We start from the raw sequence: 72,089 nt of genomic DNA on the forward strand, positions 1-72,089 counted from the left end.
AATATGTTTTTGGAAACAAGTTTCATATTTTAGATTTTCAAAATTATGTTGTGTTGGTTAATTTGGAATTATTTTTCTGAAAGTAAATTTTTACGTTTGACCACAAGAAAAAAAGAATTGATGGAAATGGAAAAGCGCCGGCTTCTCTTCGTCCGCCTCCGCCTCCTTCCCTCTCCCTCACCTCCTTCCCTTTCTTCCTCCTCCCTCCTTCCCTTTCTTCCCCCTCTCTCCTTCCCTTTCTTCCTCCTCCTTCCTTCCTTCTTTCTCCTTCCTCCTTCACTCCTCCCTCCTTCCACGATCCTTCCCCTTTCCCCTTCCCCATTCCTCCTTCCCCTTCCCCCTTTCTCCTTCCTCCTTCCCCCTTTCCCTTCTTTCCCTATTCTCCTTTTCCTTCCCTTCTTCTCCTTCCTTCTTCCCTTCTTCCTCCTCCCTCCTTCCTTCTTTCTTCCCTTCTTCCTCCTCCCTCCTTCCCTTCTTCTTTCCTGCCTCCTCCTCCCTTCTTCTCTTCTTCTACCTCCTCTCTCCTTCCCTTTTCCTCCTTCTTCCTCCTCCCTCCTTTCTTCCTCCTCCCTGCCCCTTTTTCTCCCCAACGGTAAAAAAAAAAAACCAGAAATACTATTCTGTCTCTAAGCTGGAATAATATTTTCAGAAATATTATTCCGTTTTGAACCCAACGGTAAAAAAAAATAAGATGTTTGATGAAACTGAAAAAATTTTGAAAATTTAAATTATTTTTCTTCTGCTACAGTAAAATTCCAGCTGAAACAACAAAAACCAAAACACAAAGGGAAAGGGGCTCAAATTGTCTACAAAAAATTTGGCTCCAAAGAAACCAAGTGTCAAGTTTCAAAATTTAATTTCATGAAGTAAGCTTAATCATTTTCAAAAATCTACTGATTTTTCGTTGCCATGTTAGAAACTAGCCTCATGGCCAATTATAACTTGTGCTGCATACACGAAAGCATCGTAAAATATTTCAGATTACTTTGCACGCCCCAGCCAAGAATTAGGACGTCCAATTCTCCAAAGCAAAAAACCGAAAAAATAACATGCTAAATTTCAGCTTTGGGACTAGATCTCACCAAATTGGCCATCAACCACAGAGGTGAAGAGAGCCGCAGCGATCAAGAACGAGAAGAGGCTCCCCTTGACATGGATCACCATTGCCCAGCTGCCTCCGCTCCTCCTTCCTTCATAGATCATGAAGTAGCAACCATCGTGAACAGGAGAGGAAAGGGAAGCCTGTTGGAACTTTGCTAGAATTCTAGATAGCGCACAAACGAAAATGCAGAAATCGAAAAAACAAACATTCATGATTCATGTGGTTTCATATAGGGCGGAAGTAGAACCTGTAGAGGCGACCACCGACTGAATGTCGGCGGCTGTGGGAAGAACAGCTATAGTCCCCATAGAGTCGTTCCCCTGCGGAGGTAGCGGCGGCGGTGGCGGCGGCAATGGGCTTCTCTCCTCAGCCATAGCAGCCCAGTGATGGGGACAGGCAATTCACGTATGGCTAAGGGGACCGATTACCTAGACAGTAAAAACTTGATGTGTCTCACACCATCACAAGACACGAGTATTTATAATTAAAGGGTCCGAAACGGATATGGACCCGTATCGACTCTGGACTATCCAGATGGGGAAATCCCAACAATCTCCCACTAGTCCAAGTCGATATCAAGGGTAAACTAAATGAATGGATTAGCCTTAAAATCCATTCCAAGGTCCCACCTTGTTGTCTTACAAAACTTCTCAACAAACAAATGAGAATACAAAATAAATAGACAACAAACTTAATGAGAATCAACAAACTGTATGTGATCACATTCATAAATGTTTGCATAATAGTGTGTTTACATTAAACTACACAAACTCATCCTCTTAACATGTTCAAAGAACATACCAGATGCTAGCGCTTTAGTAAGAGAATCTGCAACCATATGTGTAGTCCCAATGTGTTGAATACACACTAGTTGATTCTCTGTCCTTTCCTTAACAACAAAATATTTAAGTTCCATATGCTTACAAGAAGTAGTACTTTTGTTGTTGTTGGAAAATGACACTGCAGCTTCATTATCACAGTAAACCTTAAGTGGTCTCTCAATAGATTCCACTATCTTGAGCTGTGAAATGAAGTTCTTTATCCAAATTGCCTGCGATGTAGTCTCATATAATGCAATGAATTCTGCTTCTATGGTGTGAGTAGCAGTCACAGTCTGCTTTTTGCTCCCCCATGAGATGACACCTCCTGATAGAAGAAAACAAAACCAGTAGTAGACTTTCTACTATCCGTACATCCTCCAAGATCAGCATCAGAATAGCCAATCACTTCTAAATGGTCCACCTTGCGATATGTCAACATGTAATCTTTTGTCCATTGCAAGTACCGCATGACTCTCTTCACGGCCTTCCAATATGCCATGCCTGGATTAGATTGAAATCTACCAAGCATGCCAACAGCAAAGGAAATGTCAGGCCTAGTACCAATCTGCGCATACTGCAAGCTGCCAACCGCAGATGCATATGGAATGTTGATCATTTGTGCCTTTTCAAATTCGTCCTTTGGACAATCTTTTAGGCTCAATTTATCCCCTTTAGCTATGGGTGCCGAAATAGGAGAACAATTCTCCATCTCATATCTCTTAAGAACTTTATTGATATATGCTGATTGGGAGAGACTTAAAACACATTTAGATCTGTCTCGACGAATCTCAATGCCGAGAACAAATGAAGCCTCACCCATGTCCTTCATCTCAAAATGAGATGCGAGAAAATGTTTGGTTTCTGTTAGTAATTGAAGATCATTTGAAGCAAGCAAAATGTCATCCACATATAAAGTCAAAATTATGAACTTACTCTCACATGTCTTAAGATACACACATCGATCAATGATGTTTTCTGTAAACCCAAAAGTCGTAATGACTTCGGAAAGCTTAATGTACCATTGACGTGAGGCCTGTTTAATTCCATAAATCGCTTTATTAAGCTTGCAAACCAAATGATCTTTACCACTCTCAGAAAACCATTGAGGTTTATCCATATATACCTCTTCATCCAAATCACCATTCAAGAAAGCCGTTTTCACATCCATCTGATGTAGCTCTAAGTCAAAATGAGCTACAAGTGCAAGGACAATCCTCATTGACTCTTTAGCAGAGACAGGTGAATATGTCTCATTATAATCAATGCCCTCCATTTGTATGAATCCTTTAGCAACCAATCTTGCCTTGTATCTCTCTATGTTGCCTTTAGAGTCCCTCTTGGTCCTATAGACTCATTTACACCCTACGGGTTTTACTCTCTTAGGCAACGACACAAGGCTCCATATCTGGTTTTTAGCCATAGAGTCAAGCTCTTCTTTCATGGCATTAATCCAGTGCCTATATTGTTTGCTTTCAACGGTTTCAATGAATGTGAAAGGATCATCATCAACATCTATGAAATCACTAGGCTCTTGTAGGTATACCACATAGTCTGATGATATGACAGATCTCCTGGCCCTTGTAGATCTACGAACAGGTAATTGATCATTTTCAATTTGTATGTCCACATCCTATTCATGTTCATCAGTATGATCTACACTTAATTCATCTGGATCTGATGCATTGCTTGTATGATTTGCATTCATGTCATCCTGAGAGACAACATAATCATACACATTTATATTCTCTTTATCAGGTCTACTTTCAGTATCCTGTATTTCCTCAAAATTGAGGTTTTGTAATGCATCTAACCCAAATGAGCCATCTTCCAAGAACTTAGCCTTATCTGTTTCCACAATATGTGGTGTATGAGATGGACAATAAAACTTGTAGCCTTTCGATCTTTCTGGATAACCAATAAAGAAACCACTGGTTGTTCTAGGATCAAAGGCTTTTATGTAGGAGTTATACAATTTAGCTTCAGCCGGACATCCCCATATGTGCATATAAGAAAGAGAAGGTTTCCTACCTGTCCATAACTCACAAGGAGTTGTGGGAACAGCCTTAGTAGGAACCCTATTCTGTATATGCACTGCTGTCCTGAGAGCTTCACCCCACAAGGTTAGAGGGAGAGTAGAGTATTTTAACATAGCTCGAACCATTTCTTTAAGCGTACGATTTCTTCTTTCAGCAATACCATTTTGGTAGGCGCTGCCTGGCATAGTGTATTGAGGCACAATGCCTTCTTCCTTTAGAAATCGCGCTAATAGTTCCTCCCTTTGTCCCATCTCAGTGAACCTACCATAATATTCACCACCTCTATCTAATCTGACTATCTTGATAACCTCATCGGTTTGTTTCTCTACTTCTTTCTCATAGTCTTTGAAAACTTGACACACATCGGATTTTTTCAAAGATTAAGTAGAGATACAAATACCGAGAATAGTCATCTATAAAGGTGACAAAATACTTTTCGCCTGTGTAACAAGGAGAGAAAGGTCCACAAACATCTGTGTGAACAATTCCTAACTTTTCAGTACATCGCTCGGCACCTTCTTTATATATGTTAGTTTGTTTTGCCTTTATGCAATCTACACATATGTCGTTATCTGTAAAATCAAGAGATCGCAAGATCCCTTCATTTAGGAGTCTCCTTATTCTCTTTTCAGAGATATGACCCAAACGGCGGTGCCATAGCATGTATGAATAATCCTTTATGGTACTACGTTTATTGCCAATTATATTGTCAACTTGTATAAACCATCACACAAAATAGCAGAACCAATTTCAACAAGATCTTTATAAATCAACATTTTTGAGTTTTCAAACTTTAAACAGAAATCAAATTTGTCCAGTCTTGATACAGAAATTAAGTTTCTACTAAATGATGGAACAAAGAAAACATCATGAAGATCCAAAACAAAGCCAGTATCAAGCCTAATCTGGCATTCTCCTACAGCCTTCACATGTGAGCGCATTTTGTTTCATGAGAAAATGCTCCTCTCATGTAGTGTTGGTTTCCTTTTGCTCAGAAAATCTTGTAAATTATTGGCAATATGCACAGTAGCACCAGAGTCAATCCACCAGCTATTAATAGGAACATGTAACATATTACTTTCAAGTGAAACAAATGACATGTTACCTTTCTTCTCTAACCAATTCTTGTGCTTGATGCAGTCTGACTTCTTATGCCCATTTTTCTTGCAAAAGAAACACTTTATAGGGGCTAAGTTAGGCTGCGCAGTTTGAGAAGCAGTTTGTCCTGTTGACTTCTTCTTGGCACTCCTTTTCATTGAACTTTTCTTTAGGCCAACTTTACCAGCCCCAGAGTGAGAAACCATATGTGCACTTTGCAACTTCTCACCCTTCATTCTTTCCTCCTCTTCAACACACTTGGACATCAATTCATTGAATGTCCATTCAGTATTATGTGTGTTGTAACTGATCTTAAAAGGAGTATATTCAGCTGGTAAAGAGGTCAAAGTAAAGAATACCAAGAATGATTCAGAAATAGTCAACTTCATGTCATTCAATTGAGAAGCAATGTTCCTCATTTCTAACATATGCTGGCGAATGTTACCCCCTCCTTGATATTTCATAGATATTAACTTTGACATTAGGGTACTAGCTCTGGCTTTATGAGAACTGACAAACTGAGCCTCAACTGCATCCAAGAACTCTCTCACCGCCCTACAAGGTGGGATAGCACCACGTATGTTCTTAGCGACCCTTGATTGCAAAAGCAACAAGCTTAGTCGGTTACAACGCTCCCACTTGTCAAAATACACTATTTCATTATGTGTACTTTCTGGTGTAAGAGGTGGTGGCTCAGGTCGCCTCAAAGCCATATCCGGATCCATATACCCCAATGTAAACACAACATTTTCTTTCCATTCAGCATAATTCGAATCATCAAGTAAAGGGATAGAATTTGAACCATTAAAATAAATAGATCCAGGCACTGCAGACGACAAAAGACATCTATAAGTTGACATGCATTATATGAGACAAACCATATAGAACAGTAAACCAAATAAAAGGCTCTTTATGTTTACTATTTCCAAGACAAATACCATGGGTCATTAGGATACTACTTTGGTAATATACCTAATACCCACATGTATTCCGTCTTAACTTTATCTAGTAAAACTAGGAAATGTAAATCCAAACTATAGTTAAGCATAACACCTTTGGGTGTAAAATGACATAACTATGTAAAAATCTATTTTCATATTTTACTCTACTTATTCTCTTGAACATAACACATGAGAATAAGTACAACATGAAACACTAATGTGCCTTTAAATCATGCGTAGTCACTTTGGTGAGGTATAACATGATTTAACTAATCATAGGCTCCTTGATCATGCAATAAAATTCAACCTTAGCATAATCCTAAACAAAACATGATACAAAAATATAATATGTCACAATAACACATTTAAAATGAAATACACGAATCACATGAAGCATTTCTGCATAATCAACTTAATGCTATCTAAATTATTCATTAAAGCTCCATAAAACATAATGAATCGGTCCCGTATCGATCTAAAATGATCGAACCAATCCATTAATCACCTTAAATGGGCATAAAAACACATATATCGGCTCCCACTAGCTTAGAATCGGTTCTGTATCAGTCCTAAATGGACCAAACCGGTGGAAAACTAGATGAACCGGTCTCAAACGACTCTGAATCGGTTCAAAAAGGCCCAAACCGGTTCTAAAACTGAATGAACCGGTCCAGAAAAGATCCAAATCGGTCCTAAAAAGCCCGAACCGGTCTCAAAACAGTCCGAATCGGTCCCCAAAAGCTTGAACTGGTCCTGAAACGGACCGTATCAGTTTCGAAACGAACCGAATCGGTTCTGTTTTAAAGAATCAGTCCGTATGGATACGGGTCGGGTCCGATAGGACCCGACCCGATCCAGAAACTTAAAACGCGGGCGGAAGAACGGGCGGGAACGAGTTTTTTTTTTTTTTTTATAATCTTTATGGACCCGGGTCGGGTCAGCATGACCCGACCCGGGTCCGACCCACCCGCTCGACCGCGCGAGCGGTTTCGGGGAAGGCCGAAACCGCCTCCCACCACTGCTGCCCTAGCCTAACGGCAGAGGCGATGGGGGCGGCGGGAGATGCACCAGACGGCCGTCCCACCGGCGGTGGGACATATCCGGCACCCGGCGACACTACTGGCCATTCCCAATGGCCGAAGGACAAGGACGCCCTGCCCCTTTCGTCTTTGAAGCAATAAACAGAAAACTAAGTGGAAGGGCGTCGGGTGATCCTCTTTGAGCCGTCCTGAATCCCGACTCCCGCAGCCTGAGGACGGCAGGCCGGACGTCACAGGGCTCCGAGCAATCCAAGCCTAATGCCCTCTGCCCGTTCCCCCTTTTCTGTTCATTCCCAACGCAGTGGGTGGGCGCCGGCAAGAGCCACGTCCGTTGCCTCTCCCTGTGACTGCAACAGAAGCCCAACGCTTCCATCGCCTATTGTGCAGACAGAGGAAGGAACAGGCACGCCGGTGACCACGTTTCTGTCCTATTCCTTTGCGTAAAAAAAAACAGTATGGAAAGGGAAACGCGCAGCGATGCGTGGAGTGGGCCCATAACCCATTGTTGGAACTTTGTTAGAATTCTAAATAGCGCATAAATGAAAATGCAGAAATCGAAAAAACAAACATTAATGATTCATGTGGTTTCATATAGAGCGGAAGTAGGCGACCGCCGACTGAATGTCGGCGGCTGTGGGAAGAACGACTACAGTCCCCATATTGTCGTTCCCCTGCGGAGGTAGCGGCGGCGGTGGCGGCGGCAATGGGTTTCTCTCCTCAGCCATAGCAGCCCAGTGATGGAAACAGGCAATTCACGTATGGCTAAGGGGACTGATTACCCAGACGGTAAAAACTTGATGTGTCTCACACCATCACAAGACACGAGTATTTATACTTAAAGGGTTCGAAACGGATATGGACCCGTATCGACTCTAAACTATCCAGATGAGGAAATCCCAACAAAGCCATGATCCTTTAGATGAAAACAATGTCGTTCCATATATATTCTTCACACCGAAGCGAAATGAGCAGTGGACTTCGTCCCGCACGGGCTTCGAAAAGTATTCCGGCCCCCATCTACATTATTTCCTGGTGAGCAGTTGCCCCACGCCATTAACTTCGACCTGTTCCCTTCCGCTTCACATGCTTGCTTGCACTTACATCAGCTACTTACAAAATCTAGACTTGTTTTTCTGTTAGAAGACCAATCTTCCAGGACTTTGACTCAAAAATCTAGACCATTTGGTTATATCAGAAAAGTTCACGAACCAAATCTGGGGATCGGCTGCGTAGCCTAAACAGAGTGTGTTAGGAAGCTCAACCACAGGTGACCATGCCGGGGCCTAGAGGAGGGTGATGGGGAGAGAGTTGGGGTGTTTTTGAAAATTTTTGTTTTTCTATTTTTTTTAACTTCGGATTTTTTTAGTTCATGTAGGACCCCACTTTCTCACACATCCCAACGCAATTTATTGGGCATTGATGTAGCCAGCTTTGATCCCTGTCGGTGTTCAAGGTGTTCGGTGGGGATGGGTACCGAATGTGCGTTGGACCACAGTTGGACCCAACACACATCATATGGGGAGCACGTATTGTAAATGTCTTTCATTTGTGGACGTGTCAGAAAGGAGAAAGGGCTGCACAACAAATCGAGTCAGGTTAAGCTTGACTGATTTACAAATGAGTGGAGCTCGAGCTCGAGTATATTGCTCAAAATGTTAAATGAGTTTGACTGATTTACAAATGAGTGGAGCTCGAGCTCAAGTATATTGCTCAAAATGTTAAATGAGTTGAGTTTGAGTTGTAAGTAGTTTAAACTGATTTGGTTCCACTACATAAAAAATGTTGAATTATAATAAGAAAATAGTTAAATAAGTAGCAACTAAACGAGTTGATCAAGTTAAATGAGTTAACTAGAGATAACACAAAGCCAGAAATGACATGTCCCTGTAATATAATCAATCAGCCAGGTATATATAGTCTCGAAGCACTGACTGAGTCAAGAATTTAGTTGGGGACACTAATATACAATTTCACCGACAAGTCTTTACAGTTTTATACTTTTATTCATTTTCTAGATAGTCAACCGCATGGATGTGATATTCATACGCTAACATTGTGATTCATATAAAATTTATTCTTACAAAAGTGCACATTTAACAGCTAATAAAGTTCAGTAGTCAACAATCAGTTTTTCTTAGCTTATAAAACCCATTTTTTCCATGTCCAAAAGATATGATGGTTATGTTGTTCATAAATTTATGAAAGAAGAACAAATTTACATAACTAAAATTTGGAAAATAAGAAAAAGCAAGTTCAAGGATTGACCTGCAAACATTTCGAATTAAAGCAAAATTTATATTATTAAGTGTGCCACCAAGATTTAACACAAGTTTAATAATCAACATCAGATTTTCTCAGCTTATTATGAAGTTTATGTTCTTCATAATATTAGGCGCGCACACACACACCATATATATATATATCCATTGATGAAAGCAGCAGAGGTAAAAGATTGGCTGGTGTTAATTTCAGACATGGAAGTGACGTCCGCCTTTGAACTTTCCATCTCGGGCATGTCTGGTCTTCCACTAGGGTGTCGTACGTGTGGCAGTCTTTTACACCAGCCCTTCAACAATGGGTCAAGTAGAAACCTCTATCTTCCCACGCTCAAGCATAGGCATAACAGATGCAGTGAGACGTTGCTTTCCATTCTTTTCTCAGTGTTCATTGTTGCAGGCTTCCCTGTCATAAGTTCAAAGAGAACTAAGCCGAAACAGTACACATCATTCCTTTGGTGAGAGACTGTTTCCAAATACCTGCCCACAAGCAAAAAGTTGGTTCAAAGGCTAAATTCATCCGGCCAATGATATGTTTATAAAGGTACACTTACATGCAGAAATGTAGCAAAAACAATTTCTAAATATGCAGAGACAAAATAATCAGAGCCATAAATGTACAATGCATTGTGAGTAACTCTAATCTCGATTTGACTTGAACTCGCTTGTGTAAGGTTGACTCGAGCTCTACTCATTTATTAACTTGAGTTAAAACTCAACTTATAAATGAGTCGAGTTTGTTACACGTCTCAGTTTGTTAATCTTTTGAAGAATGTCAGTAATTTTTGAGGAATTGTAACATTGTTTTTAGTTTTCTTTTTTTTCTATTTTATTTAAAAAAATATATGAATCATGCTGCAGCTGCACTAGCATAAACAATTTGAGCTTGAGATCGGTCTCAGTTTGGAGGTTCCAGCCTAGCAATATGTGCTTCAAGCCGAGCTTGTGCTCAGTTTGCTCGTTGCACAATCCTAACTAAAAACATGATCAAACGGACCATATCATTCTAAAGATAGATGTGGGCAATGTGTCCATCAATGTTTCCGCAGGCTCACCTACTTTTCCCGACTTTTGTATTTTTCTTCGGTCTTTTTATGCATGTTACTATTTGACAAATAATTATTAAAACGTTTAATTAATACCAGAGCAAACGAACCAAAGAAATTTACTTTAGACGAGAAATTATATTCTTTCATAGAAATTTCAAAAGGCACAATAATTTTTTTTTAACTTACAACATTACATTTATATAACAGTTTTGAACCTGGAGCTATTTTAGATTTAGAGTTCACTTTAAAGAACCATTGTTTTGAAAATTTGTCATCGTTAATTCCTAATAACTCATATATATATATATATATCAGACCTTTTAAATTTGTGTTAAAAAGTATTTTAAACAAAAGGTGAACCGCCTAATGTGTTTATCAACATTAATTTTGATGTTATAATAGTTATTCATTTTTTAATCTATTAAAATAAAAAATAAATAACTTAGTATTTGTTTCTTACCAAATCACTCTATAAGGTCAGATTGTAGAAAAATATTCACATAATTAACTTTAATGTGCACAGGTCTTGTTGCTTGGCCAAGTAGCTAGTCTGGTTTTACCAACTACCTTGCTCACTCATGAGAGCCGTTCAATTCATCTCAACAAATTATTGAGAGGAAAAGAAGAGAAAAATAAAATAATAGGTATTTCATCCTGTAGTATTATTACAATTTGTTTTCACTGTTTTTCTTCCAACCATCCACCAAACAAATCAAACCTTCATCAGGGATGAGGTCCACAAAATTTATGTAACCCCCACATGATCACCCCCAACCCACCTTGCTCATGCTGCCCAGCACCCACTCACTCAACGTGAAGACAGGGAGGTGGGGTGGGGGTCAATTAGAACGCGTAATGCAAGCACGAAAGCTGCTCAAAATTTTGCTGATTAATTTACAAGCTTCAGCCAAGATTTAAGACATCCAAATCTCTAAAGCAGAAAGCTGGGAAATTAACAACAGGCCAGCTATATTTCAGTTCTAGGGATGGATCTCACCACATTGGCCATCAACCACAAAGACATAGGTGAAGAGAACCGCAGCGATCAAGAATGAGAAGACGAGAAATGGATCACCATTGACCAGTTGCCTCCGCTCCTTCTTCCTTCATAGATCTTGAGGTCGCAAGCATCGTGATCAGGAGAGTAATGAGAAGCCATGATCCGTCAGATGAGAAAAATGTAGGTCGGTTTATATTCTTCACAGTTCACACAGAAGCGAAATGAACAGTGAGGCTTCCTCCCCCGCCGCTTGAAAAGGATTCCGGCGCCCATCTACACGGTCTGCATTATTATCAGAAGGGCGCTGAGCAGTTGGCCCACGCCATTAACTTCAACCTGTCCCCTTCCACTTGACTTGCTCGCCTAGCCGTTCATCAGCCACTTGCAGTCAAAACTCTAGGTCACTTGGTCATATCAGAAGTGTTCACAAACCAAATCTGCCCACCAGCCGCCGCATGGCAGAAAAGGAGTGTGCTCAGGTGCTCACACACGAGTGATCGAACCGGCATAGAGGAGAGTGGGTGAGATATGTACCCATAGAAAAAGTGGGGAATTTTTACGAATTCTTTAAAATGTTTTTTCTAACATTTAAACTTTTTTTACTATCAATTTTTTCTTTATAAGGGCCTGTCTGACCAAGTCAAGTGTATTCTAGCCATTACCAAGCCAACACACAATTTATTGTGCACCGTTCGAATGTGTGTAACCAGCTTCCATCCTAAAGCCCTGTCCATGTCCAATGGGGAATGGTTTGGACAAGAGCAGTTAAGTCGACCTGGGCACCATACCAGACCACTTGCAGGTAACTGAGCTCAGGCCCGAGAAAAAGGCATTAGGTCAGTCCGAAAAATTTATCAGGCTTGCTCGGCTGGCCAGATAATTATAATCTTTTATTACGTAAAATTTATTTTATATTATTTTATATTAAAACAATTTAATCGGACCGAGCCCGGGCCAGATTCTAAAATATGTAAAAGTAGGTTCAAGGATTGACCCGCAAACATTGTGAATTCAAGAAAAAATTATATTCTTAAGTGTAGAACCAAGATTAATACAAGTTTAATAATCAAGAATGTGATTTTTCTGGTCCAACTTGATTTAGAAACATGATCGTTGGACTAGGTACCGATCTTTTATCGAGTGTCAACCTTGTTGACGGGCATGTGCATAGCCCCTTATTCTCACTTTCAGCTGTTCAATCTTCCTCCTTTTTGGTCCATATGCATTGATGGGACTTAAATGTTTCAGTTCCTCAAACAGCCATGAATTTGAAATGGCAGATTCAGTCATTCAACAAGGGTTGTAGGCCATTTGAATAGTGAAATGAAAGTCTGATTGTATAACACATTGTTATTAACCAACAAATGACAACCACATTGATTTCATGAAAAGTAAAGGAACACGCAAGATTGTTTCAAGAGCAGTTGTTCCAACCAGTGATTTAGCATAGATGAGATGCCCTTTTTAAATGAAGAAAAAGGTTGTGCAGTTTGAAATATGAAAAAGCTAAGAGGCAGAGTGAGGAACCCATGGCAGCAGAGGAGATGCATGAACTATCTCGCCACCGGATTATGAGGGACTTCATCAAAAGAAGATTGGCTGTGGCTGATCATCGTTTCAGAGTGAGCTTTTGTATCCCTTACCAGTCAAGTTAGCCAATGGCACCTCTGTTCCCTCTATCTCATCCCCAATTAAGATTGTTTCAGTTCCTCAAGCGGCCATGAATTTGAAACGGCGGATTCAGTGATGCAATTGGAATGCTAAGGACATTTGAATCATCAAATAAAAGTCCAGTCGAATCCCAAATTCTTATTAACTACAAAAAATACATTCTCATGAAAAATACAGGAACACAAGATTGTTCGAAGAGCATAGTTGTTCCAACCATTGATTAACATAAATGAGATGCCCTTTCTCAATGAGGTAGAAAGCTTCAAAGTTTGAAACTATGATGCAGAGTGGGGAATTGATGAGGGCAGCAGAGGTAGAAGATTGGCTGGTGTTAATTTGAGACATGGAAGTCACATCCGCCTTTGAATTTTCCATCCTTAATGCCGCCTTCAGCGTCAGTACGATCTCAGGCATGCCTGGTCTTCCAGTTGGATGTTGCAAGTGTAGCCGTCTTTGCAATCGTTGCTACTTTCCGGACAGATTCGATGTTACACCGGCCCTTCAACAATGGATCAAGTAGACTCTCTATATTCCCTCTCTATTTTATTTAAAAAAAATATATATATGAATCATGCTGCGGCTGCACTAGCATAAACAATTTGAGCTTGAGATCGGTCTCAGTTTAGAGGTTCCAGCCGAGCAATATGTGATTCAAGCCGAGCTTGTGCTCAGTTTGCTCGTTGCACAATCCTAACTAAAAACATGATCAAACGGACCATATCATTCTAAAGATAGATGTGGGCAATGTGTCCACCAATGTTCCCGCAGGCTCACCTACTTTTCCCGACTTTTGTATTTTCCTTCGGTCCTTTTATGCATGTTACTATTTGACAAATAATTATGAAAACGATTAATTAATACCAGAGCAAACAAACCAAAGAAATTCACTTTAGACGGGAAATTATTTTCTTTCATAGAAATTTTAAAAGGCCCAATAAACATTTTTTTCAAGTTACAACATTAAATTTATGTAACAGTTTTGAAACTGGAGCTATTTTATATTTGGGGTTCACTTTAAAGAACCATTATTTTGAAAATTTGTCATCGTGAATTGCTAATAACTCATATATATATATATATATAAAGAGATGGAGAGTAATTGGTAAATGCTAGACCACTTAGATAATATATAAAAATCAGACCTTTTAAATTTGTGTTAAAAAAGTGTTTTAAACAAAAGGTGAACTGCCTAATGTGTTTATCAACACTAATTTTGATGTTATAATAGTTATTCATTTTTTGATCTATTAAAATAAAAAAAAAAAACTTAATATATGTTTCTTACCAAATCACTCTATAAGGTGAGATCGTAGAAAAATATTCTCAGAATTAACTTTAATGTGCACAGGTCTTGTTGCTTAGTCAAGTAGCTAGTCTGGTTTTACCAACTACCTTGCTCACTCATGAGAGCCGTTCAATTCATTGTAACAAATTATCGAGAGGAAAAGAAGAGAAAAATAAAAATAATAGGTATTTCATCGTGTAATATTATTACAATTTTTTTCATTGTTTTTCTCTCTACGGTCCACCAAACAAATCAAAGGATCATCATGGATGAGGTCCACAAAATACATGTAACCCCACATGATCACCCCCCAACCCACCTTGATGTTTCTGCCCTGCACCCACTCACTCAACAGCTAAAACGTGAAGACAGGGAGGTGGGGTGGGGGTCAATCATAATGTGTAATGCAAGCACGAAAGCTGGTCAAAATTTTCAGATTAATTTACAAGCTCCAGTCAAAATTTAAGACATCCAAATCTCTAAAGCAGAAAACTGGGACATTAACAACAGGCCAGCTAAATTTCACCACATTGGCCATCAACCACATAGGTGAAGAGAACCGTAGCGATCAAGAACGAGAAGGGGTTCCGCTTGAAATGAATCACCATTGCCCAGTTGCCTCTTCTCCTCCGTTCGTAGACCCTGAGTATCTTCTTGAAGTCGCAAGCCTCATGATCAGGAGAGGAAGGAGAAGCCATCATCTCTTAGATGCAGAGAAACATATTCGTCGGTTTATATTCTTCACACGGAAGGGAAGTTAGCGGTGAGGCTTTGAAAAGTATTCCGGCAGCCATCTACCAGGCCTGCATTATTACCTGACACATGGGCAGTTTCCCCCACACCATTAACTTCTCTACTTATCCCATTCCACTTGACTTGGTCGCTTGAATTAATGGTCTCGCTACTCGTCAACTACTTATCGAGTTGTTCTAAAATCGTCAACTACTTATCGAGTTGTTCTTCTACTAGAAGCCCACCCTTCCAGGTCCGCGACTCAAAACTCTAGGTCGGTTTATATTCTTCACACCGAACCGAAATGAACAGTGGGGCTTCTTTCCTCGCGGCTTGGAAAGTATTCCGGCGCCCATCTACACGGCCTGCATTGTTATCAGAAATGCACAGAGGTGTTGCCCCACGCCATTAACTTCAACCTGTCCTCTTCCACCTGACTTGCTCGCTTAGCAGTTCATCAGCCACTTGCAAAATCTTCACATGTTCTTCTAAGCTTCCAAGTCCAGGACTCAAAACTCTAGGTCACTTTGACATAGCAGAAGCGGAGTGCGCTCGGGTGCTTACACGCATGTCATCGGACCGGCTTAGAGGACAGTGAGTGAGATATGCACCCAAAAAAAAAAAGATGGGTCATTTTTAAGAATTTTTTAAAATGTTTTGGTCATTTTTAAGAATTTTTTAAAATGTTTTTTCTTAACATTTAAACTTTTTTTACTATCAATTTTTTCTTATAAGGGCCTGAGCCCTGTGTCTGACCAAGACAAGACAAGTGTATTCTAGCCATTACCCAGCCAACCCACAATTTATTGTGCACCAATCGAATGTATGTAACCAGCTTCCATCCTAAAGCCCTGTCCGTGTCCAGTGGCGAACAGTTTGGACAAGAGCGAGTTAAGTGTCATCCTATATATGTATATGTGTACTCTTGACTAAGCTTGGGTACGACTGGGCCACAGCGGGTACCTGAGCCCGGTCCCCAAAAAAGGCACCAGACCAGTTCGATAAATTTTTCGGCTGACTCGGCTAGGCTCCATAAATTTTTTATATATTTATATATAGTTTATTAATTTTGATATATAATTATAATATTATTACGATTAATTATATTTATATATTATTTTATATTAAAAAAATTAATCGACTGAGCCCGAGCGAAACTCGAGCACGGGTTTTAATTGTTGGGTCGAGCTCAAGCTCAAGTTTTGTGTGTCGAGACCACATTATGAGGCCTGGTCGGGCGGACCTGATACCCACGCTTACTCTTGACCCATCACATGGGTGGGTCAAGAGCCATTGCACGTCGCTGGCCTCGTGGGTTAAAGTGCGGGTATCTTTATATGTCCTTCAAGAATCTAAGTGGTTCCGCATTGCCATTCGAGTAAGTAGCGAGAACACACGGCCCAGTAATATAATCAGTCAGGCATATTTATATCCATATATATACTCTCCAAGCACTGACGGGGTCAAGAATTTAGGCGGGGGAACTGGTGCAATTAAAACGATAAGTCTTTACATGTCTGATTCGTTTTCTAGTAAGGTCAACCGCATAGATGTGACCTTCATAAGCTAACGTTGTGATTCATATAATTATATTCTTATATAAGTGCACAATCAAGACCTAATAAATTTCAATCGTCAACGATCAGTTTTTTTAGCTTATAAAACATTTTGCATTTCCAAAGATTTTGATGTGTATGTTGTTGATTACTTTAGGCATGAAGAATAAATTTACATTACCAGTTTTTGGAAAATATGTAAAAGTATGTTCAAGGATTGACCTGCAAACATTGTTATTTGGAACTTGGTAGGGGATCATTGGATCCCTTACTTAGTTAAGCTAGCCAATGGCGCCTATGTTTCATCTGTCTCGTCCTCAATAAGACTCTTTCAGTTCCTCAAGCTGCCATAAATTTCAAATGGCAGGTTCAGTCATTGAACAAGGGCTGTAGGCCATTTGAATAGTGAAATGAAAGTCTAACTGTATCACACATTGTTATTAACCAACAAATGACAACCACATCGTTTTCACGAAAATTAAAGGAACACACAAGATTGTTTGAAGAGCATAGTTGTTCCAACCAGTGATTTAACATGGATAAGATGCCCTTTTTCAATGAGGAAAAGGCTCTGCAGTTTGAAATATGATGAAACTAAGAGGCAGAGTGGGGAACCGATGGCAGCAGAGGAAGATGCATGAACTATCTCGCCACCGGATTATGTGGGATTTCGTCAAAAGAAGATTGGCTGGTCATCGTTTCAGATACGAAAGCCATGTCCGCCCAAGAAGTTTCCATGCTTAAGGCTGCCTTGAGGGTGCTTACAATTTGGGGCATATCTGGTCTTCCAGCTGGATCTTGTGTGGCAGTCTTTGCGATCGCTGCTACTTCCCAGACAGATTGAATGTTACACCGGCCCTTCAACAATGGATCAAGTAGACTCTCTATATTTCCTCTCATGAGCATAGGCATGACCCATCTAGTGAGATTGCATTTTTCATTCGTTTCAGTGATCATTATGGCAGGCTTCCCTGTTATAAGCTCAAAAAGAACTACTCCGAAACTGTACACATCACTCTTTTTAGTGAGAGTCTCTGTTTGCAAATACCTGCCCAAGAGCAAAAGTTGGTTCAAACACTAACTTCATCCGGTCAATTTTATATTTGTGAAGGTACACTTTTATGGAGAAATATAGCAAAACAATTTCTAAATGTACACAGACAAGATGATCAGAACCACAAATTCCCTTGACAATTTGAAAAAGATATATCTATTCCTTCCTTCACGAGTACCACACTCCTGGCAGTTCATCTTTTCAGCTTTTTTTTTTTTTTTTTCTGAAGGACACGGACATGACATCTATGCCATATATAAGAATCAACTGTTAAAAATGTTTCTTCGATCTGTGGGTCAAATTTTGTTAGCTGAAAAAGTCGATAGCAATTAAAGTCAACATCAAATTATTAATGCTGCACGAAAAAGTTGGTTTGATGATTTGACAATAAGATGGTGGAAACTGAACACAAGAAGCATTGTGTTTTCTGATGTGGAGCCCCATGAGAACAAAGATGCAGAAATACTTAACCTTAAGAACAGAGAGAAACTTTGAATGGCAGTGGACGGAATTTTCTAATGCACCACTTTGATCTATATACTCATGAGGAAAAGGAGAAAAAGAAATGGAGGAAGATGACATACTCAGGATCAATGTATCCCAATGTGCCAGCAATTCTGGTTTGATAAACTGAACACTCCGTTCCATCTGCTGCTCCAGTCTTGGACAACCCGAAGTCTGCTAATTTGGCTTGCAGATTTTCATCCAAGAGAATATTTGCGGGCTTGATATCTCTATGAATGACTGCTGGTTTGCATCCTGTATGCAGATATTCTAACCCTGCAGTTCAGCAGTGGCTCACCTTATAAGGATAGTAACAGCAAATATCAAGCCAGGGAAATGCGGAAGAAGCACTATACGAACCTATTGCAGCGTCCAGTGCTATCTGCAGTCGTTTTCTCCATGTCAACTCATGGGCCCTAGCTGCTTTGTACAAAGCGATGACATTTACTTAAAATTAACAAGTTGAATATACAGTTCCTTTCAAATGTAAAGGATAAATTTAGTTTCTTTCTGCAAGCCTTCCATTTTGATGGAAATTCATTCACTGAAAAACCATATGGTGTGCATATTTGTGGAATTTCAGACCCCACAAGTTGTTGGCATTTCAAAAAGTTAACGATGGTTCCCAAACATGCATAAACATTAAGCCACATTAACACTTTGCATTGCAACAATTGAGTACCTATTCAAGGTTTAAGAAAGAGCAGAAATGGGCAATTTAACTGATATTTAGTCACTTACTGTCTTCTGACTGCCCGGAGTTCGTACCTTTTAATCTCTCATAGAGACTTCCATTGGCCATGTACTCGGATACAAGTATTATTTCATCTTGTTCTAAGTAGAAGCCAACTAATGAGGCCAAGTTCCTGTGATGGATTCTCATCAAAATCTCTATCTGCAACAGGCCAGGGGGAAGGCAAATTACATGACGTATTAACATGTAAATTATAAAATTACTCATCAGTTCTTGGCAACTAAATCTCCCCTTTTCGGGCACGAAGAGCGTTCCATTCTTTTACTTAATTGTCCAAAGCTAATGATGCAGAGCAATTAACATGCAAGTATGCGTCGTGATTGTAAAAAGCAAGTATAGAATTTTATATGCACGCAAAGATGCAAACGAATACCTCTTTGAGGAGGTTGCCAATTTGTGAGCCTGGCTCTTTCAGTTTCTTGACAGCAACTTTAACACCGGTTTCAGGTAATTGGCCATAATAGACTGTGGACGACCCTCCTTCACCGACGACCCAACCGAAGTTTTTGGTAATGCTTAGGATCTCGTTGTAGGTAAAGCGACGTGCTGCCTCAGGCACCATCATCGTTGTATCGGCTGTTCTAGCACTTGACACTTCGCTTGCTGCATGGCTTTCCAATTCTCTAGCTGCAGAAGTCGTTCTTTCCCCGGCGGTTTCGTCGCCTTCTTTTGGAGACACTTTATGAGCTTCCATCGAGTAAGCGTCCACCATTCCTTTAACAGGCAGCAAGGCATGAGCATCTTTTGGGCTTCGTTGTGGTGTTTCTGGGATGTCGCGCCCACCTTCATCAAGCGTGGAGAGAGAGAGACAGTGAATCCGATTGGTGGCTGGCCAATTCGATAGCCATTTTCATGATGCCATTCGTCTCTTTTTTAATCTTGATGCATCAAGACTTTGTGATATACCAGTTAACTAGAGTTTTGTGATTTAATAGTTTACAATATAAAAAAATAACACCCATGAATGAAACTGATGATATGCCTTTTATCTATGTTTTTCCAAGGTGGCTTAATCTTGAAATTGTTTTTCAAGGACAACGATGGATTTCAAATATTTAACTGTAAAATCAAGGAAAGCCATACTTATCTTATCTGCACTATCCAATACAACCCTAACTTAAAAAAAAAAAAGAGAGAGAGAGAAAACACACCAAAGAAAAGTCTAAGGCTCGATCATGGGAAGAACTTGGCCCTCCAAAGCATATGTGTATAGCTTCTTGAAGCTGAGAGGTCCCTGATTAGGAATATCGTTGAACTAATTAAATAGTAAATACCAGCTTAATTACCTGGTTGCTCATGATCTTCTTTTGTTGGCTTCTTCTTGTACTTCCACGCGACGGCGACTCCAATTAAAGCCAGCACTGCGATGCCGGCCACGACGGGGCCAATTATAATGCCGATCGACGTCTTTTTCTTGCCTTTCGATTGATTCACATGGCACACGAAAACTTTGTCAGATAAATAGACATATTTTATTGATGTTGTAGCAACCAATAAATGCTGACGGTCAAAGAGCAGGGCGGAGGGAATCCAAAAATTTTTTTTGTTTAATATATATATGAAATTTTAAAAATTTTATGTCAGCCCTGTTAAAATTTTGGAATTATACTTCATGGGACAACTGTCAAGGTGAAGCTGCCCGACAAAAATAAACAAAACAGTACAAGCTCGTTGATATGGTGCTTGGCTTAATCTTTGAAGAAAAAGTCCTGCTTCATATCTCTTATAAACTATACCTCAGCACCTTAAGCAGTATAGAAAACCTTTATTTATAAACAAATATTGTTTTAAGAAGGAAACAATTAGTTTTGAAAATATACCTTAGACCATTGAAATTGTTGAAGTGGTTAGGCCCCTATAAAATCTAAGCTTTTTGCGAGCACACTTCTGGCATGTACAAGGATTAAAATGTTCAGAAAAAGACGGACCTTTTTAAAAGGACAAAAAGAGAATAATAAAATATTAAAAAGACTAGAGTATATAAAAATACCCTCATCTCTCTTCTTTGAGCATACTTAAAAATCATTTAATTTTGAAATATCGTATCGCTGCATATCTTTTTTTTTTTTTTTTTTTTTTTGCTGTGTGAGTGTGGAGAAATACTTTGTAAGTGTTTCACGGTAGAACAGACTCATCAAACACATATTTGAGTGCTCTATTAACTTCTCCAATCCTTGATGCAGGGAACATTTACATAGTGTTCCTGCCGACAATCAACCTCTTGAAAAAAATACTAATCCGCCCAAGTTAAAGTTGGATGTTAGGTGGAAAGACGGGCGAAAGAGACTCACTAAAAATGAAATGACAGTGAGAAAGTAGTGGATGGATTCCAGAATGTTGATAACGCGAACCTGTTTTCTAAATGGCTAGTAAACGTATTTGGAAAACTTTAAGAACAGATTTAGAACAATGGCGAAAACGGCATGGCTGGGTTTACTAGGGGGAAGCTGAAGCAGTTCAAGGTGGCCTCTATCTGCACAGCTTAAACGTTGAAGAATAGTTACTTGAATGGCTAGCAAAAGCAACCCACCATTTCTGGCCGTTGATCTCTCAGAATACGAAGGCGGGGCAGAAGGCGCATCATGGCTGCTTTCCGGGGAAGGAGACAAATCATATATACTGCTTGGTGGGGGAGGAGGCGAATCATATATATTGCTTGGCGGGGGAGGAGGCGAATCATATATACGGCTTGGCGGGGGAGGAGGCGAATCATATAGACTGCTTGGCGCCGAAGAAGGCTCTAGCAACTCTCGTCGACTTCCCAGCCAGCCTCCTAGAAGCTGAATTTGGAATGCCTGTGGAGAAGGTGGAGAAGATACTGCCTGTAGGTAACGTTGAGCGGGTGGTATTGCAATTCCATCTGCCAAGAATGACGACAGCTGGTTAAGCAACTAATTCTTCTCAACTGAACAAATCACATCAAAATAATTGTACAGAACCAAAGGACCAAAGACCAAATCACACTTCATGAGGATTATGGAAGTTAAGATGAGGTCAAGTAAACCCATCGGTGTGGTTAATTTTGAGGGCCAAGCCCTACTCCTGGACGTCTTTTTCCACAATCGATACAGAGGGAAAAATTAAATGGTCATGTAGTTCTGATCAATGTCAATGATCAATGTCAAGGACCGAACCAGGATTCCATTTTTAGGAGATCATGGACTGAACTATTCAATAATTAAAAAAAAAAAAAATTAACAGGGGTCAACCCCTATTTCCGGCCACTCTGTCCATGAAGGACAAGTTTATTCCGGCAGGCTTACCATCCCTGGTTGATCACTGCAAACAGAACATTTGGAAGGTTGTAGCTGGATGGAAAATGGACGGTCCTGTCTCCTTTTCCGGTTTCATCTTTTGTGAACATTTGCCACTTACTTTTACCGGGCTTACTTTTACCGGGCTTTGATTGCATGTTCCCAACGTCTGACCAATAATTATGAAAACGATGGCTTTAACTTCATATTTTTTAATATTTAATATAATATAAGATATCCCAAAAGAAGAAAAAAAAAATATCCCACGACTTGTCAAAGCGAAGAAATAAAAAGCATTATTTCATATACAACACGATTCTAAGATCAGCAATTACAATTATTTTGATGTCCTGATTTCCACATTCTTTTTGTCTTTTTCACGTGATGTCGCTGTGGACCCTTGAATTGAAGCTAATAAAACAATCTAATGAAAAACCAGTTTAATTCAATCCATACCAGAGGAACCGAAACAAATGAATTTATTTTAGATGAAAATTTTCTATAATAGAAATTCAAGAAGGCCCAATAAGCATTTTTTTAATTTGCATAACAATTTTGGAAAATTTTTATCACTTAAATATCAGCAAATTTTTATCAAATAAAAAAAATTTATATACTAGGTAAAATTAAAATAAATGGAAACTAATAAAAAGACAATAGAAACTAGATAAAGTTATAAGAATAACAATTTAGTGATGATGACAGCTTAATATAAGTTTAAATGTGAATTCATCATAAAATTATTGTTTCAAAAGAGAAAAACAAAGAAAAGGGAAAAAAACATGACAAATTTATTTTCTACATATTTTTTAAAAAACGAAACATTTGCATGTATTTTCATCTTTTTCACTTTGAGAGTTACTATCACTATATTTTACAACATATATATGTATGTATATATATAATTGGTAAATAGCAAAATACCACAGCTAAGTGGTGGGGAAGTGCTTTTAATGAATGGCTTCCTTCAATGATCTCACGAGTCCTAAATGATTCCACAAACTCGTGGGCAGTTGCGAATAAGGACTACCAAATTTGTAAATGGGCATTTGATGCATTCAAAAAGGAGATAATCATAAAGCCGTCTGGTGTCTTCCTAATTGACCTTCTCTTAATTAGAAGACCGGGTTTTCTCTAATAAAGACAAATAAAATACCCCACAAATATTTTGGATACGCCAAGGCTTTTCTTGCCTAACTTTCTAACACTAGCAAGAAAGAAAAAAATAATCTAAATAATTTAGATTTAACGAAGAAAGGCAACTATGAGAGGTAGTTAATTAAATATGTAGCAGTATCATTGGCTCTAATTATAGAGACCGGTAACTAATGAACAATAAAACAATTTGTTGAAGTAGTCAACCATTCTCATCTAACCCTCTTAAGTTGGTGGTATGGTGGCAGATCCTCTTCCTAACGTCCTAGCGTTTGGATTATGTTATGAACATGCAACAAGGATGTGTTTGTTTAATTCAACATAAGGAAACCATATGTAATATAGTGATAAAATATAGTTTGTTGTTTGAGCATTGTAAACAAAATATTTATCCACTCATATCGATCAGGATTACTGGGAGATTGCTGAGTCATGTTGTTCTAGAATGAACAGTTAGAACTGACAAAAGGTTGTACGTGCATATATAAACCTAATCAATAGAAAGATATATTTTATTAACATAAACACAACTGTAGTTCTAATAAACACGCGTTCTTGCAAAAGCAGAGCCTCTCTTAACGAAGGAAAAAGGTAGGGTGGCTCCTTTTGTCCTTGGAATTCACATTTTTTCGCTAGAGTTCGCGCCTCAGCTGGTGAGCGTCAACGTGAAGGCAGGGTCTCTTTTCTTTGTCACCGTGTCTGTCTTTTCTTAGCAGTGGCAAAGCAACAACAAAACAGGGGAATCAAATTTCCTACAGAAGTTTTCATTCTGAGGAAGACCAAACTCCAAATTTCAAAATTTAATTTCATGCAGTAGACTTAATCATTTTCAAAAGATCTAGTGATTTCCACTTGCCGCCTTAGAAATTTGCCTCATTACCAATTATAACTTATACTGCAAGCAAGAAAGCATCTCAAAATTTTGCAGACCAATTTACAAGCCCCAGCCAAGATTTAAGACGTCCAATTCTCTAAAGTAAAAAGCCACAAAATTAACTACAGGCAAGCTAAATTTCAGCTCTGGAACTAGATCTCACCATATTGGCCATCAACCACAGAGCTGAAGAGAGCGGCAGCGATCAAGAACGAGAAGAGGTTCCGCTTGAAATGGATCACCATTGCCCAGTTGCCTCCTCTCCTTCTTCCTTCATAGACCCTTACTGTCTTCATGAGGTAGCAAGCCTCATGATCAGGAGAGGAAAGAGAAGCCATAATCTCTTCAATGCAGAAAAACAGATTGGTCGGTTTATATTCTTCACACAGAAGCGAAGTGCTTCGTCCAGCTTAGGACTTTGAATAGTATTCCAGAGGCCATCTACCAGGCCTACATTAAAGACACATGGGCAGTTTGTCCCACACCATTAACTTCTCTATTTGACTTGTTCGCGGTCTAGCTGATCATCAGATGCTTGCAAAAACTTAACTACTTCTTCTACTAGAAGCCCAAGCTTCCTTATCCGGGATTCAAAACTCTACATCGCATGGTCATATCAGAACAGTTTACGAACAAATCTGGGCACCAGCCGCGTAGCGTAAGAGGGAGTATGCTTGGGCGCTCAGGGACAAGTGAGCATTCCGCCCTAGAGGAGAGTGACTTGCAGGCAACATCAGAGATGCATAGGAAAAAAAAAGGGGAACTTAGGTATTTTAGAGAATTTGAAAAAAAAAAGATCTGTTTAAAAGTTTTAGTGAATTTTTTTTTAAAAATATCTATTTCAAACTTTTAACTTTTCATTTTTTTTTTGTCTCTCTTGACGGACCAAGAGTATTCTATTAGTATATTTTATACTCTCTAATGACGGAGCCAGAAATTTAGGTGGGGCATTAATATATAATTAACCTTTCAAATCTTTTTTTCTAATTCTCAAAGGAACCGCTCCTTATTAAAAATATTAAAACAATACTTAAAATGTCGAACTTGCCCCCTTACATAAAAAGTAATCCTGAAAAACTAAAAAAAAAAAAGAAAGAAAGAAACAAGCAAGATCCAAAGGATTATAGATGAGGACAGAAGAGAAAGCAGGGGTTGTCAATGCAGATCGCGCCAGAAATTGCCAATGCAGATGTTGACCGTCAGGACCGCTTACATAACAAAACAAATTTGTCATTTTAGTGATTATTTTAGTTTTTTTTTTTTCTATTGACGAAAGGTTCTTTGAGAATAATCAAAAAACTTATAGCCGTTATTTGATGTTTTCGAAAACAAAGGCGGTGAACTGTTAATCGCTCATTATTTGCGCCGTCTTTTGTAAATATTTCAAGTAAATACTTTTTAAAATAAATTTTAAATATTTTAATAAGGTTTATTAATTTTGGTTTGACGTATATATATATATATATATATATAAAGTGAGTGAATGCTCATCACCTTGTTCCACATTCACTTTCAAAATTTGTTGACTTATCAGTACCACGGGCGTATGAGAAAAAGAAAGGACACGGTGGTAACCGGACCGGCCGTTAATGGTAATCAGGTCAAATATTATTAGCTTAGCTACCTTCAAGTACTTGCCCTCTCTCGACTTAGTTGCTTGACCGGCAGCTAGCAGCTGCTTGTAACAGCTAGACCGGTTCTTCACTTACAAGCCCCGGTAGCCTCCTGGTCCACGAGTGAACATAGTCTCTTCATGGCCACTTGATCACTCCAGAGTTTATCATTAAGAATGTACAATCAGTGAGCCAAGCTTTTGCACCTCAGCCAGCTTGAACTGGGTTCGAGTCACATATTGCTTGGCTCGAGCTTGAATTATTTAAGCAGATGTTACTTGGTTCATTTTTTAAAAAATAAAATAAAAATGGAAACCACAACAAAGGTGTTAGAATTGGTCAAATTTAAAGTATATGGAAAAGCCCAAAATATCGTGGAGCAGAAATGACAAAAACACCCTTGATGGTGAACCAAGGGAGGTTGGCTTTCTAGAATTAAGTGTGAACCAGGTGGTTATTTGCAATTTTCCAAGTGAGAGGGAGTGTCTGCCCTGTTTCCCTCACCTAATTAAGTTAGCCAAGGTCACCTCTGTTTGTCTACCTCGTCCCCAATAAACCTGTGTCAGTTCCTCAAGCTGCCACGAATTTGAAACGGCAGATTCAGTAGGAAAGGTGGGCACCCACATTGTTCTCATGAAAAATAAAGGAACGAACACACTCGATTGTTTGAAGAGCATAGTTGTTCCGAACAGTGCATTACCAAGAATGAGCGGCGCTTCTTCAATGCGGTATAAAGCTCCCCAGCTTGAAATATGACGAAATAAAGACGGAGAGCGGAGAAGCGATGACAATTGAAGAAGAAGCATGAACTATCTCGCCACTGGATTAAGGGGGATTTCATCAAAAGAAGATTGCCTGGTGATAATTGCAGACACGGGAGACATGTCCACCGAAGAAGTTTCCATCCTTAAGGCTGCCTTCAGCGTGCTTACAATTTCGGGCATATCTGGTCTTCCAGCTGGATCTTGTATGGCAGTCCTTGCAATCGCTGCTACTTCCCAGACAGATTGGATGTTACACCGTCCCTTCAATAATGGATCAAGTAGATTTTCCATCTCCCCCCTTATGAGCATGGGAATGACCCATTTAGTGAGATTGCATTTTTCATTCGTTTCAGTGATCATTATGGCCGGCTTCCCTGTTATGAGCTCAAAAAGAACTACGCCGAAACTGTACACATCATTTTTTTTAGTGAGAGTCTGTGTATAGAGATACCTGCCCATAAGCAAAAGTTCATCCAGTTAATGATATGCCTGTGAGGATACATTTTCATGGAGAAACAAAGCAAAAACAATTGCTGAATGTGCACAGACAAAATTATCAGAACCACAAATTCCCATAAGAATTTAAAAAAGACAATGTGCTTATATATTCCTTCCATCACAAGTACAATACTTCGACCAGTTCACCTTTCGAGTCTTTTTATGGAGTACGTGGAGATGACATCTATGTCCAAAAACATCTATAAGAATCAACCGTTAAAAATGTTTCTGTGATTTCTGGACCTAATTTTGCTAGCTGAAAAAGTTAAGAGCAATCGAACTTTAAAGTTAAAATCAAATTCTTAATGCTGCACAAAGAAGTTGTTTTGATGATTTGCCAATAGGATAGTGGCAAGTAAACACTGGAAGCATGGTTTTTTCTCCAATGAAAAAGCAGATGCAGAAAAATTCAGCATAAAAATGGATCGAGGCTTTGAACGAAAATGGATGGAATTTTCTAATGCACCGCTTTGAACTTTAAACTCATGAGAAAAAAGATGGAGGAAAATGACATACTCGGGATCAATATATCCTATTGTGCCAGCAACTTTGGTTTGATAAGCTGAACACTCTGTTCCATCTATTCCTCCAGCCTTGGACAACCCAAAATCTGCTAATTTGGCGTGTAGATTTTCATCCAAAAGGATATTTGCGGGCTTGATATCTCTGTGAATGACCGCTGGTTTGCAGATATTCTAACCCTGCAGTTCAGCAGTGGCTTACCTTACTTAAGGGATAGTAACAGCAAATATCAAGGCAGGGAAATGCTGAGGGAGCACTATATACGAACCTATTGCAGCGTCCAGTGCTATCTGCAGTCGTTTTTTCCACGTCAACTCACTCGCCCTAGCTGCTTTGTATAAAGAGATAACGTTAATTTAAAATTAACAAGTTGGACATACGTTTCCTTAAAGATGTAAATGATAAAATTAAGACACATTAACGCATTGCGTTGCTACAATTGATTACGTTCTGACTGCCTGGAGTTCATACCTTTTAATATATCAGAGAGGCTTCCATTGGCCATGTACTCGGACACGAGTATTACTTCATCTTGTTCTTCGCATAAGCCGACTAATGAGACCAAGTTCTTGTGGTGGATTCTCATCAAAATCTTTATCTGCAACAGAACAGGGTGAGGCAATTACATAACATGTGAATTTATAAAATTACTTATTAGTTCTTGGCAACTAAATCTCCCCTTTTCTGACATGAAGAGAGTTCCATTTTGTTACTTAATCGTGCAAAGCAATTAATATACAAGTAAGCACCGCGATTGTAAAAAGCAAATGAAGAATTTTATATGCACACAAAGATGCAGATAAGTACCTCTGCAAGGAGGTTGCCAAGTTGTGATCCTGACTCTTTCAGCTTCTTGACAGCAACCTTCTGACCACCTTGTGGTAGCTGGCCGAAATAGACGATGGAAGACCCTCCTTCACCGATGACCCGACCGAAGTTTCCGGTAATGCTCCAGATCTCATTGTAGGTAAAGTGACGTGCAGCCGCATCCACCAGCAGCGTTCTGTCAGCTGTTCTAGTACCTGATACTCTGCTAGCTGCATGGCTTCCTGATTCTTTAGCTTCTGAAGTTGGTTTTTCCACGGCGGTTCCATTGCCTACGTTTTCCGGCGCTTCTAGGGGTTCCATTGAGTAAGCCATCGCTGTTCCTTGGACAGGGAGAAAGGCATGACCCTCCTTTGGGCTTTGTTGCGTTGTTTCTCGGTCATCGCGTTCACCTTCATCAGGCGTGAAAAAGTGAGAAACAGAGAGAAAGAGAATCCAATTGCTAGTTGACCAATCTGATGACCGTTTTTATGATGCCATTTGCCATGTTTTTGGCTATGCTTAAAAGTAATTTAACGTATTATTTATATTTTTTTGTTAAAACTGTGTCATGGCTTGCAGAAAGATCTTGGTTGGAGTCAAAATTGAGGCAAACACAAAAGTCCATGTTGTAGGTTTAACCATTTCAACAAGACGCTCAGTGCTACTTGAGTGGAAACAGAAAATTTCAATAAAGAGGTAATAGTTATATAATTTTAAATTGTTTTAGAGATGCTTGTATGTAAATTCAAAAAACAACTATAAAATTTTAATATAAAAATAACCATTTTTTTGGGGCATGTGTGGTCAATTGCCCACACTATACACATACCTCCCTCTACCCCCTGCTTCAATGTAATTTCGTGAAGCTATGGAAGAACGGTTTTATTTTTGTTTTTGGGTAAGTGTGGGATTGACAATGGAGTCAACTCCATGGAAAAAAAGCGGGAAAGCCCTCTATTTTCCTTTACCTTGGTGGTGATGGCCGTGAATTATATCGTGACCTCAGTGGGGTATAATATACCTGTCAGCTAAAATGTGGTGATGTCATTGTTTATAATTGAGGCAATAACGCACACAAAAATCAAATTAAGGGCCCATTTGACCAACCATGTTACTTTATTTTCCAGATGTTTTCCCAATCATCGAACATGGGACTTGGTAGAGGCGAATATTAAAAATATCATGGTGTTTTTTTCTTATTTTTCCAGCAATTTGGTACTGGCCTGCGGCTGCTTTTTGACCATCGATCGAAAAAGAAAAAAAAAAAGCTTACGCTGTGTTTTATTGCCCAAAAAGCTTTTTCAAGATGGCTTAATTTTGAAATTGCCTTTCAAGCACTACGGGCGGATCTCAAATATTTATCAGATAAATCAAGCAAAGCCATACTTATCTGCGCAATCAAATAAAAAAAAAGGAAGAAAAACACACCAAAGAAAGTCTAAGGCTAGAGGAGAACGCATAGCAGATGCATACCCCCTGATGATGAGGAATCTCGTTGAAATAATTGATTAAATAGTAAATACCCGCTTAATTAATTACCTGGTTGCTCAATGTCTCCTTCTGCTGGCTTCTTCTTGTACTTCCACACGATCGCAGCTGCAATTAATCCAATCACAACGATGGCACCCACGACGGACCCTACTATGATGCCGACCGGCGTTCCTTCGCCGTCCACTTGAAATGGCACAGGAAAATTTTGTCAGATACATAAAGAGAGATTATAATCTGGTTTTACCAACTAACAATTGCGGATGGTCGAGGAGAAGAGTGTGCAAGCTGGTTGCTCAGGAGCTGGGCTCCAGTCTTATAAGCATGGTGTGAACAAAAAGTCCTGGTCGATCCAGGCAGACCTCCAGGCACTATAGAAAACCTCTATTTATGAAAAAAGAAAAAAAAAAAGAAAAAGTGTTTCAGAAAAAGAAAGAACAGAGTTTGAAAATATTATCTTAGACCGCTGAAATTCTGAATGGTGAAATCGGCCGCACCTGCACAAACTTGTCCTCTTCTTCTCGCTCTTTGTTCGCCTTTTGTTCACTTTTTGTATGCTTGTTTTTTCTTTGCCTTTTTGCGGATTTTTTTGTGTTCTTTACAATGTTGTTATTGTATTCCAATTTTGTCGGCGTTCACATACGAAGAAGAACGTCACCATACCTTCATTGTTACATTTGTCTATCTATGAAGGTTATATTTGTACGGTTAGTTTCATTTAAAATCATTTGCGCATTTGAAGAATTTTTTTTTTCTTTTCTTCAGTTAAGGTGTTCTTAAAATCAGATCATCATTTTTTTTTTCTTTATCCCGCTACTGATCGACACAAGGTAACCTCTAACTTTGTAGTTATTTGGATGGGAAATAGACAGATTGAATATTGAATGTGTGGAGAGATGAAAAAAATAATAATAAAACGATTTGGAAAACTTTAAGAAAGCAGATTTAGAGCAAAGGCGAAAATGGTTTCTAGTTGGAATGGCTGGAAAAACAACCCACCTTGTGACGAGGGAGGAGGCGGGGGACGAGAAACTTTGGAGCAGGGAGGAGGCGGGGGACGAGAAACTTTGGAGCAGGGAGAAGGCGGGGGACAAGAACCTTGGAACGGAGGAGGCGGAGGGGAACCTTGGAATAGGAGAGGAGGCACAGGGGGTTGTAGTTGTTGCTCTCGTCCAATTTGGAGTTGAATTGGTAATGCCTGTGGAGTACGTGTAGAAGACTAAAGTATACATATTTTTATAAAAAGGGAAGTTTTAAAATACCCTCTTCTCCCTTCTTTGTGCATATTTAAAATCATTTAATTTTGAAATATCGTATAGCTGGAGAACTTTTTTTTTTCCGTTTGTGTGTTGAATGTGGAGGAATACTGTCTTACTGTTTCACGTTCGAAGAGATTCACCAAACACTTATTTTAGTGCTCTATTAATTTCTCCAATCTTTGATGCAGGGAACATTTACATAGTGTACCTGCCCAGAATCAACCTCTTAAAAAATACTACCCGCCCAAGTTAGCGTTGGACGTTAGGTGGAAAGGGCGGAAAGAGACGCACTAAAAATGAAATCGATAGTGAGAAAGTAGTGGATGGATTCCAGAATGTTGATAAATGCAAGTATGCAACCTGTTTTCTACTAGTAAACGGATTTGGAAAACGTTAAGAACGGATTTAGAACAATGGCGGAAGCAGTTCAAGGTGGCCTCTATCTGCACAGCCTAAACGTTGAAGAATAGTTACTTGAATGGCTAGCAAAAGCAACCCACCATTTCTGGCCGTTGATCTCACAGAATACAGAGGCGGGGGAGGAGGCGAATCATCAGGACTGCTTCGCGGGGGAGGAGGCGAATCATCCGGACTGCTTGGCGGGGGAGGAGGGGAACCATCGAAACTGCTTGGCGGGGGAGGAGGGGAACCATCGAAACTGCTTGGCGGGGGAGGAGGGGAACCATCGAAACTGCTTGGCGGGGGTGGAGGCGTCAGACTGCTGCTTGGTCCAGGAGAAGTTGGTGGAGAAGAAGGCCCTAGTAACTCTCGTCGACTTCCCAGACAACCTACTAGAAGCTGAATTGGAAATGCCTGTGGAGAAGGTGTAGAGTAACGTTGAGCAGGTGGTATTGCAATTTCATCTGCCAAGAATGACGACAGCTGGTTAAGCAACTAAGTCTCAAATGAACAAATCACATCAAAATAATTCTACAGAACCAAATGATCAAAGTTCTGGTCACACTTCATTTGGATTATTGCAGTTAAGACGAGGTCAAGTAAACCGATCGATCTGGTTAATTTTGTGGACCAAGCCCTAGCTCTGGACGTCTTTTTCCATAATCTATGGTGAGGGAAAAATAAATGGCCATCTAGTTCTGATCAATGTCAGGACGAAGCCAGGATTCCATTTTTAGGAGGCCCAACGGTTTGAACTATTATTCGATAAAAAATTTTAACAGGTGCTAGCCCTTATTTTTTCAAAAATTTTATAGGGGGCCGAACTAAATCATGTGAACAGGTAAATTTTAAGTTCTCAAAACTGAGGGGATCACGCCCCCTGCAAGCCACCCCCTTCCTTCCATCCTTGGTCTTCCGGCCAATCTGTCCATCAAGAAGAAGGGGGCATTGTCTCCTGCCGGCCACCCGCACTCCTGCTCCCACTCAACAGAAAAACGTGAAGGCAGGGTCGCCGTGGGACCTCTCTCTCTCTCTCTCTGTGTTCCTGCCTCTGTCTTTGTTAAGCAACAACGAAAACCGAACAAAAGTTTTGATTGTAAGGAACACCGAACGTCAAATTACAAAATTTAATTTCATGCAGTAGTCTTAATCATTTTGAAACATCTATTGATTTCTTCCCCTTGCCAACTTGGAAATTAGCCGCACGACCAATTATAACTTGTAATGCAAGCATGAATGCATCGCAAAAGTTTGCAGATTAATTTACAAGCTCCAGCTGAGATTTCAAGACATCCAATTCTCTAAAGCAAAAGGCTGGAAAAATAACTACAGGCAAGCTACATTTCAGCTCTGGGGCAGTATCTCACCATATTGGCCGTCAACCACTGACGCGAAAAGGGCCGCAGCGATCAAGAACGGGAAGAGGTTCTGCTTGAAATGGATCACCATTGCCCAGCTCCTCCGCTTCTTCTTCCTTCACAGACCCTTTATATCTCCATGAGGTCGCAAGCATCATGATCAGGTGAAAGAGAAGCCATGATCTGTTAAATGAGAAACATCGGTTTATATTATTCACACTGAACCAAAGTGAGCCGTGGGTCTTCGTCCCGCGCAGACTTTGAAAAGTACCGCGCAGACTTTGAAAAGTATTCTGCCCCCATCTACACGGACTACCGAATGAAAGGACACCCATCCACGCGGATTACCGAATGAAATGACAGATGAGCAGTTGCCGCACGACCATGGGCTCTCGTCTAATCGTAACCAATTGAAAAAAAAAAAAATAAAATTTTTAAATTTTTAGTTTGTTGGACCGTTTGTTTCGTTTTTGAAAAAAAATTAAAAAAAATCTTGGCTTCCTCCCTGAAAAAAATCTTCGTTGAAAAAAATGTTGGAATCTTGGCTTCATCCTAAAAAAATCTTGACTCCACCCTAAAAAAAATCACTAAAAAAAAATCTTGGCTCCACCCTAAAAAAAAATCATGCTCTGCCAACCTCAACGACACTAACTTCCAACTGTCCCCCTTCCATTTGATTTGATCCATCCCTACTAGTTTATTACTTGCAAAATCTTCACTCGTTTTTTCATTAGACGCCCATGCATTCACATTCTGGGACTCCAAGACTCTAGGACACTTGGTCAAATTAGAAGTGTTTTCAAAACTAATGGGACCTCCAGCATAGTGTTAGCCCGAGTGTGTGCCGGCGCTCAGTCACTTGGAAGCGAGAACTTAGAGTGAGTTGGATGTACGCAAAATGACTAGGGCAGCACAACGAGTTGAGCCAACTCGGGCTCGACTCGAACTCACTCGAAAAAGCTCGGTTCGAGCTCGACTCATTTATAAACCAGTCGAGTTCGAGCTGAAAGTTAAACTTGAATCAATAAACGAGTCGAGTTGTAAGAACTCAACTCGTTTAAACTCGACTCGACTCAATGGATAAATTGGTTTGAGAAACCGGTTCACCGGTTTAGGGTTTTATTCACATTGTCATTATAGGTCATTATTACTTTTACCTGACTCCTGACTCCGCCTTTCTTGTCATATCAATATTTTGATCCTCTCCAGTGCCTTGGCCCTTATCTTGTTAATAAATGGGTCCTTTGTCATATTCAAGCTTTCACTTTTTTTACTTTTTACCATTCTTTTGTCATATTCTTTCCTTTTGCTTGTCCTTCTTTGTCACAACTTCTACCGAGCTTCCATCTGCTCCTCCTTTGGGCTGTCGTGGCTTAAATACCAAAATATCTAAGATGATTAACCGAGTGGAGGTCCTGTAACTGAAACTAGACATGTTCATAACTCGACTTTTAACTCATGCCTGTGCTAGACTCATTTATTAAGCAATACGACTCGCAAGTACGTAGTGCAGGTCGTTTGGGCTCTTCGTCACACGCAAGTCACCATGAATCATTTTTATTTTATTGGTTGTCAAGTCGGAGTTAAGCAGACACCAACCAGGATTTGACTAATCATGCAATACAACAAATGCATACCAAACATCTTTCCTTTTGCTTTTCAGCTTCAGAAGCCGCGTGACATTCAAAGAGGTATTAGTGAAGAAGCTGAGTTCTTTCGCCACTTGCTTGTTTAAAAAACCAGAGAGCATTGCTACCCAACTGATGAGTGCAAATAGCATCACGTTCACAAAGACCAAAGTGCCAAATATATATATAAATATATATATATATATATATATATATATATATATATATATATATATATATATATATATATATATATATATATATATATATCAAAGGTCGCAGGAACCAATTATATGTGAAAAATATGGGTAAAATATAGGTCAGGGCAAAAATGAATTATGAATAACGCGTACCCTAAAAAGTATTCAGGCCCCTGTCTACAAGAGGAAAATAAGGACTCAATACTTGTTCCGTGCTACTAATGGATTTATGGGAAATATTAATATCAGATTCAGGTTGTCTTCTTCCACGGTTCCACATTGAAGAACTAGCCAAGCAATACAAGAAATATGGGCCAAGCATTGGCCTTTAACTAGTCAGCCGGAGAAGCCATGGAGGCACTTAATTTCCATGTCACAATATTAACATGTTCCCACCTTTTCACATAGGAGCATTTTTGAAATTTTTGAAGCTGAAAACTTCCCAGGTTTCACTTTCACTGTTTGGATCCCTCACCTAGTTAAGTAAGCCAAGATCACCTCTTTTCGTCTATTTCGTCCCCAATAAGTCTGTGTCAGTTCCTCAAACTGCCATGAATTTGAAACGCCAGATTCAGTCATTCAGTACGAAAGGTAGGATGTTTGAATCGCCAAACAAAAGTCTATTAGAATTTCAAATTGCTATCAACAAAAAAATTACACCCACATTTTTTTCATGAAAAATAAAGGAACACACAAGATTGTTTGTAGTTGTTCCAAACAGTGATTACCATGAATGAGATGTGCATCTTCAATGCGGTATAAAACTCCGCAGCTTGAAATATGGCGAAACTAAGATGCAGAGGGGAGAAGTGATGGCAATTGAAGGAGAAGCATGAACTATCTCGCCACTGGATTAAGGGGGATTTCATCAAAAAGAAGATTGCCTGGTGATAATTGCGCACACGGGAGACGTGTCCACCGAAGAAGTTTCCATCCTTAAGGCTGTCCTCAGCGTGGATACAATTTGGGTCATATCTGGTCTGCCTGCTGGATTTTGTATGGCAGCCTTTGCAATCGCAGCTACTTCCCAAACAGATTGGATATTACACTGGCCCTTCAATAATGGATCAAGTAGACTCTCTATCTCTCCTCTAATGATCATGGGAATGACCCATTTAGTGAGATGGCATTTTTCATTCGTTTCAGTGATCATTATGGGCGGCTTTCCTGTTATGAGCTCAAAAAGAACTATGCCGAAACTGTAGACACCATTCTTTTCAGTGAGAGTCTGTGTATAGAGATACCTGCTCATAAGCAAAAGTTGGTTCAAAGGCTAACTTTATCCGGTCAATGATACGCTTGTGAACATACATTTTCAATAAAGCAAAAACAATTACTAAATGTGCGCAGACAAAATGATCAGAACTACAAATTCCCATAAGAATTTAAAAAAGATCATGTGCCTATATATTCCTTTCATCAAAAATACAATATTTCCAGCTGTTCATTTTTTTAGTCTTTTTCTGCAGTAAGTGGACATGACACCTATGTCCAAAAACATACATAAGAATCAACCGTTAAAAATGTTTTTGTGATTTGTGGATCAAATGTTGCTAGCTGAAAAAGTTGACAACAATTAAACTTTAAAGTTAAAATCAAATTATTAATGCTGTATAAAGAAGTTGTTTTCATGATTTGCCAATACGATAGTGGAAAGTAAACACCGGAAGCATGATGTGGAGTCCAATGAAAGAGTAAATACTATTGGGTAGGGTCCAGCCTCAAGAAAGGACCCGACCCGGCCCGTCACTTAAGTGACGGGAGGGAGAAATAGGGGAGGGCACCCGATGGGGCCCCCATCCCTCTTACGTCTCTCTCTCTTAAGTTTTTGTTTTGGGGAAAAAGAGAGGGGAGCTCTCTTGTGGCTGCACACCAAGAGGAGAGAAGGAGAAGAAGAGAGGAGAGAAGGAGAAGAGGACGAGAAGGTTGCGAGCATTTGGCTAGAGCAAGATTCGATTCCAAGGAGGAAGCCAAACGCATTTCCTCTCATTCCACGGTTTTCGCATTCAATCGGTGATATTTCTCTCGTTTTTCTCATATAGCTTTGGTGAGATATTATTGTTGGAGGGTTGGCTTTGTGTAGCTCCTCGTGGGACAACTTATATCATTGATTATAGTGGATTGTGTTCGGGTCGTAGTACCCTGTGGTTTTTACCTTCATTGTTTTGAAGGGTTTTCCACGTAAAAATCTTCTTGTGCATTTGTGATTGCTTGGTCGTTGTTTTGTTGCTTCTTGCATAATCGAATTGGGCTATAGTTTTGTTGCTAAATTTATTTAGTAGATTCGTGTCGAATCTCTTTTATCCCAACAAAGTGGTATCAGAGCCAACATAGTGGATAACAAAATTGATTTTGGTACTAGCTGTAATGATTAGTCTAAATGGGACTAATTATAGTTTATGGAAAAATAAGATGAAAGATCTCTTATATGTGAAGGCTATGTACCTCCCAGTTTTTGCCAAAGAAAAGCCCGATTCTAAGTCTGATGAGGAATGAGAATTTGAACACGAACAAGTTTGTGGTTTCATTCCAAAATTTGTGGATGAAAATGTTTATAATCATATCCAAGATGAAAAGCATGCACATAGTTTATGGACAAAATTAGAAAATCTTTATGCCTCCAAGACAGGAAGTCGTAAATTATTTCTTCTGAAAAGATTGATGAATTTGAGATTCAGGGAGGGCAGTTCAGTGTCAGATTTTCTGAATGATTTTCAGGGGTCATTAGTCAATTATCCAGTTTGGGTGTTAAATTTGAAGATGAGATTTTGGGATTATTATTGTTTGCTACTTTGCCTGATTTGTGGGAGACATTTAGAGTCTCGCTTACCAACTCTACAGCTAATGGGGTTGTTTCTTTAGAGACTGTTAAGTCAGGTATTCTCAATGAGGAGATGAGAAGAAAATATCAGGCTTGGTCTTCTCATACAGAGGTTCTTTTCACAGAGAATAGGGGGATGAGTAAATTCAAGAGTGACAGGAGCAGAGGTAAAAGCAAAAGCAAGTCCAAATCAAGATATAAGAATTTGGAATGCCACCACACATAAAGAAGTATTGCTTCCAGCTGAAGAAGGAGAATAAAATTGAGGAGAAACAGGAGAAGAAAAATGACTGAGATGATAATGTCGCAGCTGCTGCACAACATGAAATGTTCATTGTTTGTGATGCTGACATGGTTAATGTCGCCAGAGATGATACTTGTTGGTTTGTTGATAGTGGTTCAGCTCTTCATGTTACTTCCCATAAAGATTTTTTCTCTTCATATATTTCTGGTGATTTTGGCACTTCGAGAATGGGTAATGGTTCTTTGTCTCATGTTGTAGGTAGAGGCGACGTCATTTTAAAGAATGCGAATGGAACTCTATTGAAGCTGACAGATGTGAGACATGCACTTGACATGCATCTGAACCTTATCTCTGCAGGAAGACTCGATGAAGAATGGTATCACAACACTTTTGGTGATGGCCAGTGGAAGCTTACCAGAGGTTCCTTGATTATTGCTCGAGGCAAGAGATGCAGCAATAATCTTTATACTATACAGGCATCGATTTCCAGAGACATGGTATATGTGACACAAGATGAGAAATCTATTGAGTTGTGGCACAAGAGGCTGGGACATATGAGTGACAAGGGACTGCAATTCTTGATCAAGAAAAATCTTCTACAAGATGTAAAGAAGGGTAAACTTGATAAGTGCAGTCATTGTTTTGTAGGGAAGCAAACGCGGGTCTCTTTCAAAAGTCATCCACCTTCCAGAAAGTCAGAAGCACTTGAGTTGGTTCATATAGATGTATGCAGTCCGATGAAAGTAAGTTCACATGGTGGTGCACTTTATTTTGTTACGTTTATTGATGATTTTTTCAGGAAAGTTTGGGTCTATTCTTTGAAGAGGAAAGACCAAGTTCTTGGTATTTTTAAGGACTTTCATGCACTGGTTGAAAGACAATTAGGAAAAAAGCTGAAGTGTGTTCGCAGCAATAATGGGGGAGAGTATATTAGTCCATTTGATGAGTATTGCAGATCTCATTGCATCAGGCACCAGAAGACTCCACCTAAGACTCCTCCGTTAAATGGCGTGGCAGAAATGATGAATAAGACACTCATGGAGAGAGTTAGATGTCTCCTATCTGAAGCTAAGTTATCTGATTCTTTTTTGTGTGAAGCTTTACATACTGCTGCTTATGTGATTAACTTGTCTCCACATGTTCCTTTGGATGGTGATGTTCTTAACAGAGTTTGGTATGGGAATGATGTATCCTATGAGCACTTACGTGTATTTGGATGCAGGACATTTGTGCATATACCAAAGGATGAGAGGTCGAAGTTAGAATCAAAAAGTTTGCTGAAGATCAGAATATTGAGGATATTCAGAAAACAGGAAATGATTCTTCTCATAGCAACTATCAGCCAGTTGATGTGGAGCCTATTCCATTGTAGAATGCTCCAAAAGTAGTGCCAAATGAGGCTGTTGGATAGATACATGATAGTGAAGAACAAGTAGACATGCCATATATTCTTAATTCAGATGACGAAGGTGACGATCATAATTTGGATGGTTCTTCCTCAGATGTATATCGACAGCGGAGATCCACGAGGGAGCGACGTCCCTCAACTAGATATCCTGTAAGTGACTATATTTTGTTGACTGACAGTGGTGAGCCTGAATGCTATGAAGAAGCTATGCATGATGTGCACAAGGAAAAGTGGGTGGAAGCCATGAAAGATGAGATACAGTCACTTTACGACAACCACACCTTCGAGCTTGTGGAGTTGCCCCAAGGCAAAAGGGCATTGAGAAACAAATGGGTTTTTAGAGTGAAACATGATGAAAACTCTCTAAACCCAAGATACAAAACTAGGTTGGTTGTGAAGGGGTTCAATTAGAGAAAAAGAGTTGACTTTGACGAGATATTCTCACCAGTGGTCAAGATGTCATCTATCAGAGTTGTTCTTAGTTTGGCAGCCAATCTTGATTTGGAGATCGAGCAGATGGATGTGAAGACAGCTTTTCTTCATGGTGATCTTGATGAGGAAATTTACATGATGCAACCCGAAGATTTTCTGGTGAAAGGTAAAGAAAACCATGTTTGCAGATTAAAGAAAAACTTATATGGTCTGAAGCAGACACTTAAGCAGTGGTACAAGAAGTTCGAGTCATTTATGGGGGAGTACGGCTACACCAAGACTACTTCAGATCATTGCGTCTTTGTGAAGAAATTCTCAGGTGATGATTTTGTCATTTTGTTGATTTATGTTGATGACATGCTTATTGTTGGCAATAGTATCTCGAGAATTTCAAGCTTGAAAAAGGAGTTGAGCAAGTCTTACCTGCTAGTCAGATTTTGGGTATGAAGATCACGCGAGATAGGAAGTCGAAGAAGCTATGGCTATCTCAGGAGAAGTACATTGAGAATGTACTTCAAACATTTCACATGGACAAGGCAAAACCTGCTAGCACCCCTCTTGCAGCGCATTTCAAGTTGAGCACCAAGCAGAGTCCAAGGACAAATTCAGAAAAGGAAGATATGGAGAAGATTCCCTATGCCTCAGTCACAGGTAGTCTGATGTATGCTATAGTATGTACTAAATCTGATATTGCTCATTCAGTTGGAGTTGTTAGTCGGTTTGTCTCAAATCCAAGAAAGAAACACTGAGAACCAGTTAAATGGATTTTGAGATATCTTCGTGGGACTAGCAGTTTTTCACTTTGTTTTGGAGCAGAAAAATCTATTCTTGTTGGTTATACAGATTCAGACATGGTAGGAGACATTGATGAGAGAAAATCTACATCCGGCTATTTATTGACATATGGAGGTGGTGCAGTCTCTTGACAATCCAGACTTCAAAAATGTGTAGCATTATCTACTACTGAAGCAGAGTTTATTGCAGCTACAGAGGCGAGCAATGAGCTCCTATGGATGAAGAGGTTCATGCAGTAACTTCAGTTCAGTCAAGACGAGTATGTGCTTTACTGTGACAGTCAGAGTGCAATTCACCTTGGAAAGAATTCTACTTTTCATGCAAGGTCAAAGCATATAGACGTGAGGTATCATTGGATACGTAATGTTCTAGAGTTGAAGCAGCTTGTTCTTGATAAGATCCATACAGATGATAATCCTGCAGATATGATGACGAAGTCTCTACCTAAAGAAAAGCATGATATGTGTAGAGACTTAGTTGGGATGACTGCCTTTAAGGCAGTATATTAATTTTGTTCATTTTTGTAGGTATGTTTCCTCTTTTGAAGCTGGAGGGGGAGCTTGTTGGGTTGGGTCCAGCCTCAAGAGAGGACTCGACCCGGCCCGTCACTTAAGTGACGGGTGGAAGAAATAGGGGAGGGCACCCGATGGTGCCCCCATCCCTCTTACGTCTCTCTCTCTTAGGTTTTTGTTTTGGGGAAAAAGAGAGGGGAGCTCTCTTGTGGCTGCACACCAAGAGGAGAGAAGGAGAAGAAGAGGGGAGAGAAGGAGAAGATGAAAGGAGAGAAGGAGAAGAGGAAGAGAAGGTTGCGAGCATTTGGCTAGAGCAAGATTCGATTCCAAGGAGGAAGCCAGGCGCATTTCCTCTCAATCCACGGTTTCCGCATTCAATCGGTGATATTTCTCTTGTTTTTCTCATATAGTTTTGGTGAGATATTATTGTTGGGGGGTTGGCTTTATGTAGCCCCTCGTGGGACAACTTATATCATTGATTATAGTGGATTGTGTTGGAGTCGTAATACCCTGTGGTTTTTACCCTCATTGTTTTGAGGAATTTTTCATGTAAAAATCTTCTTGTACATTTGTGATTGCTTGGTCGTTGTTTTGTTGCTTCTTGCATAATCGGATTGGGCTATAGTTTTGTTGCTAAATTCATTTAGTAGATTCGTGTCGAATCTCTTTTATCCCAACAAATACAAGTAAATTAAGCTAAAAAATGGACAAAAAGTTTGAATGAAAGTGGATGGAGTTTTATAATGCACACCTTGAACTTCATACTCATGAGAAAATGGAGAAAAAGGAATGGAGGTAAATGACATACTCAGGATCAATGTATCCCATTGTGCCAGCAACTTTGGTTTGATAAGCAGAACACTCTGTTCCATCTATTGCTCCAGCCTTGGACAACCCCAAATCTGCTAATTTTGCTTGTAGATTTTCATCCAAAAGGATATTTGCGGGCTTGATATCTCTGTGAATGACTGCTGGTTTGCATCCTGTATGCAGATACTCTAACCCTGCAGTTCAGCAGTGGCTTACCTTATCAAGGGATAGTAACCCGCAAATATCAAGGCAGGGGAATGCTGAAGGAGCACTATATACGAACCTATTGCAGCGTCCAGTGCTATCCGCAGTCGTCTTCTCCATGTCAACTCATTGGCCCTATCTGCTTTGTATAAAGCGATAACGTTAATTGAAAATTAAGAAGTTGGATATACTGTTCCTTAAAGATGTAGAGGATAAAATTAAGCCACAATAACGCTGGAGTTCATACCTTTTAATATCTCAGAGAGGCTTCCTCTGCCCAAGTACACAGGACACCAGTATTACTTCATCTTGTTCTTCGCATACGCCAACTAATGAGACCAAGTTCTTGTGATGGTTCTCATCAAAATCTTTATCTGCAACAGGCCAGGGTGAGGCCATTACATAACATGTGAATTTATATAATTACTTATTAGTTCTTGGCAACTAAATTTCCCCTTTTCTGACATGAAGAGAGTTCCATTTATTACTTAATTGTACGAAGCAATTAATATACAAGCAAGCACCACGATTGTAAAAAGCAAGTGAAGAATTTTGTATGCACACAAAGATGCAGATAAGTACCTCTGCGAGGAGGTTGCCAAGTTGTGAGCCTGACTCTTTCAGCTTCTTGACAGCAACCTAATGACCACCTTCTGGTAGCTGGCCGAAATAGACGGTGGAAGATCCTCCTTCACCGGTGACCTGACTGAAGTTTCCGGTAATGCTCCAGATCTCATTGTAGGTAAAGTGACGTGCAACTGCATCCACCAGCAGCGTTCTGTCATCTGTTCCAGTACTTGATACTCTGCTAGCTGCATGGCGTCCTGATTCTTTAGCTTCAGAAGCTGGTTTTTCCAGGGCGGTTCCATTGCGTACTTTTTCCGGTGCTTCTAGAACTTCCATTGAGTAAGCCATCGTTGTTCCTTTAACAAGGAGAAGGGCAAGACGCTCCTTTGGGTTTTGTTGCATTGTTTCTCGGTCATCGCGTTCACCTTCATCGAGCGTTGAAAAGTGAGAAAGAGAGAAAAAGAGAATCCAATTGCTGGTTGACCAATCAGATGAGCATTTTTATGCTGCCATTTGTCAGTTTTTAATTATGTTTAAAAACAATTTAACGTATTTAATATTTTTGGTTAAAATGCAGTGACTAGTTTCATTAAGAAACTGTGTCATGGCTTGCAGAATGATCTTGCTTGGCCTCAAAATTTGAGGCAAACTCAGAAGTCCATGTTGTAGGTTTAACTATTTCAACAAGAGGCACCTTTCAACAGTTGTTGCAAAGCCAGAAAATTTTAACAAAGGGACACTAGTCATATAATTTTGGGTTTTTAAGAGGTACGTGTATGTAAATTCATAAAAACAACTATGAAATTTAATATAAAAATAAACAAATTTTCTGGGCCTGTATGGGCGTTGCCCACACCTCCCTCATCTCCTGCTTCAATGCAATTTTGTGAAGCTATGAAAGAGCGGTTTTATTGCTGTTTCTGGGTAGGTAATGGCTTAACAATCCACTTCATGGAAAAGAGGCCCAAAAGCCTTCCATTTCCCCTTACCTCTGTGGTCGTGAGTTATATCATGACTTCAATGGGGTATAGTTTGACAAGGGTGTGGTGATGGACTGTTTATATTTGAGGAAATAATGCACGCAAAAATCAATTTGAGGACGCACCCACCTGCTCGACCAACTAACTATGTTACTTTAGTTTCCAACCCAATGGCATGCTGCGGTTTGTTTCACTCAAAATAAACTAAAAATGATTGTGCAACTCATTTAAGTAAAGATGTTGTTCCAATCATCGAACATGGGATTTTGTGGAGGCGAGTATTAAAAATATCTTGGTGTTCTTTTCTTATTTTTCCTACAATTTGGTACTGGCCTAAGGCTGCTTTTTGACAATCAATCGAAAAAGGAAAAAAAAAGGCTTAGGCTGTTTTATTGCCTAAAAAGCTTTTTCATGATGGCTTAATTTTGAAATTGTCTTTCAAGAACCTCGGATGGATCTCAAATATTTATCAGCCAAATCAAGCCTGCGCAATCAAACATGGCCTTAATGAAAAAAAAAGGAGGAGAACACAGCAAAGAAAGTCTTAAGGCTAGAGGAGAACGCAGAGCAGATGCATATGGCTTCTTAACCACAGAGGCCCCTGATGATGAAGAATCTCGTTGAAATAATTAATTAAATAGCAAATACTAGCTTTATTAATTACCTGGTTGCTCAAGATCTCCTTTTGCTGGTTTCTTCTTGTATTTCCACACGACGGCTGCTGCGATTAATCCAATGACGACGAAGCAGCGTCTTTCCTTCGTCGTGCAATTCAATGGCACAGGAGAAGTTTGTCAGATACATAAAGAGACATTATAATCTTGTTGTATGAACAAACAATTGCTGATGGTCGAGGAGAAGACTTTACGAGCTGGTTGTTCTGGAGCAGGTCTCCAGTCTTATATGCATGGCCTGAACAAAAAAGTCCTGGCCGATCGAGGCAGACCTCCAAGCACTATAGAAAAATTCTATTTATAAAAAAAAAATGTTTCAGCAAAGGAAAGAATAGAATTTGAAAATATTATCTTAGACCGCTGAAATTGTTGAATGGTGAAATAGGCTGCACCTGCACAAATAAGCATTGCACTTGTTCTCGCTCTTTGTTCTCCCTTTGTTCACTTTTTTTTTTGTCTTTTTGTGGATTTTTTGTGCTTTTTAGTGACTGTTCGTCACTCAATTTTGTTATTGTATTCCCATTTTGTCGGCTTTTACATACCAAGAAGAACGTCTCCTTACCTTCATTGTTACATTTTTCTGTCTATGAAGATTATATTTACACGGTCAGTTTTCATTTAAAATCATTTGTGCATTTGAAGAAACATTTTTTTTTTCTTTTCATTGGTTAAGGTGTTCTTAAAATCAGATCATCATCTTCTTTTGTTTTTCTTTATCCTGCTACTGATCGACAAGTTAACCTCTAACTTTTTAGTTATTTGGATGGGAAATAGACGGATTAAAAATTGAACGTGTCGAGAGATGAAAAGAAATAACAAAACTATTTGGAAAACTTTAAGGAAGCAGATTTAGAGCAAAGGCGAAAATGGTATATAGCTGGACTGGCTGCAAAAACAAGCCACCTTCGGACGGGGAAGAATCGTCAAACGGGGCAGGTGATGGGGGAAGACTAGGCACTTGTAGCTCTTGTAGAATTCGGAGTTGAATTGGGAATGCCAGTAGAGAAGGTGTAGAGATACTGCCTGGGGGCAACCTTGAGCAGGTGGTATTGCAATTTTATCTGCCACGAATGACAACTGGTTAAGCAACTAAGTCTCAAATGAACAAGTCACATGAAAATAATTGTACAGAACCAAATGATCAAAGTTCTGGTCACACATCATTTGGATTATTGCAGTTAAGACGAGGTAAAGTAAACCGATCGATGTGGTTAATTTTGGGGGCCAAGCACTACTCCTAGCTCTGGACGTATTTTTCCACAGTCGATGTTGAGGGTAAAAATTAAATGGCCATCTCGTTCTGATCAATGTCGAGGACATAGCCAGGATTCCATTTTTGGGAGGCAGAATGGTAACTATTTATGCAATAAAAATTTTCAACAGGGGCCAACAACTATTTTTCCAAAAATTTTATGAGGGGGCGAAAATTTTTGAAAACTTTAACAGGTAAACTTTAAAATTTCGAACTGTTCTCTCGGCGGGCTCCTAGGCTGGCCCGTATCACTGTCCTCGGTCTTCCGGCCAATCTGTCCATCAAGAACAAGGGGGCCATGGCTCCTGCCCGCACTCCTGCTCCCACTCAATAGAAAAAAGTGAAGCCAGGGTCGCCGTGGGTCCTCTCTCTCTCTCTCTCTCTCTGTTCGTCACTCTGTCTGTGTCAAAGTAACAACAAAAACCGAACAAAAGTTTTGATTTAAGGAAGACCGAACGTCAAATTTCAAAATTTAATTTCATGCTGTAGACTTAATAATTTTCAAAAATTTATTGATTTCCCCTTGGCACCTTAGAAATTAGCCGCACAACCAAATATAACTTGTAATGCAAGCATCAATGCATCGCGGAATTTTGCATATTAACTTACAAGCTCCAGGCAAGATTTCAAGACATCCAGTTCTCTAAAGCAAAAAGTAGGAAAACTAACCACAGGCAAGCTAAATTTCAGCTCTGGGGCAGTATCTCACCATACTGACCGTCAACCTCGGACGTGAAAGAAGCCACAGCGATCAAGAACGGGAAGAAGTTCCGCTTGAAATGGACCACCATTGCCCAGTTGCCTCCACTTCTTCTTCCATCATAGACCGTTTGTATCTCCATGAGGTCGCAAGTAGCATGATCAGGAGATGAAAGAGAAGCCATGATCTGTTAGATGAGAAACAGCGGTTTATATTCTTCACACTGAAGCGAAGTGAGTCGTGGGTCATGGTCCCAGGAAGACTTTGAAAAGTATTCTGTCCCCATCTACACGGATTACAGGACATAGCAGTCGCCCCATGACCAGGGGTGGTGGAGGGAGGGGGCCCGCCTGGGTCCTGGTGAACAAAAAAATATTACATTAAAAAAATAAAAATTTTTAATTGCATCATATATTTTTTAAATTCAGATTTTATTTGGTCCTACCCGTTAGACTGGTTAACTCATCCCTGAAAAAATTGAGGGCATCACGCGTGCCCACTACACTAACTTCCAAGTGTCCCCCTTCCATTTGATTTGGTCCATCACTACATAATTAGTTTGTTACTTGCAAAATCTTCACTCGTTTTTCTATTAGACGCCCCTGTCGGAGACTGAAGACTCTAGGACACTTGGTCAGGTCAGAAGTGTTCTCAAACCTAATCTGGGCACCAGCAGCGTAGCTTAAGCAGGAGTGTGTTCGGGCACTCGGTCACTTAGAGTGAGTTGGATGTATATATATATATATATATATATATATATATTAGGTGGGGGCACTAGTAAGGGATAAAAACTTAACCTCCTAAATTTATGTTAAAAGTTTTTTAAACAAAATGTGAACTTCCTAAATACTAATTTTATATAACCATGTTTTGTTGTTATAAGAGCTCTTTATTTTTCAATTATTAAAACAACGTTATTATAGTAACAAAAAAAACTAACGTCATACATGTTTCTTGACAAATCACCCTTGAGATAATATCTATATACGGACCTGTTGCAGCGTCCTGTGCTATCTGCAGTCGTTTTCAGAATGTCAACTCACTGTCACTGTCCTTAGCTGCTGCTTTGTACAAAGGATAACATTCACTTAAAATTAAGAAGTTGAATATACAGTACCTTTCAAATATAATGGAGAATTTTCATACCGTTTCTGCAAGCCTTACATTCTGACGTAAATTCATTCACTGGGAAACCATAGGGGGTGCACATTTGTGGAATTTTTGACACCACAAGTTGTTGGTATTTAAAAAAATTGACGATGATTTCCAAAACATGCGTAAGCATTAAGCCACATTAAGGCATTGCATTGCAACAATTCAGTACCTATTCAAGGTTTAATGGAAGACTAGAAAAGGGCAATTTAACTGACATTTATCAGACCACTTACTGCCTTCGGACTGCCTGGAGTTCATACCTTTTAATTTATCAAAGAGACTTCCATTTGGCATGTACTTGGACACGAATATTATTTCATCTTGATCGACGCAAAAGCCAACTAATGAGACCAGTTCTTGTGATGGACTCTCATCAAAATCTTTATCTGCAACAGTTGACTTTCTTAATATGATTTTTGTGTCTTATATGTGTATGTATACTACTACTTTCTAACAAATTGGAGTCATCATATGAAATTGACGTGTTTGTGTAGAGTTCGTCGTCAGCTTTCCGACAATATTAATTAAGTTTAATTCTGATAAAGCATGACAATGAACCAATCAGTTGAAGTTTGAGTTCTTTAGAAATCTTTTAAAACTTAGGTACGATCAATCAAGTGATTACCATTACTAAGCAGGATTTAGTCCTAGTTAATATCTATTTAGTTGATGATTAACCTTATTAATCAATATCAATTTTAAGTAATCAAATAATCAACTATTAATGATGTTACTAATTAATTTGAATTTAAGTAAAACATTATTAAAGGTTACGGTTTTTTTGTACAGAAGAGAGTTATAAAGAGGAAGTCTAGCGAACTCGACCCCCACCCTCACGTTATGAGAAGAAGGAAAATGGGGAGAGTGAGGGAGAAGGGAAATGTGGGAAAAGAGAGGGAAAAAAGACGGAAAATGAGAAGAAGAAGAAGAAGAGAAGGGGAGAAAGGGAAACTGCCGACTCAACCAAGGACGTCAATTAATTTTGATATATCCACTATCAACCACAGACTTGAAAGAGCAGCAGGTATTAAGTAGGGGAAGCGGTTGATCCGTTCCATATGATTCACCGTCGCTCAATTGCCGTTGTTAGTTCTTCGTCCGCAAACCTTAATTAGGAGGTTCATGAGGTTGCGACCATTATCAACGGAGTAGACGGCGGCGGAATGATCCATCAGATGTGAAATATCTCGGTGTAAAGTCTAAAGCTGGCTTTGTGCCATGACTTCCAAAATTAATCTCCCAGTCTACACGGCCAGCGTAACTGCGTGAGAAAATGAAAGGACCCGGTTGTTGCCGGACTGAATGTCAGCATTAACTATGAGAAGGAATATTATGTACCTTCAACTTGTCTTCAAACCAGAGAGCATTGCTACCCAACTAATGAGTGAAAATGGCATCACGTTCACAAAATTTTCACAAATAACAAAGTGCCAAATATATATATATATATATATATATATATATATATATATATATATATATATATATATATATATATATATAGAAGGTGGCATGCACTGAAACCAATTATATGGGCAAAATATATGTCATAGCAAAAGTGAATTATGAGTAATGCGTACTCTGAAAAGTATTCATGCCCCTGTCTAGAAGAGGAAATTAAGGACAATACTTGCTCGATGCTATTAATGGATTTATGTGAAATATTAATACATAATCAGGTAGTCTTCTTGCACAGTCCCAGTTTGAAGAACTAGTCAAGCAATACAAGAAATGTGGGCCAAGCATTGGCCTTAACTGGCCAGCTGGAGGAGCCATGGAGGCACTTAATTTCCATGTCACAACATTAACATGTTCCCACCTTTTAACATGGGAACATTTTGGAAATTTTTGAAGCTGAAAACTTCTCAGGTTTCACTTCTGCACTTGCATGGGACAAGTCTTCCACTTACTATTACGTGTTTTTTAGGCTATTTTTAATTCATATGACATTTTTTCTTATTAACGGCGATATGAGTGGGGGTTATTGACCGGCATTAGAGGAAAGCGGATTTCACGTGTCCTTATTCACATTAATTTGCATTTCACCTGCCAAGATTATCATAGCCCAACTCTTGAAGAAGGAAGTAAATAAGACGGGCAGTACACAACTTGTTTGTATGAATGAAAATGAATGGAAAAGAAAGAAAAATTAATGGTGGAGGTGGGGGTGTTCTGATAAAGGAAAAACGAGAAAGAAAATGAAAGGATCATGGGAAGAAAAAGGGGATGGGAAGAGAAACGAAAGGAGTTTTACCTTTTTTTTTTTTTTTTTTTTTTTTTTTTTTATGAGCTGAGGGTAATCCCATGAACCGAGTGAAGGTCAAAGTCTTCCCCACATTTATTTGGGTTTAAGGTTGCTTTTGGTGTCTCTAGGTGATGTTTGCACTATATTTCAACTTGTATATCTATTCTCTCCCTCTTCTCTTTTGATGCCATGGTAGTTTTAAATGGAGTAACTACCAGTTTCTATCTTGTACATTACATCAACCCCCTTAAGAATAGTCTGACTTTATATAAAGCTAAATCAAATATGAGAAATAGAAAAGAGAGTGGAATAGAGAGAGAAACACAAATAGAGAAGGATAAATAAAGACAAAAAAGAAAAAAGAAAAATAGAGTTAGAGAAAGGAAAAATGGGAGAAATAAAGTAAGCGAAATAGAGAGGGAGGTAGAAGAAAAAGTGTGATGGACAAAGAGAGAGAAAAACAGAAATAAAGAAGAGAAATCTAAGTGCCTTGTGTGATGAGGTATCTAAGTGCACTTTGCCTTAGTCAGCGTTTGGGTTTGTTTAGTTACTAGTTAGCTTTTTATATTCTCCGTCCCCTCCCCCCTCTCATGTCTCTTATTTTATTTTTTTATTTTTTATTTAGTCGCCTCTTGCTTTCTTTAGTTTTTTGCTAACATTTGGTGTTCTTTGTAACTACGCGTCACTCACTTTTGTCAAATGAATTTTCATTTTGTCGACTTTTTCTCTCTCTCTCTTTCAGTTGCTTGTGTTGGTTACATGGTCCAATCAGACATTCACCTTGCATTTAGCATTGGATGTGGATCGCCTTCAGCCATTGTTTAATCTCCCGCCCTCTTACCTCCTCTCCTACTACTTTCCTTTTGTTGTTTTCTTTTCTTTGCTTTCTTTCCCTTTGGGCATCATCTTCTGCCGTGTTTGAACTTTTGAATGGAGGAGCAAATGGTTTTTTTTTGTCAGAAATCAAAATTTATGCCAACATTTATCGGGATATCAGATGATTTCGAATAATTAAAAATTAAAAACCTATCGCCACTCCTCACAAGAGTATTAGCAACAGTTTATGTTGTACCAATGGTTCAGATGCTTCTATAGTAGTGCAAAGGATGGTTGGCAAACTCTGACTCGGGAACCGGGATTGTCTTTTTACTGGGTTACAAGTTAGGACCTAAGCGACCTACACCAAGATTCGGATGAGTCGGTCAAGAATCGGCTGACTCGGCCGAGTCAGGTACAATATGAGTTTTGGCGATGTTTCTGCTTTAAAGCCGCAAATGTTTCCTGTTTCTGTGGGATCAGTCTATTATTGACACAACATGTGTGGATGGGACTTCCCAGTAATGCAAATTTTTTTTTTTTCGTTCCACCTTGAACTTCAAGGTACGAGATATATCATGGGTCCTATAGAGATTCTGGATTGCAGGGAGGAGGGAGGACCTGCAGTTGTGGGGATGCTGCTCTTCACCACCTGGCGTGCAATATGGATTACTAGCAACGATATCATATACTTGGGAATGCAACCCTTGATGTTCACAATCTCTGCTTTGGCATTTACTTTTGATGTGTCCATTTTTCACCATGGAGGATAATCGGCGGCTTTGTTTTCATGTTTCAATCGTGGTATTTTGATTCCTGATTTTGAGCTAAACCAGGATGATGGTTCTTTTTTATGGCCCATATTTTGCTCCAACTTGCTGCTGGGTTTTGCAATGTTGAAGAATTAACTCTCTCTCTCCCGTCTCTGTCTGTGCGTGGCTCTGAAAGGCAAGTTTTATAAATGGTGGCCATCTTCTGAAGGGGGAATTATGTGGATTGGGTGTAGTTTTCTCTTGTGCATCTCGTGCCTTTTCTGGTTTGGTTGGTTCAAAGTTCAAACAACGGATGGCGTCCTTCGGCAAGCCACATACGACGCAAGAGCAGAGGAACATTTTTGTAACTTTTTACAAGCAAATGTTCTTTCTTATCTTTTTTCTTTTGCCGATTTTCATTTTTGTTTTTACAAACGGGTATCTTCATCATTAATCATACTGACGCAAGTATTGCGCATAAAGCCAAATTCGTTGTTTCCCACCTTCCTCCTTCCCTGACGCAAGACGGATTAAGAAATTAACATAATTTAGCTACTATAACTGTCGGTTATTGACAAAATATAGAGGAAATTCCTGCTGTATTCTGGCACATTCTTGTGGCTACTGTTGCAGTAAACCAGTTTATCTAAAGTTGCAGTTTTGTGACTTGAAATATGTTCCTCATAGAGAATCTTCACCTCAAATTTGTGCTCTACCACTGTTAGTAGAAGTTAACTCTCAGTGGAAGCTGCTTAATTGGCATAGGCCGTGGCCCCATCCTAACTAAGTAAAAAAAAAAATTACATTAAAAATTTTGAAAACTTTTAAATTTTTAATATATCTTTTGTATTTTGATTTAGTTTGGCCCTACTCGAATAAATTAGTTGGAACGTTGGCCTGGTCGAACGACCGTTTGGCTCCGCCCCTGCATACCTGATTCCAAACAATTTCATAATTCTAAGTTTGTGGAAACAATTACAGACCCTGAATTCCTGTAGCTAGATTCAAATGTGTAACCTATATGAAACGTTTTTCTGCTCAAAATTCATGCAATTTATTTGCCTACACCAATGTTCAAGGGCATATCTACAAACTGTCTTCTTTAGCTAGTGGCTAGTTATAAATCATTTTTGTTGCCACAAATAGATGCCACCTGTTTTATATCCAATGCTCAGCCACACTCGGCATTTCCGAATGCACCACACAAGTAACTTGTACATGAGCTTCCAAATTTTACCTTAGGCTTTAAACCCGAGTTTCTGTTTCATCCACCATAATAGACCCTGTTTTCAACCATTGAAGCAAGGAAACTTAGTAACAAATTTTGACAGAATCAGATTCCAAAATGGAAGGTCCAACCTTACGACTGAAAAGCAGGTGAATCTCGTCTCTCCCTCAGCTTCATTTCCGAGAACACACCTTGAAACCATTTGGAATCCTAGGTTTTTAAGTCTTGCATCTGATAGGGTCTTTCCTCCACAATACAGAATTCATGTAACCCCATGGATAACCATTGAACACCCAAAATTCTGTTCCTCCACTTTTAAATAACTCCTTTGCACCTTATTCACTCCCAAATAGAACTTCTTGACAATGGCATGAAAGGAAAATTATTCCATATGATACTGTTCTCTTGATCATTCGTGAAGACTAGTGTTATAGACTATAGTCGAATACAAAGCAGAAAATTTAAAGCTAAGGGGTCAGCATTGGTAAGTATCTGGTTGACAAGCAGTTGTCCATTTGCCTCACCACAAAAGAAGCAGGTCAGCAGGAACAGGGGAAGCTAATACTGGAGAATGAGTCTTATGGTCACACCAAATCTGATTCCTTTTCCATCTTTCATCTACCAAGATGTCAAGTCCCTTATACATTTCCTAGATGCAAAAGCGCAAAGCAGCCAGCAGAACAATACCCGAAATAGATGGAAGACGAGAGACTTGGGCTATTTTAAACATTTCTCTCTTACATAGTGAGACCATAGCTTGTGCAAAACAATCTAGAGGTCAAAAAACCGAGGCTAGCCCTGTTCACGCACTTGAGACTTCTCGAGCCAACACCAAGCTCGCCCTTAGGAAGACATAATTTAGTCAACTTGATCAAATGCATCATCTTTGCTTCTCTTCCGCCTCCCATAAGAAGCATTACTTCCTCACTTTCTAGAAAAGGGGAATAATATTGATACATAATTCTACATTCCATCCAACCAACCAAACATGTGGAGTCCTCATAGGCTTCAAACTTCTTACATTTCTTATCCACCAGCTTGCTTTGTTCTTATTCTGGCGCTCTTCAATCCATGCTTGAGATGGAAAATGTGAAAAGTAGGTCTAAGGCTCTCGACCAGAAGTAGTCAACATTTTTCATTCTTGGATAGACTTAGTCACTGCTAAGGTCTTTGCATGTTTGATTCATATTCTAGTAAACTCATCTGCATGGATGTGATCTTCATAAGCTAACATTATGTTCCATATGAAATTATATTCTTAAGTGCACAATTAAGATCTAATAAAGTTTAATAGTCAACAATCATATTTTCTTTAACTTATAAAACTCATTCAGCATATCCAAAAAGTAGGATATTTATGGTGCTCATAAATTTAGACCTGAACAATTTTACATGACTAGATTTTTGAAAATATGTAAAAGTATGTTGAAGGACTAACCGGCAAACATTGTGAATTCAAGTAAAAATTACATTGAAGAACATGAGTTGCTCAGCTTATTATGAGATGTTCATAATCTTAGGCATGGATACGCACACCCACCCACACACACACACACACACACACACAGTCGCACACACATAGATGCATGAAATCTTGGCTTTTTACAGTAGAAAGAACTCAAAATGAGTCTAGGATTCGTTTTACTCAATGCTCAACTAGCATGTGCAGAGCCCCTGATTCTTCCTCCTTTTTGGCCCATATGCATCGTTGGATTTGCATGGACTTAATTTGGTAGGGGAGCTTTTGGATCCGTTTGGTTAAGTTAGTCAATGACACCACCGCTTCATCTATCTCATCCCGAATAAGACGGTCAATTCCTCAAGCTGCCATCAACTTGAAACGAAAGATTCAGTCATTCAACAGGAACGGTAGGCCCTTTGAATCGTCAAACAAAAGTCTACTGGAATCCCAAATTGATATTAACAAATTACACCCGCATTTTTTCATGAAAATCAATAAAGGAACACACAAGATTGTTTGAAGAGCATAGTTTTGCCAACCAGTGATTTAACATACATGAGATGGCCTTCTTCAATGAGGTAGAAACCTCGGCAGTTTGAAATATGATGAAACTAAGATGCAGAATGGGGAATTGATGGCAGCAGAGAAAGAAGCATGAACTATCTCGCCACCGGATTATGTGGGATTTCAACAAAAGAAGATTCGCTGGTCGTCATTTCAGATACGGAAGCCATGTCCACCCAAGAAGTTTCCATCCTTAAGGCTGCCTTCAGCGTGCTTACAATTTCGGGCATATCTGGTCTTCCAGCTGGATCTTGTATGGCAGTCTTTGCAATCGCTGCTACTTCCCAGACAGATTGGGTGTTACACCGGCCCTTCAATAATGGATCAAGTAGACTCTCTATATCCCCTCTCATGAGAATAGGCATGACCCATCTAGTGAGATTGCATTTTTCTTTCGTTTCAGTGATCACAATGGCAGGCTTCCCTGTTATGAGTTCGAAAAGGACTACTCCGAAACTGTACACATCACTCTTTTTAGTGAGAGTCTGTGTATAGAGATACCTGCCCATAGACAAAAGTTGGTTCAAAGACTAACTTCATCCGGTCAATGATATATTTGTGAAGGTACAATTTCAAGGATAAATATAATGAAAAACAATAACTAAAGGAAATGACATACTCAGGATCAATGTATCCCATTGTGCCAGCAACTTTGGTTTGATAAGCTGTATGCTCTGTTCCATCTACAGCTCCAGCTTTGGACAACCCAAAATCTGCTAATTTGGCTTGCAGATTTTCATCCAATAGAATATTTGCGGGTTTGATATCTCTGTGAATGATTGCTGGACTGCATCCTGTATGCAGATATTCTAAACCTGCAGTTCACCAGTGGGTTTACCTTATTAAGTTATAGTAACAGTAATCAAGGCCGGGAAAGGCTGACGGAGCGCTATAAACGGACCTGTTGCAGCGTCGAGTGCTATCTGCAGTCGCTTTCTCCATGTCAACTCTTTCTTCCTATCTGTTTGTACAAAGCGACAACATTCACTTAAAATTATGAAGTTGGATATACAATTCCTTTCAAATGTAAATCATAAAATTGACGACGATTTCCAAAATATGCATAAGCATTAAGCCACATTAACGCATTGCGCCGATACAATTGAATGCCTTTCAAGGAAAGAATTGAAAATGGCATTTTAACTAATTTGGTCAGACCACTTACTGTCTTTTGACTGCCTGGAATACATACCTTTTAATACCTGAGAGAGACTTCCACTCGCCATGTACTCGGACACGAGTATTATTTCATCTTGTTCTTCGCATAAGCCAACTAACGAAACCAAGTTCTTATGATGGATTCTCATCAAAATCTTTATCTGCAATAGGCCAGGGGAGGGAAATTACATAACATGTAAATTATAAAATTACTTATCTGCTCTTGGCAACTAAATCTCCCCTTTTCTGGCATGAAGAGAGTTCCATTCTTCTACTTAATTGTGCAAAGGTAATGGTCCAAACCAATTAACATACAATGATACAAGTATGCACTGTGATTGTAAAAAGCAAGTAACGAATTTTATGTGCACACAAAGTTGCAGTTAAGTACCTCTGCGAGGAGGTTGCCAATAAGTGAGCCCGATTCTTTCAGTTTCTTGACAGCAACCTTAAGACCTTCTGGTAGCTGGCCATAATAGACGGTGGAAGACCCTCCTTCGCCGATGACCTGACTGAAGTTTCTGGTAATGCTCAGGATCTCGTTGTAGGTAAAGTAACGTGTAGCCGTAGCCACCAGTGCCATTCTGTCGGTTGGTCTAGGACTTGACCCTTCACTAGCTGCATGGCGTCCTGATTCTTTAGCTGCAGAAGTTGTTCTTTCCACGGCGGTTCCGTTGCCTGTTTTTGCCGGCACTTCTACAACTTCCATTGAGTAAGCCATCGCCATTCCTTTAACAGGGAGAAAGGCATGACCGTCCTTTGGGCTTCTCATTGGTGTTTCTTGCTCGACGTGTCCACCTTCATCGAGCATGAGAGACAGATAGTGAATCCAACTGGTCGTTGACCATGGCCATTTACATCATGTCATTGTCAGTTTTTTGGTTATATTTAAAAATAACTTAATATGTTCTACAATTTTGGTTAAACTGCAGTGGCCTGTTTCGTGAAGAAACTGTGTCCTTGCTTGCATATAGATCTTGATTGGAGTCAAACTCAAAAGCCAGGCTGTATGTTTAACCCCTTCAACAAGGGAAGCTTCAATGTAATTCGGTGAAGCTATGGAAGAACAGTTTTACTTTTGTTTATGGGCGTTTATGGGCGAGTGAGGGGTTAACAATCATTTAAAAGGAAAAGAGGTTTGAAAACCCCTTCATTTCCTCTTACTCCTGTTGGTCATGAACTGTATGAAACCTAGATGTATACATGTCAACTAGGGTGTAGCAATGCCATTGTTTATAGTTTAGAGAATAGCACTGGGAAAATCTAATCAGTGACATGCCTTCTATGCGACCATCTACTGACATGCTATGCTAAGTTTTGTTGTGTTCACTGTTTTCTCTTACTTTCGAACCTCGTGACCTACCACCGGTTGTTTTCCTCAAATGAATGTGCAACAAAAATGTTTTCCCAATCATGGATCATGAGATTTTCTAGAGGCCAATATTAAAAATATCGGGAGTTGAAGACCCTGGATCAATTCGACGCATGGTGTTTTTTTTCTTATGGTACTGGCCTGCGGCTGCTTATTGACTATCAATAGAAAAAGAAAAAATAAAAGGCTTAGGCTGTGTTTTATTGCCTAAAAAGCTTTTTCAAGAAGATGGCTTAATTTTGGAATTCTTTTTCAAGAACTGCGGACGATCTCAGATATTTGATGTGAACAATCAAGAAAAACCATAATTATCTGCACAATTAGCACGACCTTAATGAAAAAAAGAAAAAGGAAAGCACACCAAAGAAAGTCCAAGGCTAGAGGAGAACAATATGGCAATGCAGAGAAGATGCATATGGCTTCTTAACCACAGAGGCCCCTGATGATGAAGAATCTCGTTGAAATAATTAATTAAATAGTAAAAACCCGCTTAATTAATTACCTGGTTGTTCAACGTCTCCTTTTGTTGGCTTCTTCTTGTACTTCCACACGACGGCAACTGCGATTAATCCAATCACAGCGATGGCACCCACGACGGACCCTACTATGATGCGGACCGGCGTTCCTCCGCCGTCCCCTTTGTCCCCTTCAAATGGGACAGGAAAAGATTGTCAGATACATAAAGAGATATTACAATCTGGTTGTAGCAACTAAGCTACAATTGCTGATGGTCGAGAAGAAGACTGTACAAGCTGGTTGTTCTGCAGCTAGGCTCGAGTCTTCTAAGCTTGGCCTGAACGAAGTCCAGGTTGGTCGAGGCAGACCTCCAAGCACTATAGAAAACCTCTATTTATAAAAGAAAAAAAAATTGTTTTAGAAAAGGAAAAAATAGAGTTTGAAAATATTATCTTCGACCGCTGAAATTGTTGAAATGGTGAAATAGGCTGCACCGGCACATATAGGCCTATAAAATAATTTAATTCGGACGTTCGGATCATGTACAGGTGGTAGTGGCGGGGGAGGAGGCGGATCATGTACAGTTAGTGGTGGCGTGGGAGGAGACCAACCATTTGGCGGGGGAGGAGACCATACATCTGGTGGCGACGATGCATCTGGTGGTGGGGGAGGAGACGATACATCTGGAGGCGTCGATGCATCTGGTGGCGGGGGAGGAGGCGATACATCTGGTGGCGGGGGAGGAGACGATACATCTGGTGGCGACGGTACATCTGGTGGCGACGATACATCTGGTGGCCGGGGAGGAGACCAAAGATATGGTGCCGAAGAAGGCGCTTCCAACTCCCGTCTATTTTGAGGTTGAAATGGGAATGCCTGTGGAACAGGCGGAGAAGATACCGCCTGGAGGTAAAGTTGAGCAGGTGGTAATGCAACTGAACCTGCCAATAACAACAAACCGGCTGTGGTAGAAGATGGTTCATTTGGCGCCGAAGAAGGCCCATGCAACTCTCTTCGTTTTTGAGGTTGAATTGGGAATGCTGGTGGAGCAGGCGGAGAAGATACCGCCTGGAGGTAACGTTGAGCAGGTGGTATTGCAATTGAACCTGCCAATAATGACAAACCGCCTGTTTGCATCAAATGGACTAATTGCACCAAAATAATGGCAAAGAACCAAATGACCAAAATACTGATCACGAGTCATTTAGATTATGGCAGCTACGACGAAGTCAAGATAATCCTTGTGGTTTAGGTTAGGGGCCAAGTGGTCCGAAAAACTCTAGCCCTGAACGTCCTTTTTCCCGGTCGATGCTTATGGAAAATTACTTGCCATGCGGTTTTATTGATGTCTACCAAAAATGGGTATGCACAATGAGTCGTGAAACAACTCAGACCTGACTTGAAGGCCAAAATGTGGGCATTAGATATGATATAGATTCAAAGCCCAATAATTTATGAGAGAAAAAACGATAAAAGTCTAGTTGTCCAAAATAATTCTTAATAATAAACTTGACAAAGCTTACTTAATAAAAACTTAATCACCAAACCAACAAAGTACACAAAAGATGATGTAAATGCACCAAGTACACTTAAATAATATACTTGCATTATTGGTCAGGATGAAACTTGCAAAAGTAAAATACAAGAATTCACCTCAATGAGTTCATATAGTGAGCTATCACCCAAGTACTCAATGTCCTTGCACTTGAGCACGCTCTTGACATTCTTACACTCCAACTCACGAAGTAAGCACACAAACTCACCGAACTCTTGCTCAAGATACTCATAACTCTCTCGTTGCTAGACACAAAGGGCAGCACTTCTATTTATAGGGATTCAAAAGCTTGGTGGTGAAGGTTCCACCACATTCTAATTTTATTTTTTATTTTAGTCTTTTTAAGCACCGACATACAAAGAAAGGCTCAAAGCCTCTTGAGTTTTCATGACCCTTTCAAGAGAGTTAGTAATGACTCTTTACACTGAGCTTGACTCTAGCTTAACTCGATTATTAGCTTGAGCTGAAACTCTAGTTATAAACTACATGAGCTCGACTTGGCTCATGTCTTCCCAGTTTGTTGATCCTTTTGGGTATGTCGGTAATTTTTGAGGAATTGTAATATATTTTTCAGTTTCTTTGGTTTCTCGACTTGAACTCACCCTTGTAAGCTTGCTCCAGCTTAACTCGTTTATTAGCTTGAGCTGAAACTCTAGTTATAAATTACATGAGCTCAACTTGGCTCATGCCTTCCCAGTTTGTCGATCCTTTTGGGTATATCTTCAATTTTTGAAGAATTGTAACATATTTTTTAGTTTCTTTGGTTTTTTTAAAAGAAAAAAAGAAAAGAAAAGAGTAAAGCTGCACTAGCATAAATGAGTTGAGCTCGAGACTGAACTCTATTTACGAGCTCAAGCCAAGCAATATGTGCCTCAATTCCTAACCAAAAACATGTTCAAACTGACCATATCTTTCTAAGATAGGTCCCGCCAATGTTCCTGCTTTGCTTTTCATTTTTTATGGACACTTGACACTTTTTCCCCGACTTTCGTATTTTTCTTCTGTCCTTTTATGTGCGTTTACTACTATCAAAACGGTTGCATTATTATCAGGGGACAGAACCAAAGAAATTTATTTTAGAGGGAAATTGTTTTTTTTTTTTCATAGGAAATCAAAGATACCCAATAAACATTTTTTTTAATTTACAACGTTAAATTTAAATAGCAGTTTTGAACCTAGGACGATTTTATATTTTGAATTCAATTTAAAACCCCATTTTTTGAAAAAAAAAAATCAATGTGACAACTATTCAGAATCACTCCTAATCAAGGTCGCCCATCTAAAGTAGGTAGGTGGTTGAAAGTAAAATAAGGAAAAAAAATGTAAACTAATACTGAATAGGGAAAATACCTACTATATTTTTCCTCTTGTTTTATCTTAATCTTCCCTCATGTTGGATCAAACAACCTTGATTAAATGGTTGGGTATATATAAATAAATAAATAAATAAATATATATATATATATATATATATATATATATATATATATATATATATGTGTGTGTGTGTGAGAGAGAGAGAGAGAGAGAGTGTGGAAGAGATAGGCTTTAATTTTCAAATCTACCACTATATAGGGAGACAGTGATAATTAATAAAAAAATGCATGTGCGGGTGACTCGCTTTTAATTGGAAATCGCTTCCCTCAAACTTAACGCCCTAATTGATAATTGATTCCACAAACTCGTTGGCAGTTGCGAAAATGAATACCGCAAAGTTTTAAGGACCAACAAATTTGTAAGTAGCCTTTTAATGTGTGTGTGTGTGTGTGGAAGAGATAAACTTTAATATTCAAATCTTGCACCATATGCGGAGACAGTGATAATTAATAAAGAAATGCATGTGGGAATGACTCGCTGTTAATTGGAAATCGCTTCCCCCAATCTCAACCCCTAATTGATTCCACAAACTCTTCGGCAGTTGTGAAAATGAATCCGGCAAAGTTTTAAGGACCAACAAATTTGTAAGTAGCCTTTTAATGCAGTTAAAAGTAATTTGGGTTAGCTAGGTATTTAGTTACTGTACACTCTCATAACATTATCATTGACATGCAAAGAGGAGAAGAACGTAAGGCCATCTTATTTGTAAGAGGCTTTCTCTACTAAAGACACGATGATACATAACAATCTTTTGGGTATGCCAACATTTTTCTTTGACTAACTTTCTAACACTGAGAAGAAACATAATATAAATAATTTAGATATAATGAAGAAAGGCAACTATCTGATACAGTTAATCAAATATGCATCGATATCATTGGCTCTAATTATAGAAGCCAGTCACTAATGAACATGAAAACAATTTATTGAAGTAGTCAGATCTTATCCAACCAACTTAAGTTGGCCGTAGCTCTGATCTCATCAATGGAAGGTTAATTTTTCATTAACAGTTGCATAAACTTGATTGTAACACTAACTTCGCGTCTGAGCTGGAGAGCATTTCTCGTGAGGGATGGGAAGAAAATCAACTAAATGCACCCTACATTTCAGCTCTAGGACTGGATCTCACCAAATTGGCCATCAACCACAGACGTGAAGAGAGCCGCAACGATCAAGAACGAGAAGAGGTTCTGCTTGCCATGGAAAACCATTGCGCTCCTTCTTCCTTGATAGGTCATTAGAATCTTCTTGAGGTCGCAAGCATAGAGATGAGGAGAGGAAAGAGAAGCCATGATCCGTTAGATGAGAAAAATGGCGCCGGTCGGTTTATATGCTTCACACTGAACTGAAGTGTAAGTGAGCAGTGGGGCTTCGTCCAGCGGGGGCTCGGGCTTCGCCCAGCGAGGACTTTGAAAAGTATTCGGGGCCCGATCTACAAGGCCTACATCTACATTATTACAGAATGGAAGGGCACAGACGTTGCATATGCCCCATGCATTAACTTCAGCAATGACTATTCGGGCCCCATCTACAAGGCCTACATTTGCATAAATACCGAATGAAAGGGCACATGAGATGTTGCATAGGCCCCACTCATTAACTTCGAATTGTCCCCTTCCATTTGACTTGGTCGCTTGAGCTTAATGGTCTACCTACTCGCAAAAACTTGACTTGTTTTTCTACTAGAAGCCCAAGCTTCCAGGTCCGTGGCTCCAAACTCTTGGCCGGTTGGTTATATTCTCGAACCAAATCCGAAGCTGGTTATTTACGCTGTTTTCTTTTTTTTTTTTTATGTAATTTCATGATTAACACAAAAAGGGGTTTCTTGTAGGAATTAATAGGAAAACAGCAAAAAAAATATTCGATAAAGATAATACTTGTCAATATATATATATATATCGTTGTGACCGAATAGACCCTTTTAAACAGTAAAAAAAAACGTGTTTGTTTCTCTTGTAGCGTTATATCATTATTTCATAAGAACATCAATCAGAACAAAAAATGTTTATGCCTTTGTCCTTCTTATACTATTATCTCATTATCTCATAATATATTTCTAATATATCTCTTTAAACAGTAACAAAATGTTTTCTTTTTTATCCCTCTTATAGTGTTATCTCAATATCTCATAAATATTTTATTGTCTTCTAAACATTATTGCATAAAAAATTTACCATCTCATCAGCCATTTGTCTCGAACATTAACTCGATAGCCCATTCAAGGACAGGGTTGGTCGAAGATGAATCGACTGGTGCAATCAATAGACACTAATACCCCTCATTTGATGGCGGGAACGATCATGTAGCTTGTACTTAAATATATTTTTCTTCAAAAATACCGTTCGGTACATCAAAATGGCTTTATTGAAAGGACGAGGTGGACGGTGAGAGAAAAGGAAAAGGAAATTTATTGGTCGAGGCTTCTTCATAACACTTCAAACATTCACAGCAAAGTGAGTTATTGCGTGCAGCAGCGGTTACTGTCTTTCTGAGAGCAGTTCTACTAGTGGGAGTTCTCTTTTGTAGGTTGTGCTTATCGTCTATTTTTTGCTTATTGCAGATCAACAATGTCTACTTCAATTGATAATGACTCTTGTTTGATGTCAAATGGGGTGAAGTCCAACTATACATTGGACCAAACTTGAAGAAATTAAAAATGATAGAATAATAGGTGAATCCGATGTTTTCACATAACAGAAAGAGGATGATGTTGTTGTTGCAGCAGAACATATGTCACACAAGATGGAGCAGGTAGTCGAGGAGGAGAAGGAATGCGTAAAGAAAAAGAAGAGGTCCACATGGTGGAAACAAATGGAGATGTCATAGAGACGAAGGCAGAGGCTGTGAAGTCGGACAATGCAGGGGATGATGAACTTGAAGAGGAGGAGGTGGCTGAAATGAGGGTACATGCCAGGGAGACGAGGAGAAAAGGGGTTTGAGGAGGAAGAAGTTGTGAAAACAAAGGAAGATACCGTAGAGATGAAGAGATAGGCCATGACGTCAAACAACACCGGGAAGAGGAACTTGAGGAGGAGGAGGTGGCAGAAAGGAGTGTACAGGCCGGGGAGACCTACAATGTAGGGGAAAAGGGGCTTGAGCAGGAGGAGATGGCAGAAATGAGGGGACAGACAGCCTAGATGGAGAAAGGAGGGGAGATTGGATTTCAGCTGGAGTTGTTGGCCCAAGGGGACGACTCTCGGAGGCATAGGATGCAGGGGCAGAGGGATTAGTGTTGGATGTGCATACTGTACATGCACTAAAAATTAGAGGTTTTAGGCGGAGGAAACCTGATTTGGATATAGGGACAGCGAAATCATTGTGAACTCGCTGTCCTTTCCTTATGTTGTCATTCCCACCATTTCTGCTTGAAGGCCAAGCTTTTTTCAGCACCAGCTAACTATCTCCTTCCTTCCTTCAATGGGAACTTCACTCTCTTATTTTTCTTCTTCCATACGGTGTGAAGGTTAAGTACGTATATGCTAAGATCATGCAATACAAAAGATATTCAAGTAAATATGCATATAGACCTTTTTTGGACAAAAGTCATTTGTAAACTTTACATATAAGTATATGGACTACCCTATAAGAGCATTCAATTAGATATAAACATATACATTTTCATTCACTAAGGTCAATATTGAAACTTCACTCGGTCTCAACCAAATTTGCACACCAGCCACATAACGCAAGCAGGAATCTTTGAGGCACTCACATACATGCAGGGGCGGATGTTGGGGGGCTCACCTGGGCCATGGCTTGGGTGAGTGTAGAAAAAAAAATTATATTGAAGAAATCAAATTTTTTTAATTTGGCCCGACCCATTGCTCTTTTTTCTCCGACCTGTCGCTCCTCTTGGCCCGATCCGCGGATCGTTTGGCCCGACCTTGAAAAAAATTCTGGCATCGCCCCTGGATACATGTGTCCATGCTGGGTGGAGTCGCCCATTATTTTGGTGATCTTTAAAAAAAAAATGTTGTTTGGATTTTTAAAGCTTTTGGCTACCATTTTTTTTCTTTATGGGGGGCTCTTTTTTTTATCGATAAGAAATATTCCTAGTTATTACACAATTTATTGTGCACTGGCCGGTCCATATTTGGGCCCGATCGTTGTTCAATGAGGTGGATTGCTGGATGTGCCTTTCGACCCAGCTTGGCCCATCACATGGGTAGGACACCAGCTATTCCATATCACCCACTAGTTGGTTAAGGTGCACCAATCTTTATATGTCTTCAACAACTTGTTGTAGTCAGTGTTTGGACGTGCCATTCATGTAAGTAGTGAGAACTGAAGGCGAAAATGACTCAGTTAGAATATATACACCCTCCAAGCAATGACCGAGCAGCCAAGCCTTGTAGGCGGGGTCACTAATACGAAAATAAAAAAAAGCTTAAACTAAATAGAAGAAATTACAAATTAACGCTCAAATAACGGTGGAATGAAAAACAGTCACAGCAAATGTTCTCAAGATCAACATCAAAACCGTGTTCTTCTCTTTTTTTTTGTCCAATTCTCAAAGGAACCGATCCTTATTAAAAACATTTAAAAAAATCATAAAAATGTCACTGAAAAATTAAAAAATTAAAAAGAATGACAGGCTGCAACCGCAAGTTCAACCATCACCTTACAAGATTCAAGGGATTTTACATGATCTTAAAGGATGAAAAAGAGAGCATAATCCTTCAACTTCTTCCAAGCCGGGAGGGGGGAATGGCGCCGGACACAGAGAATGCTGATGCAAACGAGCAGGACCAGTTAGTTTGTGGCGGGTAATTCCAGTTCAACCAAGCAATATGCCCTGTGAGGGGGGGTTTATTTTTATTTTTAGTTTTTTACATTGTTTTTATGTAAGAGAACGAATTTGTCATTTAATGATTATTTTAGTACTTTCTAATAAGAAAAGTTTTTTTCAGAATTATGAAGAAAACTAGCATCAGTTCTTTGATGTGATTGAAAACATGGGTGGTGGTCTGTTATTTGCTCATTATTTTGGCAGTCTTTTGTAATTTTTTAAACCAAATATGATTTAAAATAAGTTTTATATATTTTAAAAATAAGGTCTTAAGGTTTATTAATTTTGTTTTGAAACGTGAGAGTGTGTGTATATATATATATATATATATATATATATATATATATATATATATATTAGAGTATGCGTGCGTGAATGGTTAGTCTAGCTATGTCACTCAATTCACTAGGGCAGTTTGATTCATTGTGATATATAGTTGGGAGAAAGATGAAAATAAAAGAGTGTGAACTAATATAAGATAAATATGCCTCATCAGCTTTTCTCCTTGTATATCTATCAATCACTAATTTGGAAAAAGTTGAGGGCTGAAATAATTTTTTTATCTACCTAACATTTAAGTGTCTAGCACCTATTGTTATATAAACAAATATGTTGTGCCAAGAGTTCAAAATGCCTTTTAGAAGGAAAAATCAAATGAATTTCGTTGATGAAAATAGTGGCCTTGATGAGAAGGGGTTCCCTCTTCGATATAGTGGCAACGAATTCCAACCCGTAATCCAAGCACTAAAACATATAAATGCAGCGGTTTGCAGTTTGGGAATACTAGCATTATGTTATTATCTCATATATTTAACCTAAACATTAGTTAGATTATTTGATGAATCTGCCCTACTTTTTTAGTAGATGAGTAAAACAGTAACATACGTTTTTCGGAAAAGCCCCTAAGATTATCCCGATATCTACCATCAACCACAGTGAGTGAAGAGAGCAGCAGGCATCAATTAAGGGAAGAGGTTGATCCGCTTCATATGATTCACCATCGCCAAGTTGCCATTGTAATAATAAGGAGCTTCATGAGGTTGCGATCGTTGTGTGATCGATGCTGGCTGTGGAAACAAGCTGGCTTTGTGTGATCGATGCTGACTTGCGAAATTAATCTCCCTGTCTACAGGGCCAGCGTAATTGAAAGGACAGTGCAGCTGCCGGACCGAATGTCAGTGGTAATGTGATAAGAATAGCAGCTACCGCCGACCTGTCCTCTTTCACTTGACTTCGCTGCTTGATCGATACGTGATCCAGCTGATCATCAGCTGCTTGTAAAAGCTTGAGTTCTTCTTCACTTACAAGCCCAGCTAGCTTCCCCGTCCGGCGCTAGAACAAAAACCTCGTCTAGATCGCCTGGTCAGCCCAGAGCTTGTCACTAAGAATGTACAATGAGCGAGTTCGGCCAGCTTGAGCTTTGCTTGAGTCACATATTGCTTGACTCGAGTTACATGTTGACGAGCTTGACTTATTTAAGCTCGTGTCACTTGGTTCTCTTTTTTTTCATTAAATGAAAATAAAAACAACAAAAAAAGGTATTAGAATCTGGCAAAGATTACCAACATATCCAGGATGATTAACAAACAACAAAAACATGAGCAAATGGAGCTCGTGTAACTCGAATTCGACTGCTTTATAACTCGAGTATTAACTTAAACTCATATCAGGCTCGATAAGCTACCATGAGTGAATTTGAATCGAGATCGAGATGACTCAAAATTGGTTGTACGTTCCTACTTATAAAATATCACTGACTGATCAGGGCAGCTAGCACCACTGCCAGACTCGTTTCAGCTCTTTGTCACCATCGCCAAGTTGCCATCGGATTTAGGTTGAGTTTGGCCCTACCTGGATTCAACCTACAACACCCATCCCCTTTAGTTGCACTTTAGCCCACCCTTGCAAAAAATTCTGGCTTCGCCCCTGGTCACCATGAATGATTTTGCTTTTGGATTGACAAGTTAACCAGATCAGAATGTCGGTAAGACAATGTTAATATTCGACATGCAATATTAAGTCAAACTGCTTTTAAACGGTTGAAACAAATTCATGTCAAATCAAGCAATACAAAGAAATGCAGACCAAACACCATTGGTTTGATAATGAAGCAATAGAAGAAATGTAGGCCAAGCATTTGCCTTAATTTGTCAGCCGGAGAAGTCATGAAGGCACTTTCCACGTTATGACATTAACATGTTCCATCTTAACTATTAAAGTATTCATGCCCCTACATAACTACAATAGTTGGCCGATGCCATTAATGAATTGATGTGGAATATTAAAGCAGATGCATCTTATCCCCACTTCCACTCGAAGAACCAGTCAAGCTTAACCTTTACAAGGATTGGATTCGCTGTCAAGCGATACAAGAAATGTAGGCCAAGCATTTGCCTTAAGTTGTCGGCAGGAGAAGCCATGAAGGCACTTTCCATGTCTGCCATGTTCACACGTTTTAACAGAGCGGCATTTCGGTAATTTTGTAAGATGAAAAATCTCCAAGTTCCATTTTGCCCTAATAATATGGAAATAGTCTATTACCAGGGTTATTTTCAGGCCCATAACACATGGTCCCTTGTTAAGGGTAATAACATATGACCCGACCCGCTTCAAGAAGTGTAGCATTCGAAGCTCTATACTAAGCACCAAGGCAGCCTTAAACTCAAAGGCAAGAGAAAAGGGAGACATCAAATTAAATGTACACCTAAGCACCGACGCAGCCTTAGACTCGGACTCGGAGGTAAAATTAAATTATTTGAACGGATCAATTTGGTTCACCACCTGTTTGACCATTGTGCATTACAAACATTATTACCCAATCTGCACATTGATTTGTTCCCATATATGTACGCATGCGTACATGCATGCGAGTGTGTGTGTGTGCATGCACACGCATTTGTGAGAGAGAGAGACGTGTTTGCTTGTAAAATTTGACCTTTCCACGTACCTATTTTTCAACATTTGACTTGTCTTCATTTAATTTGTGCAGGTTTTTCAAAAAACTGGGCCACAACCTGTCGATATGAGACTTGAGTATTCACTAGGTAATCAAGCTAAGGGCTATGATTTACCATTCTATTGTCCAAGTATCTAAATGTCATCATAATCATAATGTAAGAACAAAACAAGCATGTTCTAAATTTTGGAAGTAATGTTTAGTGGAAATCTAATTTGTCCTTCAAAACTTTGGACTCATAATAAATGACATTATAGTATTCTCATTGTCATTATAGGTCATGAAATGATTTTTTCTAATCTACATGATGCATGCATCTGAAATATTTAATGATTAGGATGGAGCTATGTTTAAAGTTGAGAATAGGATCCAGATTTTAAAGCTTGTACTTGAGGATTTTAATTGTTGATTGGCCAGGGTTTGGTCTATTTTTAATTTATGGTTTTTTTAACTTATTCATGACTTTAGGTTTAGACCTTCAGTTTAGAACTTGAGCCATGGTTGTATGGGGGGTAGTTTTAGGCGTTCAAAGTGTCATTATTTCTAATTGATGATTAAAATTCGAATTTCAATCTAATTAAGGGTCTAACCCAGAGCTTTTATTTTTTAAAAAAAAGTATGTTTTAATGACATATGGATTATGAATTTTTTATCATCTTTTCTGAACCTTATGAAACAATGCTTTAAGGGTTGCAGCACATCAATTTAATTTTCTTGAGTTTAGGGTTTTGATTTTCATTTTAAGAGTTGGGTCACTGTACTATAAGGGTAGTTTAAGGCTTCCAAAGTATCATTTTAGTTGATGATTTAAATTTCAATCTAACCAAGGGTTTAACTTAACTCTTTAGTTTCAAATATGTTTTAGCCACGTATGAATTTTTTATCATCCCTTTTTAATATTATGAAACTATATTTTAAGGTTTGCAAGACGTTAATCGGTAATCACCTCAAATTTTTCAAAAATTTACATTTATTTTTTTGAATATATTATGATGAATTTGCAATAAATTTCAACGATTTTTTACCTCAAACACTTCCATTTCACTTGATTTTGATTGTTTCCTCTAATTTGATCATCAACTTTATTTGAGACTCATTTGGAATTAATCTTGGACATAGAACCCAAGCCAAACCCTAAGCTAAACCTATTTTATAACTCATATTCAAATTCAGATCTTTATCTAAATCCTAGCTTTAAATCTAAAAATGATTGTTAGATCCAAATCTGGATCCAAATGCCAGCTTTAGATCCCAAACTGATGCCTAGATCCAAATTCCTATATTTAGATTTAAAACAGATCCCTAGATCAGGATCTAGACTCAAATTACAACTCTGGATTTAAAATTGAGCCGAAGATTTATCATCCAAAGCCAAAACTCATTTCAGATCCAAAACCGGTCCAACTCCAAATTTGAGTCCAAATTTCTAATTTATCACCCAAAATGGAGCCTTGAATCCAAACCGAGGTCCAAAATAGAATTCCAGATCCGGGATTAGATCAAAATCGCAGTTTTGGACCCATTTGATCCAAATTTGATGCTTGGAACCAACTTAGATATGATCCAGATCTAAGATCCAAAATCTTGTCCTGTATCCTTATTCAGTTCCAAAATTTTAATCCAGATCCAAATTAAGATCCAATTCTATGTTTATATCTCAATCCAGATACAAATCTAAGATACAGATCCAAATATGAACTTCACATTTAAGTTTAATATCCAAATCTACGATACAGATCCAAATCTGAACTTCACATCTAAGTTTAATATCCAAATCCAAATATATTATTCCAGATTCATTCAAAGCTTTCATCTAGATCCAACTCAAGATTTGATCCCTAGATCCATTTTCAGATCCAAATCCATATTTGAGATCCACATTTATTGCATGCACTCATTTTCAGCTTAGAAATTTTAAATTGGAACTATATTAACTTTTGAATCGGGTTTCTGATCCAAATTCTAGTTCCCGACCTTTCACAAGCTCAAGAATCAATGCATTATGGTCATTTTCTGAAGTACCTTTAGTTTCCTATTCAAAATTTTCCAAAATACCCTGAATTAGTTCAAAATATCTTTGAATTTTCAAATGCCGTTAATTTTCTCAAATTTTCATTCATTTTCGAGGAAGACCCTCGCTTTTGTCAAAGATACCCAAAATAAGCTTTTCTCTCCCCCATCTCACTGCTGACTGGCAGGCTAGTCGTACTTGGTGCGGCCAGCCCATGCACTGGCCAGCCAGGTTGGCACGGCCAGGCTAGGCTGTGCCTGGCGGAACCAACAGTGGCAGCGGCGGCCAAACCTGGCCAGTTATGGCCCTAGTGAGCCGGCAGCCATGGCTGTTATGGACAAACTGCTTTTGGTTAGGCCCGGTTAGTTCTACCTTGCCAGGTCTGGCCTGTTCAAGCTAGGCATGTGGCTGACTTACAGTTTGCCAGGCGGCCTCCAATCACCCTTATTTCCCTCCTCTAAGACAACATCCCTCACGCCCTTGAGCTCTCTTTCCTCTCATCTCTTCCTTCAGTCTCTTGCTCTCTTCCTTTCATTCCCTCAAACCCTTCATCTTTTTATTTTGTTTCTCTTCGTATTCAATATCAAGCTTCCATTTCCAATCAGAGGAAACCTTGGAGGAGCTCGTGAAGAGTTTATCTCCATTGAAGCTGCCACCAAAGAGCCTCGTCTTGCCCATAAGAGCCAAAAAACATCTCCCCCAAACGGCGGATCGGGTGATGCCTTTGGCCCGCTGTGCGTAAGTACAAACACTGCCCCGTTGGTGCCCACCATATGGAATTTGCAAACAAAACCAAAATAAGAGAAAATATCAAATTGCACACCTTTGTTAAGCACATTGTAGAGAAAAGGGATATTGCAACAAATGACAGAGAAACAGCAAAAAAATCTGTAGCAAAAGCAAGACAAATTGGAATCAAGATAATTGTCATGACAAGAACCGGATATCTGGAAAAATATAATAATGTAATACCATTCAAAATCAATCAGATGAAACACTGAATTTCCATTCTTGAATAACATAATAACGCAATACCATCAACTTATCAGGCAGACCAGACCACTCACACGTGTTTTGCTTTATCATTTGGTAGAATCATATTTCCATACAAAGTTTCGATGTAAAAGCCTCACTAACATTTTGATGACGTCTTTGTACTTTCCTTTCTACATTTTTCCATTCTAAAATGCTTTTTTTATTTATTCTTAAACATAAAAGTGCAAATAGACACGAGAAACTTAGAAATAGCAAAAAATGCATATACTTTACTAAAAATGTGGTGCACAAAGCAAGACGATAGTCATGCAAACGGTTTGTGTGTGTCTGCGCATGGAAGCTCTCATGTAGATAGCCTGCATAAATAAAAAAAAATTCACCCGATTTTTAGATTTCCAAACAACCACGTTGAGACTTAGGACCATTCCACTTGGCAGGATGCCCTGGACCATCATTTGTTTTTCTTTTTTAGAAGCAGGAAAGGAGAATATCTTCTGGTCAGAGCTTGAGGCCTGTTTTGCAGAAACCAGATCATTTGAAATACTTGGTTTTGCAGTTTCACTCTTACGCGTTTAGTTTCTTTTCTATATGCTGTCCCAGAGAAATATTGGACATTTGGCAGCGCAGCAGTAGTAATGGCAGGTTCTTCTGGTTGAGTTATGAATTTTTCATCTTGGGGGGTTCTGCAAGAAATTATTTTGCATATCCTTCGCTGCCACATGAAAATTTAACTATCTCAGATGAACTGGCGCTGTTATGTGATTCAGTTCATTATTTATGCTGATCTGATTCATCGGAAACCTTCCTCGTCAAAGACTAATAATAATAACTTTTAATATCAGAGCTGAATATCCTTGCTTCTGAACCATGGGCAATTGAGCCTATGTTTTCCCCATCTGATGAAAATATTGCCATCGTATTTTCCATTCTTTTTGAAGGATTTAGAAACACAATTGGGAAAAGGTGATATGCTGATTCGGTTAGTCGACTCTCCTGGTTGTGCACAATATTCTCTGTCGAGAAGAAATCTACCTGAACTATGTTCTAGAACATTCTCCCT

General features: G+C 39.2%; 4 protein-coding genes and 1 pseudogene across 4 annotated transcripts in view; all 5 read right to left on the bottom strand.

Moving 5' to 3' along the window:
• Positions 1 to 17,018: 17,018 nt before the first annotated feature.
• LOC116255568 (calmodulin-binding receptor-like cytoplasmic kinase 2) lies at positions 17,019 to 24,920 on the bottom strand. Its single transcript, XM_031631437.2, has 8 exons — positions 24,366 to 24,920; positions 21,450 to 21,779; positions 20,206 to 20,337; positions 19,293 to 19,702; positions 18,934 to 19,060; positions 18,526 to 18,585; positions 18,246 to 18,441; positions 17,019 to 17,655 (listed from the first exon to the last, which is right to left on the bottom strand). Exons 1-8 carry the CDS (start codon positions 24,538 to 24,540, stop codon positions 17,250 to 17,252), a joined length of 1,836 nt encoding a protein of 611 aa, XP_031487297.1. The 5' UTR covers positions 24,541 to 24,920; the 3' UTR covers positions 17,019 to 17,249.
• Positions 24,921 to 26,142: 1,222 nt separating this feature from the next.
• Positions 26,143 to 33,137, bottom strand: LOC116256864 (calcium/calmodulin-regulated receptor-like kinase 1; annotated as a pseudogene).
• Positions 33,138 to 35,606: 2,469 nt separating this feature from the next.
• On the bottom strand, positions 35,607 to 42,879 carry LOC116255956 (probable leucine-rich repeat receptor-like protein kinase At2g28990). The gene is made up of 4 exons (XM_031632049.1): positions 42,615 to 42,879; positions 42,044 to 42,103; positions 41,759 to 41,954; positions 35,607 to 35,982 (listed from the first exon to the last, which is right to left on the bottom strand). The coding sequence occupies exons 1-4, from the start codon at positions 42,877 to 42,879 to the stop codon at positions 35,607 to 35,609; spliced, it is 897 nt and encodes a 298-aa protein (XP_031487909.1).
• Positions 42,880 to 54,247: 11,368 nt separating this feature from the next.
• On the bottom strand, positions 54,248 to 61,686 carry LOC116256862 (proline-rich receptor-like protein kinase PERK9). Its single transcript, XM_031633389.2, has 8 exons — positions 61,407 to 61,686; positions 57,957 to 58,451; positions 57,392 to 57,535; positions 55,909 to 56,315; positions 55,552 to 55,678; positions 55,261 to 55,320; positions 54,979 to 55,174; positions 54,248 to 54,860 (listed from the first exon to the last, which is right to left on the bottom strand). Exons 1-8 carry the CDS (start codon positions 61,567 to 61,569, stop codon positions 54,455 to 54,457), a joined length of 1,998 nt encoding a protein of 665 aa, XP_031489249.2. The 5' UTR covers positions 61,570 to 61,686; the 3' UTR covers positions 54,248 to 54,454.
• A 10,364-nt stretch (positions 61,687 to 72,050) lies between these two features.
• Positions 72,051 to 72,089, bottom strand: part of LOC126410190 (uncharacterized) — a 2,183-nt gene continuing 2,144 nt past the window's right edge. Inside the window, exon 2 of the mRNA XM_050078532.1 lies at positions 72,051 to 72,089. This exon is cut by the window's right edge and continues 497 nt beyond it. The gene's annotated coding sequence lies outside the window, so the exon portion shown is untranslated.

This window comes from Nymphaea colorata, chromosome 6 (assembly GCF_008831285.2).
Source record: "Nymphaea colorata isolate Beijing-Zhang1983 chromosome 6, ASM883128v2, whole genome shotgun sequence".
Classification (NCBI taxonomy): domain Eukaryota; kingdom Viridiplantae; phylum Streptophyta; class Magnoliopsida; order Nymphaeales; family Nymphaeaceae; genus Nymphaea; species Nymphaea colorata.

Excerpts from the sequence above, each read along its gene's own strand:
- LOC116255956 (XM_031632049.1), bottom strand. The coding sequence starts at position 42,879 with ATGGCTTACTCAATGGAAGTTCTAGAAGCACCGGAAAAAGTACGCAAT. Across the intron at positions 42,104-42,614 it reads TTTCGGCCAGCTACCAGAAG|ATAGGGCCAATGAGTTGACA; the intron begins GTGGTCATTAGG and ends TATACAAAGCAG. Across the intron at positions 41,955-42,043 it reads AGCACTGGACGCTGCAATAG|GGTTAGAGTATCTGCATACA; the intron begins GTTCGTATATAG and ends GCTGAACTGCAG.
- LOC116256862 (XM_031633389.2), bottom strand. The coding sequence starts at position 61,569 with ATGGCTTCTCTTTCCTCTCCTCATCTCTATGCTTGCGACCTCAAGAAG. Across the intron at positions 55,679-55,908 it reads TTGGCAACCTCCTCGCAGAG|ATAAAGATTTTGATGAGAAT; the intron begins GTACTTAACTGC and ends GGCCTATTGCAG. Across the intron at positions 55,175-55,260 it reads AGCACTCGACGCTGCAACAG|GTTTAGAATATCTGCATACA; the intron begins GTCCGTTTATAG and ends GGTGAACTGCAG.
- LOC116255568 (XM_031631437.2), bottom strand. The coding sequence starts at position 24,540 with ATGGCTTCTCTTTCCTCTCCTGATCATGAGGCTTGCTACCTCATGAAG. Across the intron at positions 18,586-18,933 it reads TCTCTATGAGAGATTAAAAG|CTAGGGCCCATGAGTTGACA; the intron begins GTACGAACTCCG and ends TGTACAAAGCAG. Across the intron at positions 18,442-18,525 it reads AGCACTGGACGCTGCAATAG|GGTTAGAATATCTGCATACA; the intron begins GTTCGTATAGTG and ends GCTGAACTGCAG.